This window comes from Thunnus albacares, chromosome 16, assembly GCF_914725855.1.
Source record: "Thunnus albacares chromosome 16, fThuAlb1.1, whole genome shotgun sequence".
Lineage (NCBI taxonomy): Eukaryota > Metazoa > Chordata > Actinopteri > Scombriformes > Scombridae > Thunnus > Thunnus albacares.
The window spans coordinates 17317742-17380538 of NC_058121.1; the positions used below are offsets into that span (position 1 = coordinate 17317742).

The 62797-nt window shown below is 39.7% G+C and overlaps 5 protein-coding genes and 1 long non-coding RNA gene across 7 annotated transcripts; 5 read left to right on the forward strand and 1 right to left on the reverse strand.

Moving 5' to 3' along the window:
• The first annotated feature begins 1749 nt into the window (after nt 1-1749).
• sel1l (SEL1L adaptor subunit of ERAD E3 ubiquitin ligase) lies at nt 1750-12665 on the forward strand. 2 transcript variants are annotated; one of them, XM_044377209.1, is made up of 21 exons: nt 1750-2339; nt 2517-2554; nt 3007-3202; nt 4590-4757; nt 4850-4955; nt 5653-5815; nt 5950-6003; nt 6182-6241; nt 6336-6417; nt 6561-6715; nt 6848-6904; nt 6992-7060; nt 7514-7591; nt 7773-7835; nt 8086-8173; nt 8437-8585; nt 8863-9028; nt 9597-9674; nt 9843-10015; nt 10190-10318; nt 10510-12665. In XM_044377209.1, the coding sequence occupies exons 1-21, from the start codon at nt 2252-2254 to the stop codon at nt 10780-10782; spliced, it is 2433 nt and encodes an 810-aa protein (XP_044233144.1). In that variant the 5' UTR covers nt 1750-2251; the 3' UTR covers nt 10783-12665. The 2 variants fall into 2 exon arrangements, with proteins under 2 accessions (XP_044233144.1, XP_044233145.1); XM_044377210.1 differs by having other exon boundaries at nt 9600-9674.
• A 467-nt stretch (nt 12666-13132) lies between these two features.
• Nucleotides 13133-14845, forward strand: LOC122999531. Its single transcript, XR_006407771.1, has 5 exons — nt 13133-13377; nt 13763-13853; nt 14012-14070; nt 14341-14408; nt 14751-14845. It is a non-coding gene; the product is annotated as an uncharacterized LOC122999531 (long non-coding RNA).
• A 987-nt stretch (nt 14846-15832) lies between these two features.
• Nucleotides 15833-18622, forward strand: LOC122965638 (phospholipase B1, membrane-associated-like). Its single transcript, XM_044329792.1, has 8 exons — nt 15833-15839; nt 16778-16898; nt 17224-17275; nt 17433-17513; nt 17607-17672; nt 17772-17863; nt 18171-18252; nt 18437-18622. The coding sequence occupies exons 1-8, from the start codon at nt 15833-15835 to the stop codon at nt 18620-18622; spliced, it is 687 nt and encodes a 228-aa protein (XP_044185727.1).
• LOC122965800 (phospholipase B1, membrane-associated-like) lies at nt 18129-20629 on the forward strand. Its single transcript, XM_044330019.1, has 5 exons — nt 18129-18252; nt 18437-18538; nt 18777-18872; nt 19195-19266; nt 20025-20629. The coding sequence occupies exons 3-5, from the start codon at nt 18792-18794 to the stop codon at nt 20151-20153; spliced, it is 282 nt and encodes a 93-aa protein (XP_044185954.1). The 5' UTR covers nt 18129-18252; nt 18437-18538; nt 18777-18791; the 3' UTR covers nt 20154-20629.
• Nucleotides 20630-24187: 3558 nt separating this feature from the next.
• Nucleotides 24188-32487, forward strand: chga (chromogranin A). The gene is made up of 8 exons (XM_044377387.1): nt 24188-24463; nt 24753-24802; nt 25667-25760; nt 27369-27437; nt 27544-27630; nt 29375-29698; nt 30484-30908; nt 31594-32487. Exons 1-8 carry the CDS (start codon nt 24418-24420, stop codon nt 31675-31677), a joined length of 1179 nt encoding a protein of 392 aa, XP_044233322.1. The 5' UTR covers nt 24188-24417; the 3' UTR covers nt 31678-32487.
• Nucleotides 32488-35289: 2802 nt separating this feature from the next.
• ccn2a (cellular communication network factor 2a) lies at nt 35290-37969 on the reverse strand. The gene is made up of 5 exons (XM_044329551.1): nt 37681-37969; nt 37236-37452; nt 36858-37109; nt 36480-36691; nt 35290-36363 (listed from the first exon to the last, which is right to left on the reverse strand). The coding sequence occupies exons 1-5, from the start codon at nt 37741-37743 to the stop codon at nt 36067-36069; spliced, it is 1041 nt and encodes a 346-aa protein (XP_044185486.1). The 5' UTR covers nt 37744-37969; the 3' UTR covers nt 35290-36066.
• Nucleotides 37970-62797: the final 24828 nt, after the last annotated feature.

Below are 62797 nucleotides of genomic sequence, written 5' to 3' on the forward strand. Positions count from 1 at the left end.
GACAACATGCCAACACAAAAGTTGTTAATGGCCTAATGCCTTTATAAGTGATTCATCATTAAGGTATCAAATTATGAGCACTATGTTGTGTGTGCATGTTTTAATGTTTTAATGAACTGCCAGATGGGCTAAAGATCCTTTTCCACTATGGTGGGCAATAAAGTTATATCTTATTAGAAAGCAGTATCACAATCAAAGCCAATCTAGCTTTATAGCCTCAAACTTCCAGAGTCCGAGGAGCTGTATATGTCCTTAAAGCTCTTTAAAGCCCTGTACATGTTTTCCAAATAGGTGTACATCCCCCAGTAGGTTGCTTTTGCAGCTGCCCCTTTGCTCTCTTTGACTGAATAAAAGCAAATTAATAAATTTATGATCATCAGATTATTGTAATTATTAGTAATGCAACTATTGTTATTGCCACTGCTGCCACCCTTATAAAGATTCAGACTTTGGAACTGTTGTGGATATTTTGAGCGATGGTAAGCAGTGGAGAAAGGCTTACACAAGACTTTTGATGTCTTAATGCTGAAAATGTTTATTCAAAGCACTTGGCCAAGTGGAGAACCAAAAACAGTAAACACCAGAGTGTTTTGCTCCAATGCCGTCTCTTTCTGTTCTGCCTCTGAAGGTCCGAGTGCTAGTCTTTATCAGCCTACAATATGAAAAATTAGTCTGATTGGTTCACTAGTTTGTAATTTCAGCGGTTTTGGTTTGAGCGTCTGACTGTGTCATCCACCCATCTGTGTTGTTTAGGGAAGCCTTCTCTGACCTTGGTAACCATGGAAATGCTGAAATACCTTCTATCAGAGAGGTTTCTACCTTCCCCAAAACATCACAGACAGCTGAAATCTCAAGAAGAAGATATCTTAATCTCTGATTAAGAATTACAGTGTGACCTCAAAGCCAAGCTTGACCCAATGTAACCCAATTTGTAACCTCTAAAGATGGAAAATTCCATAACAGGAAGTACTGTAAGAGCTAAAATATTTTGTGACTTGCTGTTAAACTAAAAAAAAAAAGTTAAAGTTAAAAGTTATTTTTCAGGTGTTTCTCCAACCTCAACCAACAGGAGTCTTTTAACCTCAGTATGTAATGAAGCTATTATTGTATGGATCATTATAGGGCTCTGTGAGCTCTGATGTCACAGTGAAATGGCTGGCTGTAAGTACATAAGTTGATTAAAATATAATCATTTTGTGATGGTTTAAACATATGTTGGAGAATAACTTTATTAGCTTAATCATTGTATTGTATTTATATATTAATATTCATTTTAGTATCTGATTTATATTAATAAAATGATATGTAAAATATCTGTAAAAACGTACGTGACATTTTTTATGTAGAAAATGTCACATATCCTGTTTTGGGCAATTTACATAACCAAATACATAATGAATAAAGTAAACGTGTCAAGCTCCAATTGTGCAAAAAAGTGCATTATAAAACATTAATTGTGTAATTCAGTGGTATCCCGGCTAGACACATTAATTTCTTAGCATCCTTTTTTGAAAAACTATTAATATTCAGGCTTGCATGTATTTTTTAATGTATTTCTTTTTATTCCTCTGAAATTTGTATTCACAATGAACATGTTCGTGCAGAGTGTGTTTTGGTGTCGTGGACAAACTCATCAACTAGAAACATAATTGTGTACGCACCTGATTCGCTGCCACATCGCTGGCCTCCTCTCATTGGCTACTGTCAACCTGGACGTGCTCTGATTGGTCGAATTGTGAGAATAGGAAGTGTCGATCAGTAGTATCAAACCGTCTCTGGTAGTATTAGGGGGCTTAGCATGGGTAGCTAACTGGTATCTGCTTCATACAAATCAAAGAACAGAGCTTTTGCAGCTCGCCTTTAAACTCGGATGTTTTGAAGTATCAAGAGGCACCCGGCAGCCAAATTTTAGACCGAGCAGTTACGTGTATTGCAAATATTGCGCTGTTTAGCAACGTCTTTGTATGGCTATGTCACACTAACGTTAGTTTGTTAGCCAAACGTCATTTCAGCCAGTTAACTACTCTGCTAGCTTAGCTTTGCATTCTTTATTTAGCTTGTTTGACAGCTACAGTAGCCAAAATTTGCCAAGTGGTTATCTAAAGCGAATTACGTCCCTATTTAGTGAGCGTATGTGTGAGTTCATTTGTGCTACTTATCATCTGTGTGACTCAACTGTACCTGAATGTTTGCTGATAGAAACAGCAGCAGCTACAGCTAGCAGAGTGTTAGCTTGTCGACAACAACAACAATGGACTTAAAGGGACGTTTAAAGACGACAAGAACATTTTATTTTTTGTCCATTCTCCTCATAGTCTTCGTCACAAGAATATTAGCTGGTAAGTATAACAAAACAGTTTCGTTGCATTACTGCTAATAGCTGCGCTTCTGTTAGATGAAGCTGACGTACCATGAACTGTTGCAAGCAGCTGTTTATATTTAGCAGCTTTAGCAGCTTAAGACCATCTCAAGACAACAATAAACTGAACTGCTTTACATTGTTAATACTTTTTCAGATGAAGAGCAACACGGGAATGATGGACCAGAGCTAAAGGTACGTCATTAGCTATTTGATAAGTATCTTCAAACCTTGAACATGCATGACTTGTTTTGAAAGTTTGATATGTGATGGGGATTTGTGACAAAGTAGACCTCTATGCCCAGGGCTTTTGGTGTTATTGCATGGTTTGTTTTCTGTTAGCCAGTGTCATTTATGGCTTGAATCGCATACATTAGTTCACTGTCTTCCCCTGTGTGTTATCCCACAGTTGTGATAATGTACAGTGTGTTAATTGTCTACATGATATGTTGACACTGCAACAGACATGGGTTAATTAAACCTACTGAAGCTATTGGCTAAATCTATAATAATTATACTGTGTTAACCAGGAGCTTTGGTATATTTTTTAGGAGAAAGCACTTCATCCCAAATTTTGCACAGTTATTGTTGTTTCCTTCCTTGCATCTGTTTCTTCACAATTATCTTTTTTTGGTTTTTGTTTCTAGTCTTACCATGATCCAGACTCTGAAGAGGAGGATGTCCGTCTGGGGTCAGCAATTGTGGCAGGCGCTTCTGTGACCTCTGGTCATGAGGTCTCCCAGCCAGAAGAAGGGAAGCAGCCATCTGGGGAGGGATTGGAGGGAGAAGAGAAGGAGGACCTGCCGGAACAGCCTCCTCCGGTAGAGGAGAAACCTAAAGAGGGTAAGGGCAAATATTTAAGTTCAACATGACATTTTTTCAGATTGTGCAACCAGGAAAAAGAAAGTGGTGATAAAAACTGGGGACTTGGAAGACTGTCAACTTTAAATCAGGTTCTTGAAATCCTTAAGCATAGTGGATTTTAATGTTCTCAATGTAATCAAATGAGCTTTTTTCATCTGTTTTGATGTCCAAGTGCACTGCTTCTTTGGTTTGTTTTCTTGGCTTACTGTGTGTATGTGTCAACCTCAAAATGTCTGTGTGAGATAGAGATCATCAGCTGGCATACTTTCTGTCACTGGCAGCAGGTTGACTTTTCAGTGCAATGTTTTGTCTGCCCTATTAACGCCAGCTGACACGATCTGAGGCATCACACTGGAAAATGTGGTTCCAGCCACCTTAGCAATGGGAATTTAATTTTTTGCTGCATGTGAGATAAAATAAAATGCAGCTGTACTTACTTCTGCTTATACTTGTTGTGCTTCAGAAAATACAGTTGCATGTGATGGCCTGGTAGAACACCAGCTTTCTTGATTATGTAATGATTCTTTCGGTTGTTTTTGACATCTGTAAGGTTTCACAGAGCTGTGCTTAACAAGGGTTTGGTGAGCCACAGGACATCTAGGTATAACTGGGAAATTCAGTGGCACTGAAGGTTTAGGTTTGCAATTTTAAATATAACAGTTATGACAAGAAACAGCTTACTATTGTAAACCTTATTTAAATGTTTTAGTATTCAAAAAAAGATGGTGTTAGGAGTTGGTGTGGTAATCTTCCCTTGCATCTAGTCTAAACCTACATACTTTATGGGCACTTCCAGCAAATGTGTCAAGCTCACGTGCTCTGTGCTGTTGCATAGTCATGTTAGTGCTTTATTTACTGCCCTCCTCATTGTCTTCCCGTTTTCACCTTGTCTGAAACCATTAAATGAGGACTGAGAATGAGGACTGTCTTGTCTCATTCTGTGAACTTTCTTGACACACATTGACCTGTTTTCTGTTTCGCTGACTCTGAGCAAAGGCGCCTGTGGTTTCAGGGCATCGCCAGATTGGATAAACGGTTAAACCCCATGAGAAATTAAATGCGCCTTGCACCTGTGGCTCCTCTTGCTGTCAGTTACATCATTTTACTTGGGGATTGTTAGTTCATTTCCTGCAGGCTTCTTGTGTAATTTATTGAGACTCATCGAATTTTAACAGTTTCTGTATAAAATATAAAGCTGAAAATCCGTGAGGTGTTGTTTCATAGGAAAAAAGACAGACTGTAATCAACATGGTAACATAAGTTTTATGTTTTTATACTAAATGCATTATTTTATCTTATTGTTATGTTGTTGTTTTATCTATTAATTAATTAATTATTATTGAAACTAATATATTTTGTGATACAGTTCCTGTGGTGAACGGAGGTACAGCCCACGGAGAGTCCTGCATCTTCCCCTTCCTCTTCCAGGGGAGGGAGTATTCGGACTGCACCACTGATGGGCGGGGGGATGGACGACTGTGGTGTTCCACAACCTACGACTATGACCAGGAGAAAATGTGGGGTTTCTGCGAGAGTAAGTCTTCAACTCAATACCTTGACTTTCATTAAGGAATTTTTTTTTTCCCATCTGTATGTTCTTATTGGCTTCTCCCCTCTCTCCCTTAGCGGAGGAGCAGGCACAGCAGAGACTGCAGGCAGAGGAGGCTGAGGAGCAGTATCAGACCGTCTTGCGCATGCTCAATGCCACAACCAGGAAAACCCAGAAAAAAGAGTGAGTTTATTCCCTATGGTTTATTCCCTTGATTCTTCGTAATTTGCTTCTGAATCTCTCATATAACAACAATAATATCTTTATTGTTGTAAGAAGCATTTGGATTTGTAGATGATGTGATTGTGTTTTCCATGGAAGAAAAATATTAACTAAATTTTGATTTATTTTAGGTTTAATCTTAAGGTTTTTTTTTTATAAATTCTGTAGGGTTGTAGGGTAGGGTAGGTTATCTCCCAGACTTTATTATGAACTTAGAGTCTTGAAACAGAAACAAATTAGATTTTAGAAAAAGAAATCAAAGTGAAGATGAGACAGAATGATAGATTTAACCACACTGATGATGGCAGTTCGTTACTCTTTTTATTTCAACCATCAGGACTGCTGGAAGATCAGCAAACTCACACAATTTAAAACTCACCCAGAACCACCCAAGCCTTCTGTGTATGAACAGTCATTTAACCATGTAGCCTAAAGCTTCTTGTTTGCCCAGCAGACAATAGTATCTGATCTGATAGTAAATTTGGTTGAGCTCTATCTATTTTTATCTATGTGTGCTTTATTACTATGAGACTTTGCTCAGCACATCCTTGTTTGCTGTAGGTGTCACAACACTGTTTGTTGTGTGCACATTATTTTTATTATGCTTGTTTAAGTCTGACTTCACCTGTGCCACCTCTGCTTATCCATCCACTCTCAGATTATATGAGAAGCTAATGAAAGTAGCAGAGAAAGGCCATCAAAAAGCCATGGAGAAGGTGGCGTACGCCATGCTGTTTGGAGATTACATGAACCAGAACGTCACCAGAGCCAAAGAAATGTTTGAGAAGCTCGCCGTGGAGGGCTCACCCAAAGCTCAGATGGTACATCTCTCATTTAAGTGCAAATATGTCACTTGAGTAATGGATTAAATGCCATTTTGACCTAACACCTTATTGAAAATGCAGGTTACTTCTACGTAGACACTTGTGTAACTCTGCTTCACTTTTTTCCGCAGGCTCTTGGCTTTCTTTATGCTGCAGGGCTTGGAGTTAACTCCAGTCAAGCTAAGGTACTTTTTTATTCTGTGTGGCTGAAGCGTACAGTTTTTGATATAGCTCTTGTTCCTGGTGGAAGTTGAATGCACTTATTGTAAGTTGCTTTAGACAAAAATGTCAAATTGATGAAACTTAATGTCTGTCTCTTTTCTGAACAACTGTTCACATATTCTCTACATTCTCTGTTTTCAGGCCTTGGTTTACTATACCTTCGGTGCACTGGGTGGAAACTTGGTTGCACATATGATTCTGGTGAGTTGATTTGTCTGTCAGTGGAGCAATGATGCAGTTATATTATTTCTTAAGTAAAAAAAATATAATATTTTTCCTCTTATGGCTTTCTCAGGGATACAGATACTGGGGAGGTGTGGGTGTCCCCCAAAGCTGCGAGTCAGCACTAACGCACTATAGGCTTGTGGCAAATCAGGGTAAGAATTAACTGCAATTAATTAACTGTTGAATATAAGATTCAGAACTCTTGTTCAGATTCTTTTTTTGACACATAACCAGATCTAAAGTATTTCTCCTCTATCTGCTTCCTCTTCACTCTGCTCTCCATCACCACCTCCAGTGGCCAGTGATGTCTCCCTGACAGGAGGCTCAGCGGTGCAGAGGATCAGGCTGCTGGATGAAGTGGAGAACCCAGGATCCACCAGCGGCATGTTGGAGGAGGACCTGATCCAGTACTACCAGTTCCTAGCTGAGAAAGGAGATGTACAAGCTCAGGTAAATGGTTCAGTGTACAAGTTCAGGTAAATGGTTCAGTGTACAAGTTCAGGTAAATGGTTCAACAAACTTTCATCTTCTTACAGATCAGTCAGTCATTGAAGTAAACTAGATCTTTTGTTCCCTCATTAGGTGGGACTAGGTCAGCTTCACCTGCATGGAGGACGTGGAGTAGAACAGAATCACCAGGTAACTACATGTCAAAGATTATTTTTAAGTATTCCTGTGGTTGTTATTTGCACCAGTAAATAATTTCTGATGCTTCCTATCAAACAGAGGGCGTATGACTACTTCACCCAGGCTGCAAATGCAGGAAACACACATGCGATGGCTTTTCTCGGCAAGGTGGGTGGCGTGTCTTTCATGCCCTTTGTCTTTCCTTTTAAATGTGAGGAATAGTCTTTGTTTGATACTACCTGTCTTTAGTATTAATACTCAGTCCTTTTTGTTCTTTTTGTACTAACAAACTTGCTTTGCATTGTCACGTAACTGATAAAAATAAGTACTTGAGCATATTCAGAAAGGGTCTTTAAGAGTTGACTTTGTTTTTTTACTCAGCTATTTCACTTCTGTGTTTACAAACATGGTAAATATGTAGCCTTGGCTGTGTTGTGAGAAATCAGGCGAAGCTGTCAGTTAGTTGGAAAGCAGGGAGATGGTTGAAATTGAATCCAAAATAAATAAAGCCAATAATTTGGCTCTGTTGCTTTAACAGAGGGTGGTGCAGTGCATTTGTTTTTGAGGCTCTTCATCAAGTTTTTTTTCTTACTAAGAGCTGTGATTCCTTATGTCCCTCAGATGTACTCGGAAGGCAGCGAGTTTCTCCCTCAGAACAACGAGACAGCCCTGCAGTACTTCAAGAAGGCTTCTGACTTGGTAAGACTGTAGACTAATATTTTTATCTGTATGTCATCTCCCCTTCATTCATACAGTGTTTGTATTAGTGTTTGTCACTGCGATTAAAAGCAGTTTAAAAAACTGCACTCCGATTACCTTTTGGAGAGGAATATGTCTCTGTTACCTTATACACTGTTATCATTTGCTTTTTTTCATCCAGGGTAACCCAGTGGGACAGAGTGGCCTCGGCATGGCCTACCTATATGGAAGAGGCGTTACAGTGGTAAGGAACCTTTTAATGTGTTTATAATTCTTTTAAAAATCATGTCTAAGTTAAGATACACCCGCTCAGACCCATTTTATATTTCAGTTTATTCTTTCTTGCAACCAAGAAATAGAAATAAGTTGGAATAAAAACAAGGTGAAATATAAACCTCAGCTGAAGGGTTTGTGTATGACGCTCTCATTTTTATGAACGTCACTCATGCTGATAACAGAGCAGCTGTTTGAAAGTTGTGTGTTTGTGTCTTCAGAATTATGAGCTGGCACTGAAATACTTCCAGAAGGCAGCAGAACAGGGCTGGGTGGACGGACAGCTCCAGCTGGGCACCATGTATTACAGTGAGTGTTAAGGGCTTAGAGTGTGTGTGTGTGTGAGTGTGTGTATATCCATGTATGGTATGTTCTTATGACCACAGACACCACTTCTCTTATCTCATTGCCTCCAGTCATGGCTTATTCTTCCTGTTTGTTGTCTTTGTTTTTCTCACTTGCCTGAATCTTGTGTTCCCTTCCTGACATTTTCATTTCTGTTAAGTGGAAGTCTTTCTATTCTGTTTGATTGACTGTCTTTCTCTTTATCCCCCCTCTTTCTTGTTTCCCAGATGGCATCGGGGTGAAGCGTGATTACAAGCAGGCGCTTAAATTCTTCAACCTGGCCTCACAGGCGGGCCACATCCTGGCCTTCTACAACTTGGCCCAGATGCATGCCACTGGTACTGGGGTGATGCGCTCCTGCCACACTGCTGTGGAGGTGAGCCACCCTGCTGCTCCTTCCATTGCATCCTGTTAAAATCAAGAGAATTGAGAGAACTTGTCAGTTTTTATTCAGCAGTTACTCATACGTTAAAGCTCATGTGCTTGTACGTTATTGCCAGTCGGAGAGTGATATTTCCATGTCACAAAACTGTTAATGTAGTAATATTAGAAACTCCTTTTTATGGAAAAATCTACGCTGACAGAATTTTGTGTCACTGTGTAACAGGCCTTCTTTCAGTGTATGACAGTGTGTGCCTGTATCTTGTTCACAGCTCTTCAAGAACGTGTGTGAGCGCGGCCGGTGGTCAGAGCGTCTGATGACAGCTTACGGCAGCTTTAAGGAGGGAGAGACTGATGCAGCGCTGGTGCAGTACCTGCTGCTGGCTGAGCAGGGCTACGAGGTGGCTCAGAGCAACGTGGCCTTCATTCTGGACCAGAGTAAGAAAAACCATCATCTAGGAACTGTATGACATTCATTTTGAAGTCAGCGTTTCAGTGGATATGTGCCAGTATTTGCTGGTGATTAGAAGTCCTGCTTTGGAATACTAGATCCATGTTTGTGGGAATCCCATTAAAATAGTTAATTACAAACAAATAGTTTGGATGTCAGTAGAGTGAAACAGCATCTGGCTTTAAAGACATTAAGTTCAAGCCCATTAAACAGTTACACACTGTTAAACACATTATACCTTTGTAGCCTTATTACTCACATCTTTGGAGGAGATCTACCTGTATGAGTGCCAGTTTCCGTATTCTGTTGTATTACCAGCAAATGCTTAATGTAAATGTCCATGTCATTACTTTATTTGCCTTAAATCAAAGGGCAGTGAGCCCTTGCCATATTGATCAAACTGTTCTCTTCCTGTTTTCAATTTTAAAATTTATTTAGTGAACAAATGTTTGTGCGTATTATGTAAAATTACCAAAAATTATAATACATGACCTCTCCAAAAAGTAACATCTTATCTTCTCAATGTTTGTTTGTCTTTGTATGTTGTGTTACAACCAGAAGGGGCAAAGATCTTCAGTGAGAATGAGACGTACCCTCGTGCTCTGCTCCACTGGACAAGAGCTGCAGCTCAGGGTTCGTTCACGCACCCTCTGTCCCACATTTATAAGAGTGAATGATACACAGCATAAAGTTTATAAAACATTGAGTCATCAGGATTCCACATAAAGATTTATACACATTTAAGAACACCTGTTGATAACCAAATCCTGAGTGTAATGTAAAGCTTACACACTTTCCCAGGTTACACAGTGGCAAGGATAAAACTCGGGGACTACCACTTCTACGGCTACGGGACTGATGTGGACTATGAGACAGCTGTCATCCACTACAGACTGGCATCAGAGCAGCAACACAGTGCGCAGGCCATGTTCAACCTGGGTTACATGCATGAGAAAGGCCTGGGCATCAAACAGGTAGGCATTGAGTTTCACTGGTGACTATTAGACATCAGCTTACTCTCAACACTCACTCATACACATGCACTCAGATCAATAAAACAGTTTAGTTTAATGCTGCCAAAATCTCTGCTTTGAAGTTTAAAGTGAGAAGGACATGTGTGCCTGAATTGTTTCATGTGTTTTCTGCAGGACATCCATCTAGCAAAGCGTTTCTATGACATGGCTGCTGAAGCCAGTCCTGATGCCCAGGTCCCAGTGTTCCTGGCTCTGTGCAAGCTGGGCCTGGTTTACACTCTGCAGTACCTGCAGGATCTTAATGTGAGTACTTCCTTTTAAATTCTCTAGCTGGAGCTGTGACAATTTGGCTTCAAAACTGGAACTGAATTGTAAAATTTCAAGCTAATTAAAAGCTGTCTTATCTGAGGGAACTAATTTATTTTTACTCATTTTATTAATTAATTTCTGTGCTTCTTTGCCCATATTCTCTCCCCATTTGTGGCTTCTGTCAGCTGAAGGAGGTGATTTCTCAGGTGGACCTGGACCAGCTTCTGGGCCCAGAGTGGGACCTCTACCTCATGACAGTCATCGCCCTGCTGTTGGGCACAGTCATCGCCTACCGACAGCGCCAACACCAAATCATAGTGCCCCCTCGCCCGCCTGCCCCAGCCCCCGCGCCCCCTCCCAGACCACCTCAGGAACAGCCACAAGCCCAGGCCGAGCCCCAGGCTCAAGGAGAAACACAAGGCCAGGGCCCGGCCCAGGAGGAAGAGGAGCAGCAGTGAGAGGAAGCCCGATGAAGTGAGGGCCAAAAAAGACAGACAGAGGCTCTGCCAGCCTGCCCCATGGAGCAGCTAGTGCTAACGAGCTGAATACCTACTAGTTCAAGCACCACGCCCAATCTGCCTGCTCCCTTCCTCATGCTAAAAAAAAGATTAAGATGGTTACTGAACTGTTCAGTCTCACAAATCCCTTTCTCCATTACAATGTGCTGGTCCTGTGGTGAAGCAAGACTGTGGGGCTGTTTATGGACAATGCTACAGAAGAGTGTTGAGAGGATAACACAGACTGGGGGCTTGTTAGTCTGTGACTCAGGATACTGCCAGATGCACCAGTGTCCTCACTATGGAAATAGCCTTGTGGTTGCCAGATCAGAGGCATCTTGGACTTGACTAATCAGCGAGTCAATATAATGGAATCTGATATGTGCATTAGTTTCTTCTCACTGTCCCTTTTTTGAGAAAATACTCAGTTCAACTGCTTCAATCCTAATTTTGCGCAGTATTTAGAAAAAAAAAATCAAGCAAGAAAATGTGAATTAATTTTATTTGCAAGCCCCGCTGGTAAAGGAAGTCATGTTTTTGCATGTCTTTGCAGACTTTCATTTTAGGCACTTTTTTCTGGGATAATTATGAGTGAACAAATGTTTCATTCATTTTTGCATTCTTTAGTTATTTGTTCAGTAGACTTATTGTTAGGACAATAGAGGAGATTCTCAGAGAAAGACAGTTTTTGATCATTCAACATTAGTAACTGTGCTAAAATGTACTAAAGCTATGTTATGTCATCAGTATGAGAAGAAAAAGCCTGTTAAACTGTTAAATTTATAGGAAAGCTGAACCCAATGCTTCATGCTTTTTTGATAAATTATTTAATTTTAAGCACACCGGTTGATGTTTATGTTTTTTTAACATGGTAGAAACACCTAGAATGAATGAAAAGCTGCTAAAGTCGGTCAAAACTGAGCTGTCACCAAAATCCTTGATGCAGATCCTGTTTTTGCAAATTCATACAGAAACGTCTTTCACACTCCGGGCATAGTGAAAGCAGAGTTCACAGGCCTTTAAACATTCATTTTAAATTGCAAATGTCAGAAAAGCTGATGTGTACAGTTCAGTGAAAGGAGGCGGTGAACAGTTTTTGAAGGTGTACTCTACAATGGTGTGATATTTGTCCGTCAACAGGCTTTGATTTCATTCTAGCTGTTGATATTTTGGAAGGTGGCTCAATAGTTCCTCTAATCCCACATCCTCTTTTTTTAGTTTATTAAGCCTCTTGTTAGATGAATTTGGAGCAGCCTTAAAGATAGCAGCGCCTCAAACTCTGGATTGTTTCTACATTAGTGAAGTGGACAAGGTTACTTTGTGTGTTTGGTTACACAACTTCAGCTGTTGTGAGAATTTCCACCCCCTCACCAAAAGTCCAAGTCGGAGCCCTTGTGCTCTGCCTACACTGTTCAGCTCAGATGGACCTAAATCTGTGCCTGAAATGGGAAACAAATGACTCCACGGTTAGGCCGAACAGTATTTAACAAAACAAGATTAAAAACGTAACTTTGCCACATGCGATTTATCCTCATAAGTCCTTTTTTTTTCAGTTCCTCAAACATGTGCTTGTTGTTAAAAATATTAAGTTTATTGGGCAATACATCTGCATGAAGTGTACAAAGGTCAAAAAGGAAAAAATGTTATGTGCAGGATGATAAGAAATTATTCCAAACAGTCTAAATGACATTGATGCATTCACACATTGAAATCCACACAGTTCACCATTTCTCTAAAATGAAACACTGGTCAAGATTGTCTAGAAGACTGCATTTTTACCATCACAATTACGTTTATTACATAAAGTTTATAAAGAAATTAATAAATGATATATGGATATTTAATGGTTGTCAGTTTTGAATTTTTTTGTCTTAAATGTTTATAGTGAGTGTTAATTTGGAAGCCAGGAAACGTATGGCTATCAATACAACATGATTGATTTGCTTTAACAATCAAACATAGCACGAGGTATTGTGTTGAATAAACAGTCAAAAAAAACACAAGCGAGGCTCTCATTGGAATGCAGGTTGTCACTGAGCTGTTGAGGGCGGGCGCGACAAAGTGACAGAGCTGTAAAACTGAGCATCACATTGTGCAGTCTGTAGGGGTGACCCATTGACTGGCCCGTACACACTACTATGGAGTGGCTTTGGATCGCCGTGGCAACATGTGTGCTCACGTCCTGCTCTGTCAAAGGTAAGTGCTGGAACAAGCAGGAGGGCAGAGCACATGTGAGGCGGCGTGCCTGCATTTATTGTTACAGCAGCCTCTGAAACAGGGCCTTTTTTTTTTCCCCAGGCAGACTGTTTCTAGTTCACATAATGTTATAATCTGGGCACAAAAACAGTGTACAAGTACAGATGGCAGGAGCTAAAGTAAAGATTGATGTAGCTTACTAAAACTAAATCGAATTTAGACCTATCTGTGCTGTAAATTACATTTTTTTGACCAGTTTCAAATGGACAGTTTGGAAATAATCCTTCTCTCTAAGGCGACGACTGGTGGTTGGAGTATGAAGAGGGGATACGACACTACAGCAAGGAGGCCCTCAATAAGGTACTGTTTACACCTGCTTTTATCACTGGACATGGAAATAAGAGTGTTGTTACTGTTAGACACAGGAAAAGACCAAAAATCTGACAGAACATTATGTTTTTGTTCATCATGTAAACAGGCAGGTTTGGACAGATTTAGTAAAAACGCACAGAAAATCAGTAGATTATTGGACAAAATAAGAACTCATCAAAAACAACTTTTAATGCCAGATTGTCAGAAGGTGACCAAACACACCACATGGATCAGCAGGCATGTGCCTGAGCGATGAGTATGTGCAGAACAAGCACGGCTGTGACACACTAAAGACAACGGACAGTGATTTAAGTGTGTGATCTGTATCAGATAATACAGGATTGAATTAGTTACTCTCTCGTTGCTTTCTCAGGAGTTTCCAGAGAAAACTCGACCAGTTAACTTCAAACACCCCTTGTTCCAGTGCCCAGACATGAGCCCCTCTCCCTCTGTCCCCTCCTCAGGTCTGTCAAGGTCACATCTGTGACACCCCCCCCCTTCACCCCTTAAAATCAATCTGTTATCCAGGAGTTGAAACACTAGATTCAATTGATTGTTTCTCTCTCTCTTTTTATCTCTGCTTTGTCTTTCTCTCTATCTTTCCTTTTACCTTATCATACAGTTGAATTTGTGAAGGCGGCTGATATCAAAGTCATCGCTGCCTTGGGGGATTCTCTAACAGTAGGTGCTAGGTGTTGTTGTGTTTTTTTTCTCTCTGCTGCAGTTGTTAAATAGTGTACACTTGACCACATATCTACAGTAGCTGGAACTGTCAATTGTCTGTTACAAAATGTACACCTTATGATACAAAACAAAATGCAATAGACCAGTTGTTCCCGACCTTTTTGGCTTTAAAAAAAAAAAGACACACACAGACACAGTTAGGTTTTCTTTATTGTCATTAGGTCCTGCTCACTCTTTTCTGTGATGTGATGTGTCCTTCCCTTTCAGACGGCCATAGGTGCCAACGCCACCACTGTCCTTGGGATTCCTATTGAGTTTCGTTATGTTTCATGGAGGTGACAAATTTCATGTGTAAAAACTGTAATAGGGCTCTGGGACAGATAATGACTGACATATGGTGGACTCTGCTGAGTGAGGCATGAGTATCAATTATATTACAGGCTGTCTACATGAAGGACCTCTCCTTCATGTTGACAGCTTATAATAAAATTGATACTTAAGCTTCTTAACCTTTTGTGATGATGAGGTGTACTTTAGATACATAAAAATGTTTCAATATGCCAGTTGTACACTGTGACTTTGTGTTTTCAGCTTAAAAACAACAGATTTTTACATACTTTACATTACATTCACTGTACATTTATAATTGTCTTCATCAGCACATCTCTATCTTGCAGCATCGGGGGCTACGGATCATTTCAAGATGTCATTACTTTGGCAAGTAAGACGTGTTAATCAGATGATATCTCGGCCTTCTCTTAACATTATTGTTGCATATAAACCTTTCTTGCTACTGTTGACGGGCTAACAAACCCTCTTGTGTCAGTACCCCTGAACTTTAATCAACCAGGGCCTGCAATGAATTTGCCTCATTCTTCCCTGACAAAAAACAGAAAATTAGACAAGCAGTCAGAGCCTCCATATCAGGTACAGGGTATGAGTTGTCCCTGTGTCCACTTAAAATCAATTCAAGTAGTATGACATAATATGATCCTATCAACCATAAAAACTTGGAGGACATTATACAACATCTGAAATCCTCCTCCTGCTGCCTTGATATTCTGCCAACAGGCTTTTCCAAAAATGTTTCTAACTGCATGGCCTCAGATCTTCTTCAAATTGTCAACACATCTCTTCTCTCAGATTTCTTCCCACAGGTCCTGAAAACTGCAGTCATCAAGCCACTCTTAAAAAAGAACAATCTAAACACGTCACTCATGAACAATTATAGGCCCATATCAAACCTCCCGTTTTCAAGTAAAATCGTTGAAAAAGCTGTTTTTCAACAGCTGAACAACTTCTTGGCACTAAACAATTGTTTCGATGTCTTCCAGTCAGGATTTCGACCACACCACAGTACTGAGACTGCTCTTGTTAAAGCTTTCAATGACATCCACTTAAACACTGACAGTGGCAAGAATTTCAGTCTGGGTATTATTGTATCTCAGTGCTGCATTTGACAGTCGACCACTCGATATTACTAGACCGACTGGAAAACTGGATGGGACTTTCTGGCACAGTACTAAACTGGTTTGAATGCTACTTAAAGGACTTTGTGTCTATAGGTAATTACACATCTGAGTGGACAAAACTGACATGCAGAGTTCCCCAAGGCTCCATTCTGGGGCCTCTTCTGTTCAACATTTACAGGTTCCCACAAGCTCAGATTATGGAAAACAACAAAATATGTTACCATGATTACGCAGATGACACACAAATTTACATAACTATATCACCAGGGGACTATGGTCCATTACTAATGCTGAGTAAGTGCATTGAACAAGTCAATGATTGGATGTGCCAGGATTTTCTTCAATTAAACAAAGATAAAAATTGAAGTAATTGCTTTTGGAGCCAAGGAAGAACGATTAAAAGTCAGCACTCAGCTTCAATTGATAATGTTAAAAACCACAAACCAAGCCAGAAATCTTGGTGTAGTCATAGACTCAGACCTGAATTTCAACAACCACATTAAGACAATTACAAAGTCATCCTACTATCACCTGAAGAATATATCAAGGATTAAAGGACTTATGTCCCAGCAGGATTTGGAAAAACTTGTCCAGGCATTTATCTTCAGTAGACTCGACTACTGTAATGGCGTCTTTACAGGTCTCGATCAGACAGCTGCGGTTGATTCAGAGCGCTGCTGCTCGAGTCCTCATTAAGACCAAGAAAGTGGATCATATCACTGCAGTTCTCAGATCTTTACACTGGTCGCCAGTCTGTCAAAGAACTGATTTCAAAATACTGAATGGTTTAGGGACAAAATGCATTTCTTAACTTCTGCTGCATTATGAACCATCCAGACCCCTCAGGTCGTCCGGGACAGGTCTGCTTTCTGTCCCCAGAGTCAAAACTAAACATGGAGAAGCAGCATTCAGTTTTTATGCTCCACATATCTGGAACAGAAAGGTCTGCTTCAACTCTCAGTTCTTTTAAATCAAGGCTGCCTTTTTTTAAACAAATTTGAGGCCTCTGATTAATATCTTACACTACACTGTAACTTTTACTCTCCTTTTTATATAGTCTTGTGTTGCTTTTACATTCTGTCTTGATGCCTTTTATGTTTTATATAAAGTACTTTGAATTGCCTTGTTGTTCTTATGTGCTATACAAGTAAACGTACCTTGCCTTGCTTTGCCTAAAGCACAGGCAACCAAAGAGAACATTTTCTTTACTTATCTCTAATTGCGTGTTTTAGATATCATCAAGTTGTTCAATCCCAATCTGCTTGGCGCAGCTCCCGGCAAGACGGTCCACGGGATGCAGGCTCACATCAGTGAAACAGGCTTCAACCTGGCTGTGACTGGACACAACACCTTGTAAGGCCTCGCCAGTGCACTGAAGTAATGAAATCATCCCTCACTCTGAATCAGAGGGATCCTTTCAGTTTCATGTCAAACTGAAAACAATTTGAAACACTAAAACCTTGGCTTCCTTTCCAACCAGTAATATCATAACCTTTCAGCCTGATTTGTCATGTTATTATGCAACATTTCTCTAAAAATCACCCCATAAAATTGTATCTGAACAAACTAACACAGCTCTGTTTGTGCTTCAGCCTATTTCTACTAAGAGAGTGTATTTTTATACTAAAATGTTTTATGTATTAATGAAGCTCAGAAAAATGTTTCTGTTTCTTTCAAGCAATCTTCCCGGGCAGACGAGACATTTGATTGACACACTGAGACGTTATGAGGTACAGTAATGTCATGTTTTCTCTAAAATATAACAACTAAGAAAAAATAGTGAGTTTGGTTATTAAAGATAGTCTGAAATATCCTAAAAATATCCTGAAATATCAATCTGTTCTTGTGTTTTTCTTTCTGGCATGACTCACTGTGCTCTTCTTCAAGGGTCTGAACTTCGAGGAGGACTGGAAGCTTTTGACTATTCTCATGGGCATGAATGACATCTGTGATTACTGCAAAGATAAGGTTTGTCCTTTTCTCTCTTTGAATGCTGAGTTTACCTCAATTTAAAAAAAAAAAAGCTCATTAATCTCTGCAGAGTCTCCGTGTTCTCTCTAGGCTCTCTTTTCAGTGGATAACTTCATTCACTATATGACCGTCTCCTTGGAAATGCTTATGAATGAGGTAAAATCAAAGAAAAGGAAATACTATATTGGTTTTATTATCTTCTGGGATACAAGTGTTGCATTTAGACCGTGCTTGTTTCTGAATGTTTCGCTTCAGGTTCCTCGTATGATCGTTAATGTTGTTCAGATCCTGCCCATGCATACTCTGAGGGAGGTGCAGAAGCCCACGCCAGGGTGCCTGCTCCAGCGGTGAGCCACATCTTAACGTGATTTTTATATAAGCCTTCAATAAGTAGCCAAATCCTGCAGCAGATACGTGCAGTTGGCTTGCTGTATGTGCAGTATGCATGTGGCCCTGTTGGTATTTGTGCTCATTAACTTGCTATGTTAGGTATTAGAAAGTCACCACAGGAATCTTTTTCATATCTTATATTTTGGCTCTGATTTTATATAATTAAGCACCTGATTTCTCTGTCAAATCAAGTTTAAAACTTTATTTTGTCCCTTGTAGTCAGATCTCGCCCCTCCTTTTTTTAAAAATTTTAAACTGATTTAGGTCTTTCTGCTCGTGCCTGATTGAGCCATTACCCAGGTCTCCTGAGCTGCGGGAGCTTGTGGAAGTCAATCTGGAGTTCCAGGTGCAGTTTACACCTCTCACCTCATGAAATTGAGTTGTTCTTTTTGAAAATGCATCTGTTAAGCACCATAATTTGCAAACTGGTCTTAAATATCTACAAGTAACTTGCATGCTTGTTTTTATTGATATACTATAAGTGAGAAAAATGGCAGTTTAATTGATTTTCATATGTCTCCTATTCACAGAAAAGACTTGAGGAGCTGCTGTACAGTGATCATTTCTTCAGGGATGACTTTGCTGTTGTGCTTCAGCCCTTTCTGAAACAAGCTGACCCTCCCCGCCTCCCGGTATCTATCTATCCTCACTCCAAAGGCCTCAACAACTCATTACTGTGGCATAAGTGTCTGCTTTCAGGAGATGAATCAGTGTGAAACATAACACAGTAATGGTTGAGTCATTAGGATCACAAGTGTGACGGCTGTAGCTTTAGTGTTGTTAACATGAGGCTGAGAATGCGAGACAAATTCAAGTTTCAGCGACAACACACTCCATCAACACTAGTTTATGTGTTGTCTCTCTGAGCAGAATGGGAAGATCGATATGACCTTCTTCACTCACGACTGCTTCCACTTCACCATAAAGGGGCACGAGGAGCTGGCCAAGGGACTGTGGAACAATATGGTGAACACTAAGTTATAGTACTTCATTTCATTGAACGGCACAAGAGCTTAAAGGTCCACAATCACCCCATTGCCATTCAGAAGGATTATTATTAATATTGTGTGAAGAAATGTCTGCTCATAAAAGGATGGATGAATAATATGATATAAAAAGGTAGATCACAAATATCAGAAAATGAAGGACACAGATATAATATGACATGATATGATATTCTTTTTGATTTGTACAGGAAATTACTATTTTTTTCATGACAAAAAAACATTTTTTTTAATCACACCGAAGACTCAGTAATGCCACAAATGTCTCTGTCTCCTCCTCACAGTTTCAACCTGAAGGCGGAAAGATGATCGTTAGCAGTTTCTCCAACCCCATCAGTCTCATCTGTCCACCGATGGTAAGACACGTCTCAACATGAACACCAGGGCAGCATAGTACCTGTGTATTTTACCTGTAAATGAAAGGTTTTAATGAAACAGCTCAGTTTCATTCTTAACAAGGTGATATGTGAATGAAAACAGACCACAACTACTGTAGCTGAATCCATTTTCTAAAGTATGTTGTAAGGTTTTAGTGTGTTTCTTTTTCCTGTGAGGAGACCAGTGGATTCAAATCTTTATAGCACTTATTGCCATGTTTTTTAGGACAAAGTTTATATGTGTGTCCGTGCCAATGCAACTGCAAGCCATGACTATTTTAAAAGCTTTTTTCTGTTGGTTTGTTCACGAAAGCTCAGACCTCAGAGATTTTAGAATTAGTTGCTGTACAGCAAACTTTCAATGCTACACGTGATCAGTTTCAGTACATCCATTTGTATCTTTTGGGTTTGACTTTAAACATACCTCATGAATGTTGTATTTTTCTGTCAAATGTTGGATTTTTTAATGCACCAAACAGTCCCTCTTTGCAGCTGCTTTGCTGTGCTACAGTGAACAAAATTTTGAATGAAGTAAAAAAAAAAAAAAAATAAAGATAAATAAATTAATGTAATGAAATGTTAAATGTAAGCTACAAGTCTTCCAGCAGACTCTCATACAGCTGTAAAATAAATGGAAGCCAGTGGCTGTCTGGGTGAAACATGCAAATCCACTAGTGCGATCCTTTATCTGCTTTGAGATGCACAACTCAAACTCATCCTCTGTATCGTCTCTGTAGGAACACCCATATATCTTCACCCGGCCGATCGCAGCCAAGTCGGGCCAGTCTGAACTTCAGTGTGAAGCTCCGTCACAGGCGGCCATCTTCCTGCTGCTCTCGCTCCTTGTGGGTCTTGGATTTATGTAGCTTTCACTTTGCAGAACTATTTTACAAGGACTGTATTAGTTATTGTTGAGGCAGGTGATACAGAGAGTTTGTGAGCCACTCTTTGCAACTTTCCATTTCGACGGTGCCAAATAGCAGCAACGAGAAAATAACTGCAGACAGACAGTGAACTGCAGAATCCTGCCACCTAAATATATTCATTTTTTTAAAGACAGCTGGAAATAGAGGAGAATAATTCCGGCTGTTTTTAGCGAGCAGCTTTCTCTGCAACGATTGCTGCTCATTTTCTGAACGTTTTATATATATATTTTTTCTTTTTGAGTTTCAATTCATCATTTCTGCACCAAGAAGATTTAACACTTCTGATTACACTGTCACTGAGGGGATGGGATGTCTCTCACAGTTATGATCCAGGCTAGGTGTATTTTTAATGAAGAGTCTTGCCTTGTGCAGCTTTAATAATACTGTATTATTTAATCTGAATTGCAGATATTGTAAATTAGTGAATGAAGATGTAACAATTTTTGAATTCTTTATGTGATATTTATACATTCATACATAAAACATTAAACTAATTAGCCTTTGCCCAAAAAGCTAAGTGAATGTTTGTTAAATCTGTGAGAGTGTTTTCTTTTAATGGTTGATCGGCCTGTCAGTATCTCGACAGAATCCTGAACTATTTTAATATTTCAGATCAGCTTTTACAGACAAAATTACGAATTGCATCAATGACCTCATCAAAATTAATTTACCTGAGCGATCTGACCAAACTTACCTGCTTTATATTCATTCTTACATCTCACTGCTGCCCAGTGCGACCGCATTCTGCTGCCAGAAGGCCCTGATCAGCTCGATGAAATGATTAATAGATGAGAAAGAATTTGTCATCCATATTACCCATCGTAGATTTTCCCCAGAAAGCTGTGACTCTTTAAACCGGAGACGATTTAGTCACACGTCTGCTCCTCAGATCTCCGGGCTGCTGCTGGCCCACTTTCATTCGGCTGCTTGTCTGTCCTCTAGTACCTGCATTATAACGCACTGATCACAAGAAGAGGAGGGAAAGTAAGTCACCGCAGCCGTACAATGTAGTAAATGCTGTTTATACACACAAAAATCATGTTCAACACGAGGAGCTGTGATATGGGATCATCTACTACTCTTCTATTCATCTGTTGTCTTGTTAAACAGAGCATATTGACTCTGTTTAATGAGTATAATTAAACAAAGAGGGAAGAGCAGGTGGAAGCTATATTAAGCTAATCTCAGGTTACTTGCTTAGAAATGTTCATTTAGCTTTTGAATGAAAATGAAAACCACACAGTATGGTGGAGTTGAATTGTATAGAGCAGAATGAGGTAGTTTTTCTAAAACCTGTTTCAAGGTAAACATGTCCTACAAGAGATAATGCACATTTTGGGCATTGACTTTAAATGGGAGGGGTGCATTTTTAAAGCCTAATGAAGACATTTAAAATGTGAGTATAGATGGAGGATGTTTTATTTTTTAAAATCAACTTTAGGGATCTAAAATATGTAATTCATGGTGTCCCTATTTTCTTCCATTCTCTTGTATATTGCAGTAAACTGAATTTCAGTCGGTCCCTCTCTGTTGTTGGATTACATAATAGCTGTATTATTGGATTCAAAGGCAACCTTCTTCATGTTTAAACAAAGCCATCGCCGGTTCATACCTGGACAAATATGGATCTGTCTCTGACGCAAATTGGCTTTTATTGTTTTCTCTGAAAGTGTAATGAGATCTTTGGGATCTGTGTGGACGGTGCCGAAGGAAATTTGAAACAGCAAACAGTCCGGCCCACACCTCGGTAACCTCTTTATCTGTTGTTGTTTTGTTTTTTTCTTTAATGAATGTGTCAGTAACAAAAGAGAAAATGAACTCGTAAGCCTACCTACATCTGGCACTCAGCGCCTGTGAGGTAAAAGAGGGCAAACAATTAGAGGATGTTCCATAAGTTGGTTGTAGTGTATGTACAATATGTCTTCCTATTTATAACTAGGCAGACCTTTATGTAATGAGACTGTGAAGAACAGGATTCAATTTTACATTATTATTTGTTTTGTTTAAGTACTAACAAAGGACTCTCGAGGAGGAATCCACCTATTATTCACCACTTTGAAAATGATGATCAGATACAGTGCCTACAAATTATATTCACCTGATGAAATTCAACTTTTCGACATTGAATCAAAGTATATTTAATCTTGCTTTTCTGAAACTGATCAACCGAAAAAGAGCCTTTCTGTCAAAATGAAAACAACAAAGTGATCAATATTAATCAATATTCACTTTCTCCAAGTCAGTATTTACTATGCATCTTTGCAGCAAGTGCAGCCTTGAGTCTGTAGGCATACGTCTCTTATATGTTCTTCTTTGCAAAACTGCTCAAGTTTTGTCAGGTTGCACGGGGTACCATGAGTGAACAGTCTCTTTGAAGTCCAGCCATAAATTCTCAGGGGGTTTAAGATCTGGATTCTGACTCTCTGTGTAGCTTTGGCTTCATGCCTGAGCTCATTGTCTTGCTGGGAAAAAAATAAAAAATCTTCTCCCAGGTTGCAAGTTTCTTGCAGACTGCATAAGGCTTTCCTCCAGGATTTTCCTGTATCTTGCTGCAGTCATTTTATCCTCTATCTTCACAAGAGAGGCAGAGAAGCATCCACACAGCATGTAGCTGCTGCTGCTGCCACTGACATGCTTCACGGTGGGGACCGTGTAATGCATCGCATTTCATCTGATGGCCAACAAGCTCAGTTTTGATCTCATTGGATCATAGAGCCAAAAGTCAGGGATTGCTTTTTTTTTTAAAGAGTGGCTTTCTCTTTGCCATTCTCCCATAAAGCTGCGACTGTTAAGCACCCGTCCAACTGTCTCAGCCTCTAAAGCATCTTCAGACTTATCACAGGTCTCTTGGTGACTACGCTCCTTCTTGCACAGACACTTGGTTTTAGAGGACAGTCTGCTCTAGGAAGATTTGCAGCCGTTCCAAACTATATCCACGATTGATTTAGCTGTCCTCCATGGGATGTTCAGTGACTTGGAAATTTTCTTCCCCTAACTTATGCTTTTCAATCACTTTTTTACAGAACTGCTTAGGGTGTTATTTTGTCTTCATGGTGTAGCTTTTGCTATGATACTTACTCACCAGAAGTTTAACCATCCAGATACAGGTTTATGTTTATATAATACACACAGGTGATCTCCATTCAGCTAATTATGTGACTTCTAAAGCCAATTGGCTGCACCAGTGATGATTTAGGTGTTTCCTTTTAAAAGGGGGTGAATTTTATATTTGTAATGAATTTAGATCACTTTATAAAGATCTGTTTTCATCTTGACATTAAAGGGTCTTTTCTCTGTTGATCGGTGTGAAAAAACATATTAAATCTACTTTCATTCAGTGTTGTAAGACCTTTTATACAGATTATTATGTATTAACATATAGTTATTAACCTGCTGTATATTGGATAAATTGTGTTTTTTCTTGGGTTATGAGTTATGAAATATGAAAAAAAGAATGTTTTGTTTGTTTAATCCCAGCACCAGTGGGGACTGTTACAGCAATGACAGCAATACAGTTTCAATAAACTGTCACCTAGCAACACATTAAGATAGTCAAGAGACATGATCAGCAAATACAGTACAGCTTTGTCCTGTGTGGGAACACAACATGAGGGAGACAGAGACGCAATCTGTGCGTCTATTCACAAGCCTGCTTCATTAAATAAAACACACCTGCCTGTGATTCTTGTATTTTTATGTTCATACAAAAGGTCACTCATACAGCAGAACCTTTTGTAATCATGTAAACACGTTTTTCAGGCCAAACCCCGCATATAATTACAATACATCAAAATGCTGAAATCTCAAAATCTCCTACACAGGAATATCAGCCACTTTGCTTCCATATACATGAGCTACTTCAAACTGTATACGCCCTGACAACCAACGAGGTATCATCAGGTACAACAGTAATCATTTGTCCCAGGATGATGTCATTTCCTTCCTCCGCATCTACCTATAAAAGCGGGCGCTGTTGCGGTGAGCTGCTGGTGGAGAGACCGGAGAGGACGGAGGCTGCCGGGTCACCGGTGCTGCAGGGAAATTTAGCTCTCCAGAAATACCAAAAAAGCGGCTAAGTTTTGTTCAGAATGCGTCCGTAATCCACCGACTTTCTTCTTCAAAAGGGGAGGAAATCTAACCTTCTGAAATAAGCTTCGCTATTTTTCTATTCCTGGAGAGCTTTAATGCGCCTCGTTTCCAAAACATGATCGGGAGAGGATTGTTCATCTTGACGATACTGTCAAACTGCGGTGAGAAAATGCTCAACCTTATTTAAGTTAATTGATATTTTACTCGGTTTGTTGAGAGAAATCTGCAATGAAGAGATGTGACTGCCGGTGTTCAGCACCAAGGACAGCGTCAAACATCTTTAATTGCAGTAAAGCCAATCGGGCAAAAGATGGGAGTGAATTTCACCTGCACCTTTGGCACATTTAATCCCCTGTTACTAAGGCAGATAGTGATAAATAAAAAACACTGAAGGATTATGAAAATAGCAGATAATGATGGCGTGATATTCTTTTCTTGCTTCTCTTGCAGTTCTGTCATTGCCAGTGACTTCAAGTCAGCTGGAGAATGAAGACGTAAGGGTAAGGATTGTGCTCATTAGAAGTATTAATTGTATTAATATTAGTCATTGTACTAGTAGAGATAGCAATAGCATAGAGTAACCTGCTACTATATCATTGAATGTAAACCATTTACCACATCTAACAAATATCTATGCACTGGCAAAATATACTACTCCTTTCTGGCTTGTCACACTCAAAAGGCAGGCAGTGATTAAAATAATTAATCCACACAATTTAGCTCATTTAAGTGCCTCTTCCACTGGGCAATCACAGTATAACCTTGTTCAAATCAATAGATACCATTTTGAGAGCAATGAGCCTTGACCCCGATGATTTGGTATTGCTGGATCACATTGTGGGAGAGTGAGAGAGAGAGAGAGAGAGAGAGAGAGAGAGAGAGAGAGAGAGAGAAGCAGTTTCTAGAATTGGGTTTCGGAGAGGTGAAGATAAAAAGGGAAGATGTGGACAATGTGTGAAAGAGGGGCTGAGAGTCGTGAAATGGGACTGAGTAACGTTCAAAGATCTGGGAGGGAGAAGCAGAGCGCTTTGAAAAACTGTGTGAAAAATCCTCAGGCGTGTGGGATTGGCTTGACATTGAAAGCACAATGGGAGATGAAAATGATTTTGATCTCTCATCTGAGAGCTTCACATCTTTTGAATTACGGTAGGGGGAGCGAGCACAAGAGCTTCAAGCAGAAGAAATTAAATATATAAAACCAAGTTCCCATATAGCCCTCATAAAGTGAAGTACTGCAACTTTATTCATTTTGATCCTAATAATTTCCCAGTGCTGACAATTAAAACAATTACATTGCTGATAATTTAGGCACAAATGTCAAAGTTCAGGTTTTGAGACATTCTGGGTGCTACCTGTGTCTGCAGGTGATGAAATGCATTGTGGAGGCGCTGGCAGATGTGCTATCAAGGCCCCACCCCATGCCTGTCAGTCAGGAGTGTCTGGTGACACTGAAGACAGGTGAGCCACTCCCAAAAGATATTATATATACTGACTATATGGTTTTTGATTGTATTTACCTATGAACATTTTAGTAATGTGGATATTTTTCAAGCTGCAACTGACTTTTTTTTTCATTTTCAATTAATCTGCCAGTTATTTCATGGATTATTACTATGAAAATTTTGAAAAATGTCCACTATAATTTCCCAGAGCCCAAGGAGAAATATTCAAACTGCTTGTTATGACTGAACCAGCCCAAAACCCAAATATATATTCAATTTACTGTCATGTATAACAAAGAAAAACAGCATTTAAGAAGCTGGTGAAGAGAATTTTTGTCACTTTAACTTAAAAATGCCTGAAACGATTAATATGTTATCCAAATAGCTGACAATTAAGATTTTGTCAATAGACTAAGATTAATTGTTTCAGCTGTAGAGTTTATGACACAGCCACAGTTTGATATTAAAATGGATCACTTGTCTGTGAGGCTGTATTTGAGACTATTAAAAGAACATTAAAAAATTGAATCTATGATTGACAATGATAATGAATAGATACAATTACCAGACACACAGTGTTTGAGATTTTACTCAATTAGTAAATTCCTCAAGTTAATTATGAGGGTATTTTCTGCCCTGAAACTTTTAGCATATCCCATTTAAGAGGGTATTTTCCATTTAAACAGTCAATAAAGCAATGCTGTTCAATGATTTCTAAAAGTGTGCAACTCTAAAAAGTTTTCAGTCAGTTTCTCTTCTTCACAGTGTTTTATATAGAACAAAAAAAAAGAGGTTTTCAGTTATATTCATCTTCACTATGATCATCTTCACCGTGGTGCTAAGTAGGATTCAGCAATTCGCCTACCTGTGTATGTGTTAACTGACACATATCTAACACAAGAGCATCACTCTCTTTCATCCTGAGATCATGATTCCCATATCATAAGGTTAATGGATTGATGCAGTGGCTGCTGGGTAAAATCCCGCTGCAGAGTGTTATATACAGCAAGGTCACTAGCACTCAGTAAAGACTATTCAGTTACATGGTTGGTGTATTACCTTGATGCCGTCCTTGTTGTAAAAAAAATCAATCGGAGCATTACTCACCAAGTGTTTGTTACTGAGGGAAACTGAACACCACCAGAGGGACGGAAAGAGAGTAAGAGGGAGAAAAGGGCAGTCAAGAAATAGAAAAAAAAAAGAAAAGAAAGATGGGGGAAGTAAAAAGGAAGATCACAGGCTGATATTAGAGCACAGCACAACCCAGTAGTTGTCTTTTTGTGCTTGCTGCGTACAGTATGCAGTGCCGTTTGTGGGTCAGCAGAAAGTCCAGTACTCACTGCTGCTGTAATTCACTTGAGGGAGTCTCTGTGGGCCAAATGATTAATTGTCCTCTTGCTTTGAAAGCAGTAAATTTCAGGGCAGTTAACTCTGGCAAACCACTGAGGCAAATTGCTGAGTCCTATGAAAAAGAAAAGAGGGAAAGACATATACCTGTGTTTGACTCCTGCAGGATTATTTTATTGCCTTTTGTCTGTTCTTTCCTTTTTTTGAGCAAGCTGTTTAACCACTTATTTGCATGGATTTTAATGTGTTTTTTTATATGTATGTGTGTGTTATGCAGATGACAGGCTTGTTACTATCCTTCGTCATCATAACTTTCTGAAGGAGCTGCAGGAGATTGCCGTTCAAGGTGAGTCGCAGATCGTGAAAAGCTGGTGTTTGTGTGCTATTCTCTGCTGTTTATAAAGAAAACTAGTACAGACAGAAGGCCTGAATGCCTTAAATTTGAATTCTAGGTAGTCAAGAGAGAGCTCAGCTCCCACGAGACGCTGGCATACCGGACCATGTGACAGAAACTCCTCAGACCACAGATGATGCAGTTGGTGAGTTCCTTTTAAGAGCTCTGATTCCTGGAAAGACCTTCACTGTCCTGAACAAAGAGTCAAGTGAGGCCATACTCTGCTGCATTGTTAAGCTGTTTTATCTGTTAGTTCGGTTCAGTTTCAGTTTATTTACAAATCAGTTAAAATACAAGTGCAATCATATGAGACATAATGTAGATATGTGAAATGGGACACCCTGATGAGCTATCTGAAGCTTGAGACTCTTAAGTGTTTAAAATATGTTTACTGATATATTTAATATATTTATATTTACTGACATGATCTCTAAATTTAAAAAAGTGCATTTATTATACAGTAACATTTACAATCTACAAAACACCTAATACTAACTTAAGACCCTAAAAAGTACTACTAAATGGTCCCAAGACATTTATTCCATCAGTCTAAATATTAATTAAATTAGTAAGATACAACAAATAGAGACATATAACAAGAAGAAAAGTCCCCAGCCGTTCAAGGTATTCTAGCTTAAACATATTTTAGTAGCTTTTTTTTGAAAACAGACACAGGTAATGACATTTAGCAAGCTCATTCCACACCTGTGGACCTCTGCAAACCACAATAAAGCTTGTACTTTTAAGATTAGGTCTCTTACCCTCACTGTTATCACAGTCTGTTCCATTTTGAGTAATATCTAATCAGCATATTAAAATGCAGCAGCTGTCAAAATGATGTGTTACTTCCATTATTTCCCATTTTACGCTGTTAGCAAAGCAGGGCTGGCAAACACAAGAGAAGTGCTGAGGTGAATTTAAATTTAAATTGATGCTTTCTGTGGACAGAATCAGGACATACACCTGACAGCTCACCTGGCCTTTTGAAGTCAGTGCCAGAGTCCCTGTAGTGCACATAGTGGACATGTGGCAAAATATTATTTTTTTCATCTGAGCCAGAAGTAGAAAAGCAGAAATAAGATGAACACAGAGAAGAGATGCAAGGAAACCAATATACAATGATTTAAATTTGTGATATTTCAATTGTTAAATTGTTTTATGATGTAAGTATTGTATAAAAATGATTATATGGCATTGTACTGCATTATAATGCATTCATAACACTTATAAATTTACACAATCTCAGATGCCATCGACTGCTAATTATAAAAAACAACTAACAATTATTTCTATTCTTGATTAATCTGATGATGATGAGTTGATTAATTGTTTGGTCTAAAAAAAAGTGTTTCAATATTACAGTTTTTTAGAACCCAAGGTGAGATCTTTGAGTTTCCTTGTTTTGTCTGACCAACAGTACAAAAACCCAAAGATATTCAACCAAAAAAATAGAGAAAAGTAGCAAACATTTATGTTTTAGAAGCTGAAACCATCAAATATTTGGTATTTTTTATTAAAAAAAGACATAACATTTGATAAATTATACAAATAATTTCCATTAATTTTCCATCATCCACTAATCTATTAATCTGCCGTTCGTTTCAGCTCTAATACTAGTATTACCTTATTGTTGAGGAGCAGCAAAATATGTATAATGGCATGTTGTTGTGATGTTTTGCTGATAAAATTACAAAGGCTGACACGCTTAAGCATCACATGATCCATGATTTTAATTCTCCATTAAGGAAAAACACACACATTTGACAGTTAGGGCACAAAACAACCCCTGTAATAAAACATAGTGCTTTTAATGTAGGCACCCTCTGTTAGCATCACTGGAAAATCAATTTCTCCTAGTAAATTAAATTCCCACCCCTCCCCTTTCTCAGATCGATCCATGTTGGAGGCTTTAGGAGGCCCTGGTGAAAGATCTATCCTGTCCCAGAAGAGGAAGACAGGAAATGGGGATAGAGAGGAAGAAAAGGATGAGAGCCTGGGAGACGGAGAGTCACAGGAAGACAATGACACCGGAGGAGAGTTGCAAGCAAAGAGGGAGAATGACGAGAACCCGAGAAGTCACGTCTCGGATTCTGTGGATGACTGGAGTGAGGGCACGGCTGAAAAGAGGGAGGAAGAAGAAGACGAATATGAAGAGAAACGAGAAAACTCAGAGGAGAATTCAGAGGAGGAAAACATGACCGAGGATAAGAAAGGCAAGTGAATATTTCTTCCTTTATGCATGCCTGACTTTTGCAAGATTCATCTTAGTGACAATTTAAAAAAAAAAACACACACAAAAAAGGGGAGGTAAAAACAGAAAGACACTAAAAAAGATGACAGGAATCAACAGATTTATTTTTATTCAAGGACATCCGAGGAAATTAAAAGATTCACTGAAGTCGAGCAAAGGCAGATACTGTAGCAGAATCTTAAGATAAACAGAGTGCAAAATAAACTGCCTTATAAATGAAACCTCCTGCCACCACAGCACTGTCTGATTGATGGAAGTGCTTCCATCTACATGATGAAATTCAGCCCCCTGCAGAGGAGCGGGGCCAACATGGCTGGCATACTGACAGACAGCACACTAGCAGAAATGATTAAACATCTCCATGTCCTAGAATTCAAATGAGCTGTTGTGCACAACTGGAATCATTCGCTATAATCGCTAAAATCTTCCTCGCAAGTGCATAGATCAATACTGCAATCAAGATTTAGCTTTTTCTACCTCCAGACCTTTCAATAGATCAACAAAAATAATTTTTTATATGATAAAATACAATGAAATACTCATATCTATTCTTGAAGCTTCAGCCAAGTCATCTGATTGCGACTGTTAATTCCCATAAAGCACAGCTAGCAGTGCTGGAGGAAAAGCTGCCAGCTGGCAAGAAATATTTCATTACAAGAAGTGGAATCTTGCTGATGGTGGAGAGTAATCTTGCTGGTGGTCTGGAGGTGTCTCAGTGAGAAAACTCTTTCTGTTTCATATTCTCAGGTGCAGGATCTGATGAAAAGAGAGATGTAACCAGAAACACTTCAAAAGAGAAGAAATTTGATGACGAAGACGAGGAGGAGAAAGACGAGAGATCTGCACTCTTCTCACACAAATTAGAGGACAAAGAAGAGGAGCCGGAGGAGGAAGAGGATGAAAGGGAAATGAAGAGAGGGAGCAGGGAGAGCCTGAAGCGATGGACCAAGAGGGCCAAGGGACTGACGTTGAAGAAGAAAGCGGTCGGGAAGGAGGTGCAGGAGCTCAACAGTCAGCGGGAAGTGCCTCATCATTCGAAGGAGGTCACAGAGGAAGACGTGGTCAGGAAGAAAAAGAGTCCGGAGGAGAAGGAGCTGCAGATGATCGCTCGAAGGGCACCAGAGGAGAGGAGGGGGTCGGAGGAGGAGGGCAGCGCCAGCCGAAAGTCAGAGGTGTGCTGCCCATCTCTTTATCTTCCAACAATAAGCTGACAGCCGAAGGGAATAGTTTAGCATTTTGGAGAATGGGCTTATTCATTTTCATGCCAAGATTTAGATGAGAAAATCGATCCTACTCTTATGCCTGAGAGTGGAATCAATCTTCTCATCTAACTTTTGGAAAGAAAGCATTTCATTATAATATAATAATAATTATTCCTTTAAATAATGACTTTGCCTGTTAACTGTATGTATTACCTTATTTTCTACAGAGCAATGTTAACTTTTACTTCTTGTAGTGCTGAGTTGACTGCTTTTCCAGCTCAATGCCAAAAAAAACTGAGTTAGGTTTCTATGTTTTCCTGTTAAAAAAAACAAAGCAGATTCCCTCCTACAGCTCAAATCCGTTTAAGATACAAAATAGCACAGCTGCTGTTTGGTAAGAAGTTCAAAGGAAGCTATTTAGACTGTCATAGGCTTCATGGCTGCAAAATGTTACACATTTATTGCAACAATGAGGCTAAAAGAGGCTCACTGCCAGAGCAGCAATGAATGGAAACTGATAATGTCAGGATATTTTTTAAAGCTGTTGTGTGCAGGAAACGTTTGCACGTATACAGTATATCTTTGTTTGCATTCTCCTCATTTCTGTGTCTCAGCCTTTTTTCCTCACTTCCTCTCCTCTCATTATTATCTGCAGGAGCCGGAGATTGAAAGCCTGGCAGCCATCGAGTCAGAGCTTGAAAATGTTGCCCAGAAACTCCATGAGCTGCGGCGAGGCTGAGAGAGAGAGAGAAAGAGAGAGAGAGAGAGAGAGAGAGAGAGATCGGTACAGGGTTGACGCCGCAACCTCCTCTGCCTCCTCGTCCTCCTCCGCTTTACCAGCTGCCTGGTTTCCACAGATAGAGCGTGTGAATATGTGACAAGATTTTATCTTTCGCTATTTTTCTTGAGGATGTCCACTTGCACCACACTGCTGCAGCCTCCCTTGTGACACTCTGTCGCTCACATAGATTAGCATACGGTAGATGCACATTGCAGCTAGACACTGAAAACATACAAATACAATACACAGAAACTCACAGCAAACGCTCTTAAAGGAATATTTCTCCGTCAGTGAAGGATGACAACTTGTTTTCCTTCATTTTCTCTGACAATCATCTCTCTCTTTCTATAAATGTATCTCGCCTGCTTTTCAAATTATTTTAACACTGCACATTGATTCATGTGAAATGCTGAGGCAGATCCAGGAATACACACACCGACAAGGTGAGGTTGTACAGTAACGGCATGTATACATGTACAAAGCTTTTTCTGGAGTGCTTACTTACTGACAAAGATGAGGAAGAGGACATAGATGCTTATTTATTATTATAGACACAGTGGACTCTGATCAAGCTAAGGCAATAAGTGAATATTTTTAGCGGATAAATGGCTGGATTGTAAAACTGTACTGAATTTCTGTAAGAAGATAAATAGATTGAATAGCTTATCTGGAAATCTCTGTTTGATAAATCCTTTTAATGCCTCTAAAATCAAATAAATATTTGCATAATAGAATTAATGCAATAAACTCAGCATACTAACACATTTACAACTGTGTAGGTATCTTAATGGATTGTTCAGCTACTATAATCTCATGATTTTTGCACCACTTTCATCACACAACATTTAAAGAAGTTGGCTTGAATTGAAAAATTATCACAGTGAAGGTTAATTCTCTACTGTATAAAATATTCATACTGTACATACTGTATCTCCATTCACACAGTCAATAGTGAAGCTGGCTTGTTACTGTATAAAAGAGGTGTAGTCTGCACTGTGTTTGTGGGCGGTGAATCTGAGAACATGAATCATCACTCTGACACATAAGCTTTTTATACAGTATATCTAATTCCAAGACATTTTAACTCCTGCTTTTGGCATCAACATTACATCATTTTTGTGGTTGTTACTATGAAGGAGGAGTGGATCTGAATCATACTGTGCACTTTTAACAATGTTTGCTGTATTTGCACTGTACAGCATTAAAAAAATGATTGAGAGGAGACGAAAATAGAGTGTGGGCAGAGGAGAAACTGAAAAAAGTTCTTTTTCTTCTTTCTCTGTTTTTTTTTTTTTAGATACACCTACTGTAGACACAGATGGAAACTTAAACTGTTAAGTAAACTTTTGTGTCTTTACATACTAACACATGCAATGCAGAGAGTGTAAAAAGCCAACTATGTGAAGGTGATTTTTTTATGAAATATTCATTATGAACGGCAAGTTCAACAGAATATTAAAATGGTTGATTTATGATTTAGAGTAGACAAAGATAAAGAAGACATACTGTCCAATAGATTATGGCCAAGTTTCACCATATTCAAAGATGATTGTAGTTCACTATTGAGATCTACATGACTCATAACTCAAACAATGCTTACTTTGTGAGGCAGAACTGAACTATTTGAACAACTATTATAACTATTAATCAGACATATGTGTTTAAGGTTGTGAAGGTCTCTTACTTTAGTTTTTTAGACAATTGTGACAAGTTTATATTTTGGATGAACTTACAAGATAATATTGTTGCTATCATAAGGTTCTGAGGGATTTCAGAGGAGATGATTTATGTTTATGGAAGCCAAAACGAGCCGGAAATGTCATAAAAAATTCATGATAACAAAATGAAAAGGGCACCAGATGGCGACATTAGACTGTGTTTTCCTAAGGTGAGTTCTATGAGAGGAGCATTTAAAGGACCAGCGTGTAAGATTTAGTGGCATCTAGTGGTGAGTTTGAAGATTGCAACCAACTGAATACCGCCCCCCCTCACCCTCCCCTTTCAAGCGTAGGAGAACCTAGGGTGGCCAAAAAACTCACAAAAAACACGAAAGAACCTCTCTAGAGCCAGTATTTGGTTTGTCCATTCTGGGCTACTGTAGAAACATGGCGGTGCAACATGGCGGGCTCCATGAAAGGATTAAAAGATACTTGTGAATATTATATTCCATTTCTGCCAAGTCAGTTCTGCTAGATGACACTAAATTCTACACACTGGACCTTTAAATGCAGTCACGTTGCCAAATTTCTTTTTTGTTCTTCGGAAACCAAGGTTTCAAGGTTTTTCCCATCTTAATTCATCTAAAAAGAAAAAGAAAAAACAAGCAATAATGCTTTATATCATTGGATATACTACTAGATTATACAATTTCAGTTTAGCCAAATTAATAGGGAGCAATTAGTGATTACGTTAAAAAAAAAGTCAATTTTGTGCATTACTGTATGAAAATCATCTGTACTTCCATGACAACTAAGCGAGTCTACCTGCTGAGGACAACATTGTGATATGATTGAAAGCTGTAGAGCAACTACTGAATGGACCATGTGGTGAGGTTGTTTTATCAACTACTGTTTCCAAGTTTAAGAATGAAGTTTTTCTGTTTACCAAAGAAATAGGGTTATAAAATGATGTTTCATTAACCCTGAGGATAAAGTGGCAGAACTAACCAATATATAAATGATCATTACATAAAAATAATGCTCAAGTGAAGAGTTCATGTGTCACTCCAGTTGTGGGACACAGCAGTCAATATTCTCAAACATACACAAATACACAAACTATTGAGCATCAGATATGGATGTCAGCTTGAGGTTCTTACTTTACAATAAATGGATGATTGCCATCAGCTAATTATATATTAGTCTGTATCTTATTCAGAAATGAATTTTTGTGATGTTTTCAGTTTTTAACCAGAAATTAATCACTGATTTCACAAAAAAAATGTGATGTATGTGTGATGGTGAGCTCCAGGTTTATTCCCTTCAGGTGCAGATCTAACATGAGTGAGGCAGTTTTCCTGCAATCGAACTCTGTGAACTTGATGTTCATAATAAATTATCACTAACACTGTCTGAGATCCCAGTAATGATAGCAAGTAGTAATAGTAATAGTGAGCAAGTAATGATATTCCACTGTAGTTCTGAAGGTAGCCGTGAGTCATGTTCCTGTTAAATATGCTTTGAGGCATCAGCTAATTGACTGAACAGTTTTGAGTTTTAGTGGGTTTTTTACACCAAAATTCAACAATTAATTAATCAGTTTACCAAAATGAAAGAAAGAGCAACAAAGAACAACTGTTTGTATAAAAAAATATAACATTTTATTTCCAGCTACAAAGTGAAACATGTAACATTTTTGTCACACTTCTCAATAAAATAGTAAAAAATACTGTCGACAAAAAATACACTATTGATACATTTTGAAGCACAGAACACATTTGGCTTTTAAATTAACTTAAACTGTACAAATATATACAGAATTTACACATCAACAATATAAAAGGAATGAAATTACAATTCTTCCAGTCTTCTTTTCTATTTTTGTACAAAATAGACACTTTTGTTCCTATAGACACTTGGTTTCCTCCTTCCGACCTGAATCAGTAATAGTCAACATGTCTTCTTTTTTTTTTTTACTTTTCTCAGTGCCATGGCAAAGCCCACTGTGTTCCATATCTAACCCTAAACTCAGCACGCTGCTTCTCTCTCATCCACATGCTGGGCGGAAACTCTGACCTTTCCTCCACTCTGGGAGCAGAGTGAACAGCATAGACCTCAGAGACAAGGCCGACATTCAGGCCTGCACTAGCACACACACACACACACTCACACACACACACACACACACACACACACACACACATAGAAGGATACATTCAGACCTGTTTGGACAGGGGAACACTGGTCTGCTGTGGTCTGCGTGCTCCCTCTACAGCTGCTTAGAGTTTGCAGGTCTGGTCTGGGCTCAAAGGGTGGGGGAGTTATTACACACCTCATTTAGAGAGGAGGTCAAGGTTTAGATAAGGTATAAAAATGCGTACAGTAAAATGGACGGGTTTGTAAAAGGGATTTCAGGGGGAATGGGTGGAAACCTGACAGTAGGTTTGTCAAAATAGAAGTTATAGTGCAGGAATCTCTTGGAGCTGCTATGCAACCCTCTGTCTGAGCTCTAGTGGCTGATATGCACCAGCCGTACAAAACACACAGACACTAAGACAAGTGTCTGGACTACTTTTACAATGAGAAAATGACGAAATAAAATAAGAAAAGAACATATATACTGAGCTGCAAAATGAGATGGAGTTCTGTTTGTTTTTCAAGTCATAAGCTCTGGTCGTCCTTCAGCGGCTCATGCCATGTCTCCCATCATCTTCTTGTAATACATGGACTCGAAGATGTCGTTCTCCCCGGGGCAGTTGTGGTGGCAGGCGCAGGACTTGATGAACATCATGTGCTTCTTCATGACCTGTCCGTCAGGGCATTTGAACTCCATGGGCAGGGTGGTGGTCCTGTGGGGGGTGCAGCAGCGACCATCCAGGCAGACACCGCAGAACTTTGGCCTGTAGGACTTGGTGGTGGTGCAGCCAGAGATCTCAAACTTCATGGGCTTGGAGAGTCTGGGAGTACGGATGCATTTTTTCCCTTTCTGCAGGAAGAGAAATAAAGAGAAAAACAACTTCAGCAGGCATTCTTTTGAAATTTAAGTTTGCATATTGCATCTGTAGAGTTCATGAGAGCAGTGCAGTTTAAACTGGAACTCACCCTAATGCTCTGCTCCAGCTGGGACTCGCAGGGTCGCACCATGCACAGCCGGGTCTGTTTCTCCAGGCGGCATTCGCGGTTATCATTGGTAACCCTTGTGGAGATCCCAAGGCCACAGGTCTTAGAGCAGGCGCTCCATTCAGTAGTCTGAACCAGGCAGTTCTCCCTCATCATGGAGGGATCTGGACCATAGGTCTCCTCCTCTCTGTATGCTATAAACACATGAGGAAACACTGGATTAGAAAGAGCATCCTGATTACAGCTCATTTCCGCAGGATTAAAGCATTACCATAGGATTATTTTTATGACTATAAATACCTACAAAGAAAGTCTTATGCACAGGAAATTTGCTCTTAAGAATACAGAAAAGTAACTTACCAGCCAAAACAGAGCCCATGAAGCTGTTTGTGTAGGGAGAGTCGCACACCCACTCCTCGCAGCACTTCCCTGGCACCTTGACGCGTCTGGGCATGGGGCAGTCAGGGCTGGGCAGCCTCACGTCCATGGAGCAGAGAGGAACACAGCCCACAGCTCCATCCAGACAGGTACACTGGTACTTGCAGCTGCTCTGGAAAGTCTCTCCACTCTTGTACACCATGCCACCGAACACACAGGTGGCTCCTTCTCTTGCTGTAAGGGAGGAATGACAAAAAAGGAGAGGTCATGATTCAGCTCATACATGAAGGACACTTCTTAGCACATCGGAATATTCAGCATGACAGGTTACAGCAATTATTTCAATGATCACTGGCTCACCTGTGCACACTCCTATGCGTCTGTTGATGGGGGCTCCAAAGTCACAATAGAGACCTTTGTGTGTGTCACAGGCATCTCTCTCAGTGCAGAGCTCCCCCATCTGTTTGGCGCACACCCTGCAGCAGCCGCAGCCGTCCAGCACCAGGCTCACTCCTGGGGGACACTGAGGGGGAGTGGAGGGGCACGAACACTGGCCGCTGCACTCCTGACCTGCAGCCTGAGCACAGAACACACACAGGCACATGCTCGGTTAAATATAATCTCCCCAAGGTACATTGTAGACATTCATCCAGCTCAAAGAGAACACAATGTCTTTTAGAGTCGGAGCTTATGTCATGTTTTGACAAGAGTGGAGTTCTTAGCATCACATCGCCCATATAATTCAAGTCTAAAGCCTAACACAACAACAGCAGTGAAAAGTCTATTTTAATATTTTTTGGCTTACCATGTATGAGAGCATGATGCACAGGAAAGGCAGCAAAATCATTTTCTTCATTCCAGCAGACATCTTCTTAGAAATAGATTTAGATTCTTCCTTAAGCCTCGTTGAGAAAGTCTTCCTTTAGTCTCAGAGTTTGAGCTCGAGAAACCTTTTCTGATCAAGTTGATCTCTTGTCTCGTTTGTCGTTTAGCGTTTCTCCGCTGCTCCGGTCACAGTCTTTCTTTCTTTCTTTCTTGGTGAAAGCTAGAGTTTAGCTTCAGTAGAGGAGTTGATCTGAGTTCTGACTGGAAAGCTGAGCTCCCTTTATACTCACTGGCCCTCGCAGCACGTCACTGGGGGCTGAATGGAGAGCCAGCCCTGGACAAACATGGACATACTTGGCATTCTTTCCTCGCTTCCTGACCCCCACTCCAGACATCCCACATTCCTGCTGTCTGAAGGCAAGGCTCTGCTGCTCGGGCCAAACAACACTGTCTCTCTCAGAGCAGCTTTCATCTGGAATGGGAGGTTAAGTCTGGTTAGAGGCCTGGGACCCCACACTGGGAATTCCTGAAGACTGACTTCACAAACAGACAGCCGGTACCTATAAATATTAATTTTAAAAAAAGAAGAAAAGGAAAAAAACTCTTAACACTGTTCAAAAGTGAATCTACAAAGAACTTTACATGAAGGAAGAGCAGTTAAAAATCAACAGGTAGAAACTAATAAAAATGTATGAACATACAACGATTAAATAAACTGATTGATGTGTAACGGGCGGTTAAGACTTTAAGCCCACAACAGCATTCCTCAGCTTTGGCTTCAAAGGCGCATAGACAGCCTGTACTTTAGTAAATTAACAGTGAGCGGTTCGGAAAAAGGAAACTCATTTGAATCATTAGCTTGAGCTGGTTATCTATCAAGGTGCTTGTTCCAGCACAGAGACTTGGCAACTGCTGCAGTCTTGTAACTTTGTCTTCTGTACTCGTGCGGTTATGTCTGGGACACTGCAGTGGCATTTTTCTGCTCTGACATCAGTGGCTGAACTGCAGCTTTCAGTAAAAACCATTCAAATATATTATGATCTCTAATGCATGAATGAAGCATTTTAATGACAAATACTTTTTCCAATCATTTTGTATGATACACTTAATTATTGTGGGTCAGTGGATTTTTTGCCATGCTTACTTATTTCCTCATGGCTCTGTGGTTCTGTATGACTCATTAAAGGGGCACTCTGGCTATTTTGCATTGCATTTCCTTAAAGTTGTGGGGACAAATTTTAAAAACAATGGTCAGAATGCTGAGATAACCTGACTTTTAGTCCCTAAAATGGCTCTTGAAAGGCTGGATCCTACATTTCCCATAATACAACACAGCAGCATCCTTCGTTAAACCCTCCCTGACTGATCAATTCCCACATCTTTCAAACTCCACACCCCCAGTTTGAAACATAGGCATTCTTTTAAAGAAATTCAACCCCTGATGACAAAATAACCCTGATGATATCATCATTGAGTTATTTTTTCAAACTTTGAAAGCTTCTTCCAGAGCCGCAAAAGACATTACACAACTGTTTTCATAGGCTGAGAATGACTAATCCTAACCTCCATGAGTAAAACTTGTGGATTAGCCCTTTAAAGACTGGAATCCATTACTCACGACTGCATATAAGGTCGGATGCTTGTTTGCAAATAACTTTTGCATTACATATGCCAACTTCATTTAGAATTCCTTATTTGTGATGTCAAGTGAAACTCCAGTTGTCAATATTTCTGAAACATGCTTAGGTGTTTTGTGTGTTTTTGTCATGTACAGTATGAACACTGTCGGGTACAAGATGGTGCTGATTGTGTGTTTTCTGAGTTACCTGAGCTGGACGTCTTGATTCTACTGGACAAATGATTATTAAACATCTTGAGTTGACTTAAGTGAAAGCGCAGCCCGGCCCATGAAGGCATGCAGGGTAGATATTAGGGGCACAAAGGCTACATGTTCTCTCGCTTCTCACCTGCCTAATGAGGTTTAGTCTATGACGAACTTAAAAGGCCAGGTGTGCCCTGTCCCCGGCCAGGCTTATTTTACTACATCAAACCCCAGAGTGGAGGATTGCAGGAAAGAGGCTAGACGGAGGTTTGTGTATTTTTTTGAAAAAGGGATCACACACCAGGCCAGACTCTTATGAAAGGCGGCCCTGCTCCTTCTCCAGCCAGCGAATCGGAAATGAAAAACTCCCAGAGAAACCTGGAGCTGCAGGAATGCACAAGAAAAGCCAGCAGACTGGGCTGTTACTACAGAGGAAGCTTCCCCATATAAGGACGCCTGCTCTTTTCCTAATATGGATATGTTCTCTCTCTATGCTGGCTCAGTACAGTAGGGACTCCTATTAGACCATCTGACCGAGAAAAAAAACACAGCCGTGAGTGAAAGTGTGGTGTGTTTGTGTGTGTGTGTGTGTGGAGTATTCTGCTTCTCAAAACAGACCAGAGAAAGTGTATGTGTGAGCGTGTGTGTGCGTGTGTTGACAGTCATTACAGCCTCAGGGCCCAAACTTCAACTCCATGATATCTAAAGGAAACAGCTTGATGGAGGAACGTGCTCCGGCCACGCTGCAAAACAACACTGACACTTAGCTGACATTTTTATCTTGAATGCAGAGTAATCTAGTTTCAATCAGGCTGTTTATTGAGTCAGTGGCTGTTTTTAAGGACTTTCATTTGAAGATAAAGTCGAATACTTTAAATAACTAATTTTGATGTCTGCAATATATTAAGTTTTATCTGATGGCACCAATTTGACTCATTAGTAGAGTATTGATGACGATTGTTATGTCCTGGATAGTCTCCTTCCTGTTGTAATTGACAGCTGTTCGGAAACTGAAACTTTTTATTCTTTGATGTTGTTACTTTATGATAATGGTTGGTTGTTTTGGTTGTTGCTCTGTTGTCAGTTTCTTGTGCCACATGACTGGCTGCGCACTCACTGTTCTGCAGATCTGCATATGTGGATGAGCCGAATGTTGTGGCCAATGGAAACATATGGCTCCGTGTGTGGTAGGGCCAGATATGTCGAGGCTAAGTATAGACCGAGGTATTTATCTAAGAGAGTAGCTGTGGGTTAAAGTCAGTAATGGAACTGCGGTGGTGAAACAATGTCGAGGAGGTCTGTACTCGTTGGCACCTTTGTTGTTAGTCATAGCTGTGTGCTGGCTGTCTAGCCTTTCCATCTTCTACACTTTCACACGTTGGAAAATGTATTGTTGTACTGTGTGCTGAGTCTATGTAGACTTGCCATGATGGGAATTAGTAATACTGTCTGCTACTCTTTTGGCTGACCAGTGGTCATTACTTTGTTGGATATGGTTACACGTTAGAATAAAATATTTAACAGTAAAGGCCAAAATATGTGCGACTTTTCATTTCTTGTATCACATGAAACTTTTGGATGCTTTGTCTGTAAGTAGTCAGAAATAAAAGCTCCAACCAATAAAACATCAATAAAACCACCACAACATAAGGTGTCTTCAACTCTCATAAAAATGGTCTGCAGTTATTGGAAGTTTACAGCGTTCATTTGGAGTTGTTTTACAACACAACATAACAGTCATGTGATCAATTTTTAATCTAAAATTATTGATTGCAGCCACTTTAAAGACATCCTACAGGGTCTCACCACCTTAAGGTTGTGTTTCTAGACAAATTATGTCAAAGTAAAAGTCACTCCTTAATGCCTAAAATTCACTTGAAATTGCTTTGCAGTACCATCATAGGTCTTGAACACTTTTCTAAACATTGTAAAAGTGTAAAAGTAGGAAAACTACGTGATAGATGTGGAGATTGTCAGCCTGTATCAGTAAGAAATAGTTTCTTGTGTTAGTTATACAAACATAGCAGCAACAAGTCCAAGAGTTGACACGCTGTATACACTAACACTGAGTGCTGGATTGAGTCACGGTAAAACAGCTGACACCAGTATAATTAACAAAGATAACGTCATGCTGATGAATTGTTTCACTGTTAGTTTGTTATTTTTTCCAAATGAAAAATAGCCCCAAGTGAATAAACGGATGAAGTGATGTTCCTAATTTAGCGTTTAAGTCATTCTTATATTTAAGGTCATGTGACTTGCGTAGTAATCCCAGGTCAAGGCCTGCCTTCTATCCTCGTCTGGATTTACACACGCCGCTGCCCACCGGTTATAGCCTCATTACCTCACTGCTTGTTTCATAGTTACTGTGTGACATCATGAGGCAGCAGAACCGTGTCAGCTGGGAAGTTTCCGACTTTGGTATCTGTTGAGATGACAGACTCGCTGTCTGACCAGGCAACATTTTTATTTCCCCCCACATCGGGTCCTGGTGACGACACTGTCCTTGTTTAGTCTCTCCCTTCAGGCATGGAAAGTGGAAATTATTCTTGGTTTTCTTGAACACCTCGTGTGTGTGCAGTTCCATCACTTCATGGCTGATGGCATCATACCTGTTGCTGATGTCACAGAGCAGCCCTGTGTCCACTGGGATATCTTCTGACTGTTTGCATGGTTCCCACACACTGCTCATATTCAGTACAGCAGCAGCGGTGCTCATACCTTCCCCATGCCTTCAAAACTAAACAGGAAACTAAGCATCAAAAGTTAGAAAGGCCAGTCTGTTCTGAGGTTGCATTTTTGTTCCACAGTGGGCCAGATAATGACTCTAATTTCACAGAGAACATTTTTTAATAGTACTTCTAAAATCATCTGTCTTTCATTTGCTGTATGTTTGTATACTTTCCACTTTATTCCAGCAATAAGTCCCTTTATTCATGAAGATTATACTGTTCAGTTTTTGTTGATTCAACTCTATGATTATTTTGGAGGCTTATATGTATATGTATATGTACAGTATCCAGTAGTGTGTATGGAAACCCAGAGTGTTTTTCCCAAACTGGATCCATATTCAAGACTTTGGTTGTTATCTGCACTCAGCTGTCTATTAAACTGTATTCCATTAGTGGTAGCTGGCAGGCTATTTGAGGAATGTTCCCTGGCTTTAGCCTTCAAACCAACCATCTATATACCACTGTGTAAACTGAACATGAAACCAAAATCTCAAAATGATTTCCCTGCCTGCATATTTCTGCTTCTTTGAACTCTTGGGCTGCCTGCAGTCAGTGAGGGTAGAATAGTTGAAAACAGCCTAGTTGCACACAGTAGGGAAAATGCAGTTTTTAAAAATATCAGTTGTAGGTAACAAAGGGACTAACCCTGGCAAGAAAGCAGAATAACTGCATAAAACTCCTGTGTCATATGCAATATGTGTGTTTCATCAGTGAGTAAAGTAGGCTAATGAAGACGTGCTGGGAAAAAAAAATTCTGCTTTCCTTCAAGATTTGGAGTCTGTCTGCAAAAACACTCAAATAGTTTGAATGGTGATCTGTCGACATTTAACAATGGAGGAGGGACAGGTCAATTACTGACAGATGAAAGAGTTGGCAACTAACGGAAACATTTTGAAGCTTGCCTATGAAAAGACAAGCGATGGAAACTTATAATGCATCAGGAGCCTCAGATGATTTGCTGAGATTTAACAATGGGGTTGGTGGGCAGATGAACTGTCAAGATGGAAACAGTGTCTATTTAAAGCCTAGAGTGGTAGAAAATGTTCAGACTGGAAACATGCATGAGACTCAATCTTTTTCAGGCACAGCCTGCATGAAATAGTTGGGTTTTGGATTACTTCGGGTAATGGGCCGAGGTATAATATACTGACTGTTTGATGCCAGAGGGGCACATTTGGTAGATGGACTGCATTTTTTGGTCAAATTTTCTCATAAATCATTTAGTTAGAAAAATCTAGGGGAATGTTTTTGCCAGTCTGTGTTAACAAGGGAAAAGATATTACTTACATCTCCCTTGAACAAAGCATTTTTAACTGGCAATAAAAGAAGCCCACAGGTGGAAGCTAGCAATAGATTGAGGGCATGGTAACATTTGCACAGATACAACAAAGGGGGACTGATGGGTGGCAGGACAGTCAGAGGCAGAGAGAGTGGAAACTTCCTATTTAAAAACCTGTGTCCTGGAAAGTGTTTAGACTAGAGACACTGATGAGAATTTGGGCTGTAACTCTTTCAACAAACAGCAGAAACTCATCTCAGCTGTAGATTTACTGCCACACACATGGAAATGGAAGTCAGGTGGTCTTAACTTAAACACAGCTCCATGTGGGTCCAGGATGGACTCTGTTCTGTTTTAGTGACCTTTCAGTAGGAGGTTGAAGGGGTTTCTAATCATAGACACAAAGCCCAACACGCTACTTGGTTCTCACTGAGTACTTCCCCTTCTGGACCTCATACATGACCTCATGATGGTTAGATGAAAACAGACAAAGTCTTGTGGTAAAAACTTAAAATCATGCCCACTGACCCAGTTCTCCAGCTTCATGCAGCCATAACCAGTGAGACCAACTTTCCAATTTAAAGATGCCTGGTGCTTAATCACACTGTGAACTCTTAGGGTCATATAATGTCCATGACCCTAAGGAAGGTCTGCCCTTTACAGGTGATGGTTTCTAAATATAGTGTGGAATCTGCCCACACACATTACTACAATTACAATGGAGGCATTTAACTGGACTGGAGCTCATTCAGAGTGGCTAAGCTTGACAGTACAGGAAATATGGTTATTTGCTTCTTGCCAGGAGTTAGATGAGAAGATCGATACCACTCTAATGTCTCTGTGTTAACTATAGAGCTACAGCCAGGAGGTGATTAGCTTAGCTTAGCATAAAGACTTGAAACTCTAAAACCACCAATTGTCATTACATTTTGGTTTTTGTGTGAACTAACCAAACAAGATACAGCGTGTTAATTAGTGAGCCTCAGAGGTAGGCGTGTTTTTACATTTTGGATGAAGCCAGACTTCCCATCTGCTTCCAATATTTATACTAAGCTAGGCTAACTGCCTTCTGGCTCCAGCTCCATATTTATTGGACAGTAAGAATGGTATCAATCTTCTCATCTAACTGTTCCTCCCAAATCCAACTCCCAAAATACCAAACTATTCCTTCCATGGCATCTAATACACACTGGGGACCCTGTAAGTTGCAGTGGAAACAGAAAGTACTTTCAAGTATCTCGACACAAGAAGGGAATTACATAAAAACTGACATAACCCAATGGAAGAAACCAGAAATTAGTGGTCCGCAACAAATTACATGGCAATAATTGAAGGTGAAGGTGTAAAGAAGGCTGGTGAACTAATTTGGACAAAGTCAGCTGTGCATACTATAGCAACTGTAATTAAATGCAGAGCTCCTTTTTGGTTACATTCTTGTGGTTTTGCTTGTGTGAGCCTCGCAAATTCAATCTTGTTCACTAAGAGTGTTGCATTAAGTAGAGTTGTACAAGCACTCATTGTGGCAAGAGAAGCCATTCCTTTTGCCATAAACCTGCCATCTTGTATGTGTGAACATGCTAAATTTGAATTCCACTGGAGATTACCGACCCCAAAAGAGACAGATTGCTGATAATGCAAATCATTGTTTTCAAAAGCTTCCCCTCTTATGACATACTTCGCATTTTCGTGGTGAAGCCAGATAGCAGCAAAATGTTTGGCCCAATGAGTTCGACCTTGAAGTGGACACGTATCACTGTTAGTTTGTGTAGTTACTTCTTTTCATGTCACAAAATGACTTTAATCGTCCAGTTACAACAGGATAAATAACACGGGCAGGTTTTCGGTGTTTTCAAATTTGCTCACCTTGCGGTGCAGTGAGCAAGACCACATCCTAACATGTTGTGAACAGTTTAAATTGAAAGTCTTGTGGCTCACACAGAGGAGGTTGTGAATGTAAATACATATTCTGTAGCTTTGTGAGGCCACCGCTTCCCTGCAGGAATGTCAGCTTCCCCCTATTAGCTTGGCACACGACTGCATACCTCAGCTAATTAGCTTCCTGTAAAAGCCTTGAATAAAAACATCAGCTTTAATCACACGCTGCTGCTTTGTCTCATTCATTGCCAAGGTAAATGTTGCTTCAAGCAGAGAAAAAAACGGACATTTTGCTTTGTGGGTTTCTGCTTCCCAGACAGGTGTTTCAAGCCGTGATGTGCAGCGATCCAGGTCAAGATTTCACCTTAACATTCCCCAACATCAAATAAACTCAGACTGTTTTTCTATCATTAGACTTTTAAAAGGCTTTCATTTGAATTCGTGCGCTTTTTTTTTTCTCTTCTACCGAGGTTGCCTGAGATGTCAAACTGGTGAGAGTGTGTGTTTACTGTCTGTTTTATTGGATGGTTATTTACTGGCTGTCAGCAGGAGAACTGTGCTCTCATACAGTTTCAGGTTCATATAAAGCTTAGTGGCTGCTTTTACAGTATGTTTGTCGACTGTCAGAAACAGAGTGTACCTGCTACAGCACTTGTTGACTAGTTTCTGATTATTTAGCAGCTGCCTGCCAGTAACAAATATCCATTTACTGGACCTCAATTGAACATACTAATTATTTACAAGCTGTTTACCAGTTTTCAGCTGCTTATATGAATAGACCTACACCTTCTTATAGGAAAAGGTTATGACATTTGCAGATACAAATAAGTAACGAGGAGATTTTAATGTGTTATTTTAACAATTTCTTTACTTAACTCACTATTGAAACTGAATAATTACTTACTGAAAAATTTGAGCAGCATATTAACAATCTTTTGTCCATGTCTGCTGATGAAGCTCCAGAAAAGCTCATAAACAGACTTAAAGGATAGTTTCACAAAAAAGTCTGTCTTAAAAAAATTGGTTTCATCATTCCTTCTGTTCATACTGACCATTAGAGGATTCCCGCCAAATATGCTTACAATGTAAGTGATGGGGGACAAAATCCACAGCCATTGTTTTGTGCAAAAATGTATTTAAAAGTTTATCAGAAGATAATATGAGACTTCAGCAGCCTGAGTTATTCAAATAACATGGATATTTTCCACAGTTTCAGCCTTTTTAGTAAAGCATTTCCTCTTTGTGTCTTGATGGTTCAGTAGCAATGGAAGGATTGTAACAAAAAAAAGGGAATTTGGCACTAAAAAGACAGTCTGAACTTGATTTGACTACTTTGGATGGCTGAATCCTCATATTAGCTTCAAATAAACTTTTACATACATTTTTGTATGAAAGGAGGGCTGTGGAATTTGTCCCCGATCCAGTGGCCAGTGTGAACAGGAGGAATGATCACAGCAAGAAAAAACATCTGTCAGTGTTAATTTGGGCACCTGGCAATCCGATAAGACTTTTTTGTCAATACTGATAAAGGTGAGGTGTTGAATTTGTTGTTTTGTTGACAAAATCAGAGGCCGAAGAAGCACAGAGTGCATTATTCTGTCCATAGTTATGTGTTAATAATTAATAGCAAATATCAAATGCGGGTTAATAGGGTCAAAAAGTGTGTCTGTACACTGTTTACTGTGTCTACTTATGTAATCAAATGTAATTGTAACACTGTGTGACTGTAGCAACTGTATGATTCATAGCCTCAATGCATAATGTTAAAACTTGTATTTTGCATGCGGTTTAAACATAAAACCAGCCCTGATCTTCAGCTTTGCATACTGGCACTAACGTCAACATGAAGGAAAAAACATTGTGATCCAAAAGAAGAATGTTCAAGCCACAAAAGCTCCTATTAGTGAAGTGAGCAATAAGTGCCTCTCATCACTGCTGGAGTTTTGGCTTTACCAGTGAAACCCGGTCGGACTCTTTGGCATCCACGACGAAAACCAGCGTCTGTGTGATGTCTGGACCGAAAGAACATTCAAAGTCAACAATAGATCTGTCCTTTGATGGGAGTTATTAGTGCTGAATGCTGCAAAAGGGAACACAGTTTTCAGATGACTAATGGGAATGAACAAAAGGTGAAAGATTAGAAAGAGGAAGACCGTTCCTGCATTAAACGGCTGTGAAAATATTGCTCTTTGAGGGCTTTCCCTTTTTGCAAGGCTGTCAATGTAAACACAAATTTGTTATAAACTAAATAAATGATTAAAAAAGCATATCCTTAGCTGTGAGAAAAGTGAGCTGTTGCTTCACAAGATGCTGATGGAATAATGAACTGTGCTTTTGTGACTGGTGAACCATTAGGGGAGCAAACTGTTCTCAATAAATGTTCAATAGTATTGTGCTGTGCCTTATAGCAACAGCCTGGCCAGGGTTCCCATCTGCTCTAATTGTTTCCAGATCTGCCGTTTCTGCACAGTGGCTAAAACGACCCCTCCCTGTCTGTGCGTCTGGAACGAAGGCCTCTCCCCATCTGTCTGTGAGCTGCAAGGTCAGACTGTAGCCTACACCCTTGCCCCGTTTCTGTCTGTCTGTTTGTCTGTCTGTCTGGTGGCAATCTGATCGTCTTGTCTGCGTGTCTGCAAACTGGAAGGTCACAGCTGGTCTGTTGTTACTCACTGTTTTCTCTCTCCTTTGCTAAAAGTAGCCCCCTCAGTGTCACGGTTTCTGCGGATCCCAAAAAGAGACCAGGAGAGATGAAGCATTGCATTTTACATAAATTCAATAATCCAGTTAAGCAATGAAAGGACAATGTTGATTTGTTGTACAAGATGCAAGTTTAAAAAGTGGGTAAGAATAAGTTCAGCTTCTGAGGTAATGCACCAATGAATAAAGGACAGTATCCTCTGTCAACATCCCCACAAAATAAATTTAAAAATATAACAGTAGCTTATGGTGACAGAGTGTTCTGTACTTTGCAGAATACAGTACCTGCCCACTCCAGACTGACAGTGGAAAATATTATGCATCCTCTTCACAACAACATGGAATATTCCCCAGCTGGAGCAGGGAAAGGTGGATTCCTCAGCAAAGTGAGTAGGAAGTGATGACGCAGGAAGGAGTCATCGCTCAGTTAGCTGTCAAACCAGCAGCAGACAACCCAAGTTTCACATGTTTTTCCTACCTCAGCATAGGCTGCAAGAAACATGTTTTCCACTCTCAGCAGGAGTGAATCAGAGCGCAAACACAAAAGTTTTAAAATAGTATTGCAGTGGTGAATAAGTGAGTAAACCATGCTGTCCATTTGGGGATTGTTACAATCTGAACAACTGCCAGTGTAATAAAATGAATTATTTCTTTCATAATAACATGATATCAAATTTTTACCTTGAAAATCATCATGCTGTGTTACATACATTAGCTTAAAAAAAATAGCTTTTTTGCCTTTTTTCCCAATAGTTAGAAGAGTAGATTGATATCACTGTTATATCTGTCAGTTCAATATGAAGCTGAAGCCAGGATATGATTAGTTAAGCTTAGCAAGACAGTACTCCAGGAAGTCACACCGCCTGGCCAGGAAAACTGCAACTTGCTGTATTTACACTTTGGATTTTGTATTAAACAAATGAGATATAACTTATTAATTAGTGAGCTTTAGAGGTGCTGGTAGGTGGATTTTACTTTTGGACAGGCAGGCTAGCTGTTTCCCTCTGTTTCCAGACATCATGCTAAGCTAAGCTAACCCTAACCATTTCCTGGCCCCTGCTTCTTATTGAACAGACAAATATGAGCGTGGTATCAATCTTCTCATCTAACTCTCAGCAAAGACACCAAATTAAGCATGTTTCCCAAAATGTCCAACTATTCCTTTAAGTTCCTATAAATTTACTTCATGTAGCGTGTTAGCTGGCAAATAAAATATGCAGCTACTACCTTTAAGAACAAACTGGGTTCAAATCAAACATGATTTACCCTTCAGTACATCTTTGGTTTGGGCAATAGCACAATGACAACAGCCTTACACAGAGGCCAAAATGCAACCTAGCAACATACAGTAATGTCTGCTTCGAGGGTTATTATTTTGTCATATTTACGAATCTTAATCCATTTATAAGCGTCATCATCCATATGTGTTACTCCCAAATGTGGCTTATGCATTATCAACTGCGAGCTCACTGCTTTTTTTCCAGCTATATCCAGTCATGGTCAGTGTATAAATCTATGAGCAGTGGAGGAGGAGGAGGCGATGACGCAGGAAGGAACTCGGTATCTGTCAAATCAGTGGCAGCTAGCGTGGATTTTTTACAGTAGATGTAATACATTCTGTAGAGATTACTACGTAAAGACCAGTTATCACCAGAGATTGTTTTCATTGCCAGATTGGATGAAATTGCCGTTTCAGCTCTTTCTTTTTCAGATTTTCAGCACCGGTCTTAGTTGGTAGAAAAAACCTCAAGTATCAAACCAGATTTGGGTCAACAGACATTTATCCCCCACTCTTCATATTTCTAAATCGAGAAAGCTAGACTAAATGATTTGTTAAGCTAAAGCTGAGTCTGTCATGCTAAAAAGCAGTACAGCACATATGACCAGGGCCCCTTGTGAGGTCTCACTTACGGTACAATGATTGAAAAGTGCGACAGTTACGTAACTACGAGGTGTCGTGTGATGCTGTGTGAATATGAAGCCTTGTCCCAGTGAGGAGAACCTTTACGGGGCACGTCTGACATGTAGGTGTTCTGTCAAAGCGTGTCAATACGCAAGCTGTCTCAGAGGCCCATTTCTCACTCTGTCTGGTCGCAACACATTTTTCCTTTTACCCTTTAAATGTTCACTTTAATTAATTATCCCTGTAGATTCCAAATTGTTTTTCCTCACATAATCTGATTTCAGTTTTACACTTTTCCTTGTCTCCTCCACTCATCTGGTTTCTCTCTCTAAAGAACCTTTACTGGCTCTTTGTTTTATATCACACATATGTATTATTCTGGATTCTGTTACCAGATATGTTTTGTCTGCACCTCAAAAACCTAAACCTTACTTTGCACACTGACTTTCACTAAGTACGTATAAGGTTGCACTTTTTCTACCCTGCCTTTTGACTGGAATTGTGGTTACGTGTATTCTACTTTACCTTTGCTTCTCACGGTAACTGTTCCCAGGTATGTTATTCTCTTGCCTTTTGGAAATGTGGTTTCTCCTGGCTTGGTGTGTTTATGCAGGTGCAGGACATTCAGGACACACCGCCCTGCAGAGTATTTTGGAGGGTCTTTTTCAGGGCAGCCTACCTTGCAGTATTAGAAGGGGCCGCCTATATGTGGCATTTACTGGGACTGCCCAGAAAAGGCATTTCCTCAGGTTACTGGAAATGGAGCAATGAAGGGTTTGAGTCAAGCACATCAGAAATAGAAACGTTTCAATGATGGGCGAAAGATGGATACTCAAACATGCATTGTGAGATAAAATCATCAATGAAGTTGCTTAATATGAATTAGGGCATCCACCACATTTTCTGAACTTGTATGTGTATATTGTATAGAACTATGATGTATATTTCAAGCTTGTATGGTTTAAATTAGTTTTTTGAATGTACAATGTTCTAGACATTGTTCTTGCTTCTCATTGCTTCTCTAACTAACTGCTGAGTTGTTGCAGTACCTGAGAAGGTATACCAGCAATTAACCCGGGAGGTTTCCTCCCACTGTCCATGCAAGTTTGGTGAACTGGCAGCTCTAAATTGCCTAGAGGTGTGGATTTGAGTGTGAATGGTTGCCTGTCTATTTACTATATGTTAGCCTTGTCATAGACGGCAACCTGTCCAGGTTGTACCCTGCCTCTTGCGCAATATGAGATGAAATAGGCTCCAGCCCCTTGCAACCCTGTACAGGATAAACAAGTATAGTTAATGGAGGGATGGATGGAAAACCTACAGTAGCGGGTCTCATACTACTTCTTCACTATAGGTATTTCCAGAAATAATGCTTGATCACTAAAACTGAACTGACCACTCAGTTGTTGAAATTGCAGCATCATTTTAACAGATTTTAGTCATTTTGCCATACCAAAATTCCTTTGAAAAGTTTGTTTCCAACACAAATTAAATACATATAGAGGAATATCCTTGTTTATACTGAGATATGAAAAGATATTGAGACTACTGTCATTTTTTGTAAAGCTGTCACACTGAGACATAAGCAGGATGATGATTTGCCTGACAGTTTTCTCACAGAAAAAAATCAGAGTGATCCAGGAAGCCTCTCTGCAGGCAGAACCTGGCTGCTCAAGGTAAAAACAGAGCTTCCTGATACAGGAGGGTTACAGTTCATATGGCAAGAGATCATTGATCATCCAACAAAGAAATAAAAAACAGGCTTGTATGTCATGGTTTTATTGTCAGGAAGGACAGGAAAGGAGAATAGCCTTGACCTGCTTGGCTCACTCTGTTCTGCAAAGTTTCCGGGATAATGAATTCCTCTGGTTTGGTCAGCCAACAGTAGAAATGAGGAGAAAGGGGGAGGAGGACTAAAAGAGAGAGAGAGGGAAGGCATGAGGTGTTTGTTAACAAGCCCTGTGTATTGTGGATAATTGCAGGTTACTGGTGAGATAAGTGGATTTACTAGAAATGAACATCAGGGAGTCCAGATATGCAAAACAATAAACTGAAGTTCAAGGTTTTTATCTTGCTGCTGCATCAAGTGGAACTTCACCAAGTACAAGTCTTCAGGAATCCTGGTATTTCCATCAGACAAAAAACATTAAAATACCAGAACAAACTCATTATTGTTTAAAGAAAATCCTCCCTTTTGGCTACTTAGGGCAGAGTTGAGTCCAATAGGCATCTACAGTATCTGCTACTCTTCATATTAACAACCTACACCAGGGCTGGGTGGATTTACACAGGCTCAACGTTTATAATTTTTAAACTCTCCTGTATGTTCCACTTTAAAGCTTGTGAACTTTGGCACTGGCTTAATATGAGCACATACTCAATGAGCCATAGTGTTGCTGCATTGGTACAAACACAGATGCTCACTTAGCGCACACCTTAAAACACAGTAAGCACACACACACACACACACAACCAGTACACTGCGCTTCCACATCGGAGTGAACTAGGTTGAGAAATTTGAAAGAAAACAAACTGGATTCCAGAGCTGTGCGGTGTGGCGTGAGGCTGCTGGACTGAAACACAAAGAGAGGCCTGTTTGCAGCGTACAGGAGCATTCCAGCTAACAGAACAGGCTCTGGGACACTGTTGACCTAAGCTACTTTAGAATGTTTGTGCAATAGCTTTTGACCACTTGATTAAAAAATATCGTTTGATGCTGGAGCGCTCGTGTCCTAGCGAGGGGCAGTTCAGACTGGTCTGAGCAGAGCAACATGTTGCGGCATGAAGGGAGGGCTCTTATGAAGGCCTCAGAGGTGAGCACTGAGTCGTTTGGAACAGTGAACCACAGTCCAACCATTGAGGATGACCATACCAGCTGTCTGGCACTTGATTTTGTAATTATATAATGTCAATTCTACTGGAAAACCAGTGTCATTTTAGACATGTACAGTACAAACTGTTTTTGGCTATGGTAATGGAGATGGAAATGTGGATCTGCCAGTTGGTCACCACTTTGGTCCAGACTAAACAACTAATGGATGTACTGCCATGAAATGTTGTACAGACGTTCATGTCTCTACTTTTTTTTCCAAATACTTTTATGGACAATCTACGTGCTGTAATTTGTGTCATGTGCTAAATAGCAAATGTTAGCATGCTAAACCAAGATGTGAACATGATAAACCTTATACCTGCTGAGCATCAGCAAGATAGCATCCCATTCATGAATATGTTAGCATGCTGTTAGCATTTAGCACAAAGCACTGCACAGAGCCGCTAGCATGGCTGTAGACACTTGTTTCTTAACAGAATCCAATATAAGGAAAACCGAACACTAAATTATTTACATTTTAAGAGTAAACTGATAATATGATAATGAAGATTGTCACTGAAAACCAATGTTCTAATTTAGCTGCTTTGAAAAGCTGAATATGGACCCTAACATAGCCTACGGAATAAATAAAATGGTAGACTGCCATCTAAAAGTCTTTCAAAGTGCTTTCAATAAATGCTGGATTGTTTTATCTGAATGTCTGTCATTACACAAAGGGTCTCATTCCAATATGTGCAGGCCTTAGGTTTAGACAAGTGGGCCGCGATTGTGATTTTGTCTGATTTGCCAAGAAAAACGTAGTTCAGGGAAGTGAATGCGACCTGCTCTCCTCTCCTTCAGCTAATACCATACAAATGCCCTTGAGCTCATTTCTTAACGTCCAAATTGCTCTGGTGGAGCTGCCCAGTGGACCAACAGTAGAAGACTGTGGTTGTACTGGGCAGCTGCCAGGTATGAATGTGTGTAACTTTGTACGTGTGAAGCAGGGTGTTGATGAAAGAGAGCATGTGTGCTTGGCAAATATTCCCAGGATAAATTAAGGCAAAGAGTAAAAGTCTATACTGAGATCTAAAAAGAAAGTGTTTGATGTGGTGGCAGATTTGTGCCTTTGAGGGTCGGATTGAACCGGTCACAGAACAGAAACACGGGGATGGAATTAGCTGAAGTCTTTCTTGAGCCTGGTTAGCTTGTTGTGTATCTTTGGTTGAGCAAATGCTGCCTGAATACACAGAATTAATCTAAAGTAAGATTTGCCAAAGTTTCACAAAACTTCATTATTAATCCTCTTGTTAAAGCCTGCCGGATGGATGATGGTGATGATTAATATGATTATATAATGCATTGTGAGGAACTTCCCACCTTGTTTGCCTAATCTAATCTCTCTAATCTAACCAAATTTTAACCATATCTCATCTCAATTCATCAATTATATAATGTCATTTCAATGTAATTTTATTAGCAATTTTTATCTCATTTATCTCATCAGTTACATTGATCCTGTCTTATCTCATATGTGAAATTATTTTCATTTCATCTCATCTAACCTCAACTCTTCTTATCTCCTATCATATCATATCATCTTGCATCATCAAAGTAAAGTTTATACTATAATCTCGTTAGCAAAAGTCGTCTTGTCTCATTTTATCACAATTTCATTTCAGCATTGTGGTTCATCTCATGTCATCAATAAGATTTATCTTATTATTTTAACTAATCTTATCACACCTCTTCTTATGTTATGTCATTCCGTATCCTACAATTTCAACTTGCCTCTTTTGTTATCTCATCAATATTGTTCATTGGATCACACCTCATCTCATCTCATCAGTAAAGATAATTTCATTTCATCTCATCTACCATCCCCTCATTTTGTCTCATCCCCTATTACATTTCATCTTGCCTTCTCAGTAAAGTTCATGTTACAATAACTAATTTTCATCTAATTAGTAAATGTCATTTTGTCTCATCTCATCTCATTTTGCCTCCTCAGTTAAGTTCATCTCGTCTTTCATGTCATTAGAAAAGGTCAAATTGTTTCATTTTTGTGTCATCGTGTCATCAGTGTAGCAGTGTAGTCTCTTCTCATTATTTAATTTCAAATCATCTAATCTCACCTCTCTTCTCATCTTGCCATCTCATATCATATCATATCATATCATATCATATCATATCATATCATATCATATCATATCATATCATATCATATCATATCATATCATATCTCGCCTCATAAGTTACATATATACAGTATAAAATCTTGTCTTATCTGATCACATTTCATCTTATGTCTTCTCATTTTCTGTCATCTCACTTAACTGGTCTCACAAACCAGCTGTACTAGACTCAGCTGCATTGATGCAGCTTGACAGCAAATGCCAGACAGTGAAATGGAAACAAGTTGTCTGAGAATCCCCCCAGTGTGAAAACATGACGAACATATCACAAAACTGTGAGTAAACCCAGGGCCTCCGTCCTTCGCTCTTCCCCTCTCGTGATCTACCCCTCTGTCTTCCCCTCCCTCTCTCACACACCTATCCTTCCTCTGTCTCTCTCACAGACTTGTGGCTATTCATATATCTGCTGTGTTTGTGACAGCAAGCTGTGTTTGCGGAGCAGCTTTCACCAAACCACCACCGCTGCCCCACCCATCAACCCCTCTTAACCTTTGACCCCAACAGCCCCACCTGCCTATTCAAACACACTCCTCACACCTCTTGTTCTGTTAGCTTTGTCCACCTCTGACGTCAAACGCCTTTCAATGCAGCTGATTAACAGGTATAATTCTGTGAGGGCTCAGGGCCAGGATTTGTAAATAATGGATGTGCATTCCTGTTCGTGTGGTGTTGTCCGGTAAGTCCACCGCATTGAGACAGATCATTGAAAAATAATCTATTTCAACAAGTGTTTCAATTGTAATTAAACTACTTAATTAAATATTACTTTGTGCAAACAAAGTAAACATATCTATTCAAATCTACCAACAAATCACATTTTTAAGGAATTAATCATTTAACACATAGCTGACACTGTTTACAGTTTATTATATATTTTTTATCTGGAGAAAAATTTAAAGGCCCTGAAACCCTATTTTCTCAAACAGCTTCTTACTATGAGCATTGATATCCTACATGAACACAAACATCCTGCCAAAATTTGTTTTTGTTTGTTTCACATGAGAGATTACTTTATTTTTCATATTAGTTTTAAGTGGGCAGGGCTCAGGTGGAAAAAGGTCATGTCATGTATTTCCATGCACCAATCAGATTAGCAACATTTGAATCAAAATGTGTTGATATTTGTGTGGATGTTTTCTTTAGGGACTCACTATTGTCAATCAAAGGAGGAGCATTAAACCCTTAGTAATACAAGGATAATAAAAATGTTTTCCGAACTTTAACTTTGATTGTTGTATTTATATATTATATTGAATGTTATATAGAAATACTTGAGAATTGAAACCAGGTTCTCAGGAAATTTAAAACAGCTGTATGACGCAGCATTTACTGGACATGACTGCTTATCTAGGCGTCAGTGACTGACTCTAAAGTTATTCGCTTTAATTCTCATGGACTATTGTGGTGTATAGCAAGTTACCTTATTCTCTGCTTATTCCTTTAGATTTTAGCTTTTTATTAGCCTGAATATCCAAATAAGTTAGTGTGCATGTAGCTAGCCCCATGGAGGACAACAAACATACATAAAAACATTAATAAATTTCTGCAGTGTGGATGGGAAAGCCATCTAGCTTGCTTGCATGTTTTTCCTGTTTCATCCAGAGCCTCCAAGTGTAACTGTAGTTCAACAGGAACCTCTAACCCAGAGCCAAATTCCTGCAGTCCCCTCATGACAAACACCCACAATTTATTACCCACTATTATAGAAACCGAGAATCAAATACCTACCAGCGGACTAACCCAGACTCTAATTCCTATGGTCCCACCATGGTGAAGCCCCAGAGTTAAACCCTTACCGCTACGCAACAATAACAAGAACAGAATTTTGGCGGGGCCTTGCTACTCGTGTGTGTATCCGTGTGTCTCATTTTGTGTGTATGTGTGTGTGGTCTGACCAGTGCCCACATCCTTTCAGAGCAACAACATGGCCACCTAGGAGACACACATCCATTCCTCAATTACCTCCCTGCCTTCCTCCATCCCTACCTCCATCTTTCATTCTTCCTTCCCACCAACAGCAGGGTGGCTAGAGGTTATGACGTCTGTTGCACTACACAAGGTCACCATAGTTTGTCTTCCTGCATTTTTTTCTCCTGGTTACATTCCTCTATACAAACACTCCCTACACATATAGGGGATGATTTGAAGTGGGCAAACCAAGACGGCATTTAACTTTGTTCACACAAGGTATAAAGGGGGGAGGTTGTTGAAAGCCTCTCTTACATTCTTCTTTGTTACACATAAATACATCAGTGCACTGTCCATGTGTGCTGCAATCACAGATGTCTGCAGGATGAGCAGCAAGGAGTTCAGGAAATTGTTAACACAAATCACCCTCCAGTGTCAGCGCACTGATAAGATATGAGTCTTAGTTTTAAGGCCAGTTTAAACAATAAGGAACAAGTTACCATGGAAGGTTAGAGATAGAGACTGTAGCATGGATAGGACTCTGTTTCTCAATCTGGAAACCACCCAGATTCATGAAAAATGTAGTGACATCACTGTGATGCAGAGATAGTGAACACATCAGCGTGTGAGCCATTTAGTAGCTTAATAAACAGCAGGCTAGGATACAGGAATGAAAGGCTACACCTACAGCTACAACTGATAGTATCTCAAGCTGTTAGATTATACCGCATTTCAATCTGCATGAGGCAATAAGGTCATGAGATAGATATAGGTAAGTCAAATGCAGTTAGACTTTCTAGTTTTCAAGATGTATGAGGATGACTCAAAGATACCTTATCAGAGGTGACAAACTCTCTGATTCGTGGCGATACACCAATAAAGCATAGTTTATTCCAGGCAGAGCAATGAGGTTGCACTTGCATTAGCTGATCATCATCAGCTGTTTTGTCACCAGCTGACTAAAAGTCCAATCATATTGATACAGGTGTGAAGCGCAGCCATTATAACCTGACACTTTTAACTATTACTCTGCTGATATGCTCATGCCAGTGTCATTTGTAGCTTCCTTCACCACCTCAACCTCATCCTGACATGCTATAATTCTGGTGTTGTTCATTCAACTAGGATTTCATAGGTTTATTAAGCTGATGAAGCTGTGATTAGTTCTCCCAGCACTATCCCAGTTGAGAGCATTTTACGTTAAATCCAACTTTTTAATTATTTGCTATCAATTCCTTGATGTCTCTCTGACTGATCAAGATATCGCATCAGGAAAGGCTGATATTGGGACTGCAAACAAGAACAAGGTCTTATTCCCAATAATAAAGACACCATAGATTTGCTCATTTGCACCAATAAATTACGGGATATGGGGTATGGACTTACTGAAAGGACGTAAAAACAAACAAACAGTCCATCAAACAGCATTGAGTGAGCAGTCCGCTCACCAAGACCAGGCACTTGGGTAAATATGAGCACACTGTACAGTATGCATGTTTACCGACATCCCATCAGATGGTCTCTGGTTATTTAAGTTTTTAAGGCATTTACCACTCTCTCCCACCAGCAGCCACCAGCATATTAAGTTGCATTGCTGCCTTAAAGATGAGAGGCTAAGTAAAAAAAAACTCAGCATCTATGATTACTTGATGTTAGTTATTTATTTGTTTTTCAGTGCAGGGGGAAGAAATAGTTATGCACAGGTGTACTGTTTCGGTTTCTTCAGTGTGCGAGCTTGGAATTTTAACTTTGAAACGGCAGGTGAGCGCAGCGGTTTCCTCTCAGCGCAGAACATCCTGTCACATACCTGAGAGCTACTTCCTCTTCAGAAAAATATCAATATTTACCAAAATACAGAGAGGCCTCTAAATCTAAAAACCCCTAACCCACTAGCATGTTTTTCTGTTCTAGTGCCAGTTATCGTCTCTGTGTACATCCCACCAGTGCCAGCTGTACCTCATCTTTATTTATGACTTTTTAAAAAAAAAATATATCCCTTTTCAGTGAGAGTCCACCACAGAGAAGATATTTTAACAGCAAACACTCTGCATTCCTCCTGCTGGACCGTAGCTGCTGGACTCCAAAGTAAAGTTTACATTCCTGGGCTGCTGAGAGGAATGCTGCCCTCTGGGGCCCTGGACCTGGCCTGAGGAGGATTGCAAGGGAACAGCGACCACGGATGGAGACTGGGATGCTCAGGTACAGGTAAGTTTTGGAAATGTCAACAAAACAGGCTAAATCGACACAGGATTTGATTATATAACTTTTAGCTCAGCTGATGATTTTTCTGCTGCATATAAAGTCTGATGAAATCCTGATACAGATGTAATAAGTCGGCTTAGTATTAACAAGTATTGAGTAAGTCGGCGAATGGGGTTGAATTTTAAAGACACACACTCAGAGTTTTTGCAATTTAAATAACTTACTTAGCAACCTCTTCTTTAGCCATGACAAATGAGTGCTCAGCATATTGTGCTCTAAAGGATATAACATGTGTCACTCTCCAAGTTTTTGTAACCCTTTGAAATACATTATATTATCATAGAAAATAATTTTCTATTAAGGAAACAAGATGACTTCCTGTAGGGTTTAATTAGATCTAAAAATAGTGACAGCGTCTGGAGCTATACAGCATTGTAGATGTGCTGTAATAGAGAAGAAAGGACATGAGAGAGGAGAAGGGAAGGAGGAGGGGGGAGAGGATGGATTTAGTCATGATGAGGGCTATTGCTAACAGAATAAAAAAAAACAATGAACTACTTTATGGCTATTACAGCTTCATCAGATGATGATCACTGTTAGCTGATCTGCTCCCCAGAGAAGACAGGGATCATTGTCTCACTCAAGGACGCTTTCGCATGCAGATTGCTGAAGGGCTTGAAGTTGAGCAGCTACTTTGAAGGACAGTCGCGACTTTGATCCAAGCTAATTAATATGGACCGGATTTGAAAAATCTCATTCAATGAAAGATCAAAGCCCTAAATGGCTGTGATAAATGTCTAATACAGTTTAGTAGAGCTTGGTTTTATTCCACTACTATATCATATGAGATGTATTATTCTATTAACAAATTTATCCTACTGTGGGGAATTGTGTTGTATGCACATTGATATAGTCATGGTAAATTGCATTTTAACTGAAAAATACTGCACAGTAATAGCATTACATAGTGGTATGTTGTGGGCTGAATGGTTATGGTTAGCAATCCAGCACTGCCCCCTGCTGGTAGCAGTAATGACTTATTTTGATCTCATGCAAAAACAGGCATTTTACCCATTTCACATGATGATTCAGGAAGTGTACATTTCAAGAGGTTGGAGGAGGAACAATTTAACACATGAAGTTCAGGTTACCTGTCATAAGGAGTTAATGTCTAAGAGGAGCTTTCTAAAGTCTGAAAAAAAAACCCTGACAATGTCCTAATCTTGAATTTGGCTTCATCTTTTTAACAGAAAGCTTACATAACAAACAATTAACTATTATTTGCTAACATGATGTATCACTGCTAACTCTGGTGATGTTGTTTTTTCACAGTAATGGATTGAATGTGTCACATAATGAACAGAGCAACTTTCCAATATTAGCTGAATGATAACCATGTTTCTGCTGTTTACTGTGACTGTGGATAATTAGTTGGTGTGGTTCATGGGTAGCGCTCAGTGGATTGATGGTCTCTCTGGTCTCTTCTTAAACAGGTCTTTATATGAGCTGTCAGTCTACAACCTGACTTTCATCTGTCCACTTCTGCAGCCTCTATGCTGTCAATCACACATACTTTCACTCATGAAGGCATTCAGCCGTCATAGTAAGTGGGTGATGTTAACATGGCATGAAGCATTATGGATTTATCATTTATGTCCTGTTCTGATTTTACTGTTAAGACGACATGTCATGACCCCTGTCAGACTGCATACTGCACATGTGTGTTGCATGTTGGTTTCATGCTCTACCGTGTGTAAGTAGATAAGAGAACATTGACCTGGGACAAGGTCAGGTGTGAGCGGAGAAACTTGACTTAGTGGTACATGCTGTCCTCTGATGGGTTCATTTTGTAAACATATTGCTGGAATAAGGTTATATAATGATCTTATATAATGATGTATTTGCAATATGTATCATAATCCTGATAGGCTGGTAGCTTGGTTGGACAATATTATGCTATCTTAAAACAGCCAATTGTTTGAAAGAGGTGTGTGTCTTGCTGTAAAGCATAAATTGTGAACGGACCTGTAACTAGGGAGAGAGAAGGTCATCTCAGGAAATGCTCTCTCCAAATATATTGTACATTGCATTTTGTAATTATAGTTCTATTCCTGTCAAAAGTGTTCTGCATGTGTTTGTGTGTTTCATTCCTTGAGAATCTAAAGTGTTTGCAGGCAAAATTTCCACAACAGTGACAGTTAGGAACTATACAATAACATACATACAATGATTGGTATTTCTCACTTACAGATCTACTTGCATTAACAAAAAATAAGTATATAAATAAAAAAATAAATACTAGCAGCGCACAGACAAACCTGCAGTATGCTCTTGCACACACACACACACACACTCACTCGGGCTTTAGCTAATGGAATACAGCAGCAAAATTAGCATAATTCATTAATATCAAAGGCAGGTTTATCCAGCCAGCTCCAGCCAACTCTTAACTTTAATGTGTCCCCTGCTATCAGCATTATCATGACTGACCACTCTCAGCACAGCATGATTCATCTTGAAATTGTTTTCAACCCTGATGGAATTGGTTGAAGATAGCAGTAGAGTAGAATTGAGAGTTGAGATTGGCAAGATTTAAAGTCATTTTGTATCATAACATGGCATGCCTATCATGTTTTGATCAACTGTCTTTGTATTGTATGATGATTTGCTTGCCACTGGTATTCAGTTGGAGCAGATGGTTAACACACAGTTGGTGGATGGAATATCCTCTTGAGGTTCAGCCCAGCTCCTTCACCTACAGTATATAAAACAAACTACACTTTTGGCTAACAGTTGGTCAAAGTTTTCCTGTGAACTTGGTGTATCCTCTGCTCGCCTGGCCTTAGTGGACACTGACTATATGAAGAGCAGCTGAGAGGGCCATTATAATAGAGGAACTAAGGCCCTAAAAGTTGGTGGGTTACAGGACAGAACACAAACCATAGATTAGGCCAAAAACTATATATATTTAATGCAAACAGGTTCAACAGACATTTCTTTATCATTTTAAATACACTCTATATATATTTTAATATTTTCTTTTAATAACACTGACAATATACTGTATGATGATATGATGATGATGATAAGATGAGCCAACAAGCTACATGACACAATATTTTCCAAATGATTTAACTGAAAATTTTGACTGAATGAATTGGAAAAATCAAAGATGAATCATAAATTGGATCCTAAATGAATATTCATTTACATACAGTATAGATATAGAATATGACCCAACATTTTAAGTTCTAGGGTGCAACTATGCTGTCATCCACAATTCTGTTCTAGAAAGTCACAGGCACAGAAGACATTTCTTCTGTTGACTGCATCGTTTGTCCCTGCAGTAGAGATGTGTTAGATCTCGCACTTCTTGTGGTGCTGCTGCCTTTTCATACATCACTGGTTCTATGACTCCTTCCATCAACCTCCAGCCTTTCCCCACAGGACTCCAAAGCACTGTTTCTTTGTGATGGCTGTGGCACCAAACAGCAGTTTGGTACTTGGCTCTTAGTACATGCTGCCTAAACGAATCTTCAGTTGGGGGCAGCTGAGAGGCAGGCATGTCTGAGGTGGATGCCGGTACATACCTCAACTCATCCAGAGTGGCGCACTGATCACAAGGCCTTGGGACCAAGATAAATGTGTGTGTGTGGGTGGGGGGGGGGGGGG

What these genes read in the sequence shown, in the direction of transcription:
- ccn2a (XM_044329551.1), bottom strand. Translation starts at nt 37,743, where the DNA reads ATGTCTGCTGGAATGAAGAAAATGATTTTGCTGCCTTTCCTGTGCATC. An exon ending in GCATCATGCTCTCATACATG is followed by an intron (nt 37,453 to 37,680) that starts GTAAGCCAAAAA and finishes TTCTGTGCTCAG; the next exon opens with GCTGCAGGTCAGGAGTGCAG. An exon ending in ACGCATAGGAGTGTGCACAG is followed by an intron (nt 37,110 to 37,235) that starts GTGAGCCAGTGA and finishes CCTCCCTTACAG; the next exon opens with CAAGAGAAGGAGCCACCTGT.
- LOC122965800 (XM_044330019.1), top strand. Translation starts at nt 18,792, where the DNA reads ATGACCTTCTTCACTCACGACTGCTTCCACTTCACCATAAAGGGGCAC. An exon ending in AGGGACTGTGGAACAATATG is followed by an intron (nt 18,873 to 19,194) that starts GTGAACACTAAG and finishes TCCTCCTCACAG; the next exon opens with TTTCAACCTGAAGGCGGAAA. An exon ending in GTCTCATCTGTCCACCGATG is followed by an intron (nt 19,267 to 20,024) that starts GTAAGACACGTC and finishes TCGTCTCTGTAG; the next exon opens with GAACACCCATATATCTTCAC.
- sel1l (XM_044377209.1), top strand. Translation starts at nt 2,252, where the DNA reads ATGGACTTAAAGGGACGTTTAAAGACGACAAGAACATTTTATTTTTTG. An exon ending in TTAACTCCAGTCAAGCTAAG is followed by an intron (nt 6,004 to 6,181) that starts GTACTTTTTTAT and finishes CTCTGTTTTCAG; the next exon opens with GCCTTGGTTTACTATACCTT. An exon ending in AGTACCTGCAGGATCTTAAT is followed by an intron (nt 10,319 to 10,509) that starts GTGAGTACTTCC and finishes GGCTTCTGTCAG; the next exon opens with CTGAAGGAGGTGATTTCTCA.
- chga (XM_044377387.1), top strand. Translation starts at nt 24,418, where the DNA reads ATGATCGGGAGAGGATTGTTCATCTTGACGATACTGTCAAACTGCG. An exon ending in TGGAGAATGAAGACGTAAGG is followed by an intron (nt 24,803 to 25,666) that starts GTAAGGATTGTG and finishes CTGTGTCTGCAG; the next exon opens with GTGATGAAATGCATTGTGGA. An exon ending in GCGCCAGCCGAAAGTCAGAG is followed by an intron (nt 30,909 to 31,593) that starts GTGTGCTGCCCA and finishes TATTATCTGCAG; the next exon opens with GAGCCGGAGATTGAAAGCCT.
- LOC122965638 (XM_044329792.1), top strand. An exon ending in GTGACTGGACACAACACCTT is followed by an intron (nt 16,899 to 17,223) that starts GTAAGGCCTCGC and finishes GTTTCTTTCAAG; the next exon opens with CAATCTTCCCGGGCAGACGA. An exon ending in CCAGGGTGCCTGCTCCAGCG is followed by an intron (nt 17,864 to 18,170) that starts GTGAGCCACATC and finishes AAACTGATTTAG; the next exon opens with GTCTTTCTGCTCGTGCCTGA.